The 63822-nt window shown below is 45.3% G+C and overlaps 2 protein-coding genes across 6 annotated transcripts; both read left to right on the forward strand.

The window, feature by feature from the left end:
* The first annotated feature begins 21008 nt into the window (after positions 1–21008).
* On the forward strand, positions 21009–37912 carry VDAC1 (voltage dependent anion channel 1). Of its 5 annotated transcripts, XM_074155381.1 has the most exons (9): positions 21009–21092; positions 27705–27774; positions 28365–28414; positions 28724–28876; positions 28967–29019; positions 32016–32243; positions 34894–35044; positions 35441–35498; positions 36909–37912. In XM_074155381.1, exons 2-9 carry the CDS (start codon positions 27708–27710, stop codon positions 36998–37000), a joined length of 852 nt encoding a protein of 283 aa, XP_074011482.1. In that variant the 5' UTR covers positions 21009–21092; positions 27705–27707; the 3' UTR covers positions 37001–37912. The 5 variants fall into 5 exon arrangements, with proteins under 5 accessions (XP_074011482.1, XP_074011485.1, XP_074011486.1 ...); XM_074155384.1 differs by lacking the exon at positions 21009–21092 and having other exon boundaries at positions 27708–27774; positions 34894–34933; XM_074155385.1 differs by lacking the exons at positions 21009–21092; positions 34894–35044 and having other exon boundaries at positions 27708–27774; positions 32016–32241.
* Positions 37913–40166: 2254 nt separating this feature from the next.
* C11H5orf15 (chromosome 11 C5orf15 homolog) lies at positions 40167–46449 on the forward strand. Its single transcript, XM_074156343.1, has 3 exons — positions 40167–40288; positions 42842–43446; positions 44701–46449. The coding sequence occupies exons 1-3, from the start codon at positions 40189–40191 to the stop codon at positions 44830–44832; spliced, it is 837 nt and encodes a 278-aa protein (XP_074012444.1). The 5' UTR covers positions 40167–40188; the 3' UTR covers positions 44833–46449.
* Positions 46450–63822: the final 17373 nt, after the last annotated feature.

Below are 63822 nucleotides of genomic sequence, written 5' to 3' on the forward strand. Positions count from 1 at the left end.
AAGGGGGGGAAAAAACCCAACCCCTCCATCATCCTGCAACCTTGGAGACAGAGGTTTTCATACCAAGCAAATCCCTGCTCATCAGTTAAGCTGCCGTCCAGCTTTTTGCCAAAATATTTCTTTAAAAATAATCTGCATGGACTTGATCTGCTTTAATGGAGACTTCTCACAATTTACTGGGAAACTAAACAAGGGAGGAGGGAGGAGAGAAAGTGGGGTGCTTGGGCAGCAGCAGTCCTGGATGGGATCACCGCCTGGGCCACTGCGAGACCAGGCAGGGCTTCGTTGTGCTGGGGCATGTCTCTGCCGGACATCCAAGGTGCCCAAAAATGGGCAGGTAATTCAGGTCCTGACAATTTTCTGTGAGATATTCCTTATTTCACAGTGTCTGCTAAATCGGTTCTATGAATGATGTATTTCTGTGCCTTTCTGAGCAATTTATGGGCGCCTTCAGGTTGTAAATCCACGTTGTTTCCCACTGGATGTACGTTTTGCATGATGCACTTCTGCTCCCTCTTGAATAGGTATTTCTCAGTTTCAGCATCTGATATAAATTTCAGTGCGATGAGCTGAAAACGTGTGTTTCGCTCATACCCTGAAATTCAGGATTACAATTTGCTGTCTCCGTGATTATTCCCAGTGGTGGATTTATAATTCTAGGCTTAGTATTTCATAGGGACTTAATGGAGTGAGTTCCCCATAATGGAAATGCTCCCCTTGCGCATCCCGCCTAGAACGAGTCCAAGGGATAAGGCCGAGTAATTCCTTGAGGGTCCTCTAAAGACTCCAGCCAAAATAGTTGGATTAAGCCAGCGCAAATGGCTGTGGAACTGACGGAAAGAAATTGGGTTAGTGATGGAAATAGCAATTCACAGTTTGGGAGATGAGGGGGAACAATCACTGGTTATTCCAGGGGCGATGCCTTGGATGTGCCTGAGCAGTTAGCGGCTTGTATCTGTAAGAACAAAATTTGCCGCTTTGCCAAAGTCCTGAGCGATACCCTTTCATTCACACAGTTTAAGGGGGATTTAAGTGAAGTGCAGACCTTGTGCTGACTCCATACAACAGCAAACGTCTCTCCAAGTGAGCAGAGGGAATTGCTAGAGAGCCCTTGTAGCTAAAGATTTATATCACATCAAAAGAGGCACCCAGAGACTTTGGCTACTCCTAATGTACAGCTCAAACCCCCGAGAGTCCCTCTGACATCCAAATGTTGGAGGGAATTGTGGAATTTATTATGACTACAAAGTTTCTGCTGGCTTTATAACCATCACATGAATACGGATTATTCAGTCCTGTAGAATTCTATGGGATGCATTGGGAGAGAATATAAACAAGACTCTATGTTTTTGCAGCACTTTTTATATAAAGCCTTATAATGTTTTTATAGCTCTGCGCTGCTTTCATCGCCACTGCAGAAGAGTTTCTTGCAGCCAGTGTTCTGGCAGCGAGGAGCCAAACGGCCGGTGCGTGAATTTATGGAGTTATTGCCCCTCTGTCCGCATTCCCTTGGAGTTGCCCGTGAATTTGCAGCCGCTCATCAGATCTCGGATGCTGGAGACGTTGCAATGGCTGCTGTCGCACAGGGCGATGAATTCCTACCCGAGAAAGGAGAAAAGCCCGTGGAATACTTTGTCGGGTCTAGACCCAACATCAAACTGCAGTAGCTTTGCCGATGGCTTGGCTTTGCTCTTGCTCTGCCCAGATATGTCAACTGCCAGGTTTGTTGTTATCGTATGAGGGAACAAGCTGTTTAATGAATGAAACCAGATGCGCAAGATTGTGCTGAAAGACCCACAGTCACTTTGTAAAGAACTCCAGCCAGGAGCCTTGGAAAAGGCACACAAAACATTCATGGAATTTCTTCTTGGCAATTAAAGGTAAATACGCATTATGCAGATATTCTTTTTTAACTGCACTAGAGTCATTCCTTGCACTTCTACACAATCTGTGCGGGGCAGGACTCCTGCATGGTCTGTCTGTTCCTCATCAGCCTTCTTTCAGCGCGTGTAACTCATCATGGGACATTGGTTGGGATTAGGGCTGGGGATGGTTCCCCGTTTTCTTCACAGAACGGAAAGATCCAGGAACACCAGCAGTTGTGAGAAGAGCAGGTCTTCAGACAGTAGGTAGAGCAAATGTGAGTTAATTCCTGAAATGAGCCAGGTCAACAGAAAAGCTTGGACAAACAGCTGGTGTTGGTTCGGACAATTCCCGTTGACCTGTTTCTCCAACAGGACCCGCATGGATTAGTCAGTGTAGATGGCCTGTCATCCACCGGGCAACCAGTATGTGGTGCAACAAGTTATTCCATGGAACAAGCCAGTTAGAACTTCCTGAGGGCTACTAAAATGGCACTAAACTGAAAAATAAAATGCCCCGTTAAAAATGGATTGAATCGGAAGGCATCTTGCAACTTTTCTGCACAGCCCAAATCACTTTAAACTTCTTTGATGCTCATTGTATTAGTGCCAATGAGATGAGAACCCCATTGTAACTTGGAATGAGAGACTGGTTTGGCTTTTTAAACACCCAAAGTTAATGATTAACTCTTCCTCAAGGGTCTTATTTTTACCTTAATATAGGCAGTAACTGCCATTAGAATATTCTGTGTTGAACGGACTGGACTGTTAGCCAAGGGGTGGTGGAAACAGGCACCGGTGGCACCTGGGACGGGGGCAGGATGGGTGAACAGGGCTGATGCCATTCCCATGACACACGGGGACCAGCACAACGAATGGGAGAGCCAGAATTTTCCAGGTGAATCCGAAATGAAATTAAACCATTCGTGTTTGCTTTAATATAAGGGATGTCTGATATTATCTGTCTGCAGCATTAGTCTGTGCTGCTGCCTTTGAAGCTAATAATTGGCATTAGGGTGGTGTGTTAGTTTCCATGTTAGGAGTGATTTTTGGAATGAATCTCGGTTATCCAGACAAATGGGCATTTTCATGGTATTACCCACTACCACATGATGTTACATATTCCTCACCAGTGGCTGTGTTCAGGTTTGGGCATCACTGGGGTTTGGTGTGTGTGTGTTTTTTTTTCCCCTCAGCTAATTAAGCATTGTGAGAAGGGCAAAAATATGTGGGGTGTTGGAGAAGAAAGGTTAAACCAGCAAAATAGGGCAAGCTTAGCCAAGTGATGCTTAAGGTGGTCACGGCTTGTGATGCTGAAGGGGTTCAGCACCGGGGACATGCCACCGTTCATTACTGCGGTGTGTGGAGCTGCAGTTAAGGGTGGGGAGAAGCAAAATGCAGATGAAATATCAGGATGTGCCCTTGGAAATGAGATCTTTAAAGACCAGGTCAGTCCCTTGAAAACTACATTGCTACAAATTGGAGGGAGGTTTGGTAGAGAGCGATCCCAGTGGGAGAAAGGCAGGCTGGAGGAGCCCAGGAGCTCTTCACAGGCTTTGGTTCTTTGGTTTTGGGCGTAACTGTTGACTCTGTTGCAATGGGCTAACATTAGGTATGAGTTGGATCTGGTTTGTGCAATGGCTTGAGTTTTTTGGGGATTACGATTTCTTAGATGATGGCCACAAAGGAATTTTAATTAGGAAAGTAAGAAAGGTTCTGCCGGGAGACGGGCAAACCACGATAATTATTGGCAGTGAGAAAGTCAGCAAAGAGCAAATAATCAGGGAATTTATAGAGGTCTTATTGAAAATTACCTAAATGTAATTTTTAAGGATACTTGTGAAAATCCCTCATAAGGAAAATAACTTAAAAAGTCATGTCCGCTCCTGTGCTCTATCCAGTGTCCAGCTGTACTTGCAAGCTTTAATGAACACACAGATGAAGATCAACCTAGTTGTCTGGCCACTGAATGTTTGAAATATCAGGGTCTCTGGAAGAACCCACCATGGGATGCCGATTCTGCACCGGTGTCCATGGGAGCTCCCGGGCTCTGGCGAGGTGATCAGGATGCAGAGAACACAGCTCATCTGTCCTGCTGGGCAACAGATCCAAAGCCCTCTCACAGATGGGCCAAACTGCACTGTTTAAAACCAATTCTCTAGGAGTCCAAATGCATATCTTTTGAAACCAAATATTTAAATATCAAAATTAAATGACCCTTTACATTTTTATTTTTTTTTCTTTCGGAAATAGTGGGTAGCTTTGCTCCCTTCTCCAAGATCTTGAATGCCCAGTAACCTGGCAAGGAGATCGTCACCGCACCAGCATAACTGCACTGTACTTTGAGTTTAAACCAACATGACCAACTTCACATGAAAATCCTCTTGTAGAGGAGCAACGGGCTTGCTTGGCTAAATCCAGCCTCCTACTTCTGTCTGCAAAAACAGAGCTGCACAAAATTCTCTGCCGCCTGTGTATGTGAGACTAGGATCCAAAAGTGTCACTCTGCTGTTGATAAAGCTTTAATTTCTCTTCGTAGGTGGTCAGTTGATGGGACAGGCAGAATTGCCAGTTAAAGGCTGGTGTGAACACAGGATTCCTTTACTGGACAGGGAACGACACCCACTGCTTACCTAGAGGACATGCCTGGGCTGAGCAATGGGCACACCTACGGTCTTCTCATGGGAATAGTTCTTCCACTGTAAATAAGGGCACCTCATGGCTTTTGTGGTGTCACGTGTTTCCATCCTGTGGAAGTATCTCGGTACAAACACCTTAAAAAGACCATACCCTTCTTGTTCCGAGTACCCTCCTCTGGCCCTGGCTGAGCTTTGAGTAAGACTATTCGAGTAGTGGAAATGGATTGTGTTTCTCAGGTATATTCAGAAGATCAAATCTGATTTTCATAGACTCTGTGACTTGTTCTGCTCCTTCCTAAGGTTACCTCTCTGTGTATCAGCAAACGGGGCTTACGGCTTTGTGTCTGTAAGGGAAAAAAACAACAGTATTTGCAACAGATGTCTTCCTAAGAGGATCCTGGCTCTGACACAGGCACGGCACAGCCTCACGCTGGCTGCTCGAGGCCAGGCTGCCAAGGCATTTAAGTGTTGGTCACCTTTGAAAGGCTGGTCTTTAACCTCTTGATCTTGTATTCATAATGAAACGGGAGGGGCGGCAGGAACTTGCACTTTCTGATGTGGATTTTACTAATTAGCCCAAGTGCTTCTGTAACACATATGGGTATTCAAGGCCATGCACACCATTAATGCAAACCGCCTACTTGTAACGGGGTAAACAAGCATCGGACAGACCACAGCGGTCACGCCAGTAGACTCCTGCTTTGGGAGGCTGTAAAAGGTCGGTCTCTGCACAGTACATGTGGGAAGTAGGTTTTGCAATGGTGCCACTGCATATTTTAATGATGCCCAGTGGTTGTCAGTGGTAGATGACCACACCAGACAGCATCTCATGATGCTGCTGCTGGGAAGGGTATCGGAGACTCATGTCTACTGCTCAGAGCTCAAAGCCTTGCTCCTCCCTGGCCGTCGTGGGCATGTTTGGGATTGAGGGGTGAAGGGGCAGCCTGGAAGGTGGTGAGGGGATTGGTACTTGGTGCCACCCTTGGACACAAACCATGGCGCTTTGTCCAGGGTAAAGACCTGATGAAAAAGGGTTGTTCTTCTCCCATTGATGAACGCTGCAAAGATCAAAACGATGCAAGTCGCTTTGTAGTGGTGGCTGGTCTTTCGCTCTGTACCTCTTCCTGTCTGAGACTGCCACACGTGCTGAGGAACTGAACCACCTGGCCCTTGGAAGTGCCCCGTTGGTAGGTCCCGCCTGTAGAAATAAGGTAAATGGCTCACCAGAAGTCGTGCCATGAGCTGGTAGCTCTCAACATCTGTTACAAGGCACATGATGCTCCAGGAAAGGGCGACGGGACCTACGTGTCTTCCTGTTAGACATGTGTTTTGAGTAAGGTGAAGGAGCTGTAACCTGGTACACAGCCACACTTCTGCAAAGACTGCGGTGGTGTCCAGCTCTGCTTGAATATTTCTTGATCAAATCGAGTGGAAACTGCTCATTAGCTCCTACAGCCTGCAAAAGCCATGTACCAGTTAAGCTTCAGTTAAAATCTTCAATCTGACTAAAGTAGTATAAAAGGGCCTCATCAAATCATGAGCTAGTTTAAAGGGAGAAGGGGATTTGCTACATAAATAAGGTATGTAGTAGATGTCACAGACTGAAAACATGATTGATCTGCGAGGCTTTTCTCCATATCATTAGCGACTGGATGATCGTTCAGCACAGAAAACCAGGTAACTCCTTTAAGCAGTTAATTTGAATTTACAGAAGAAAAAGGAAGAGTAGGAGGAAGATGTAGGTCAAGTGCTTCAGGAAAATGCCAGGCAAATGTTCAAAGAACCGCAAGATTGGTTTTTACCAGTGTCAGAAGTAGCTGCATGTGCTTCAGCTGTTGGTATGGAATTCATTTTGCTCCTATTTAGAAGAAAATTTAAAAAAAAAAAAAAAAAAAAAAGGCAAGCAAATAATTAACACTGGTGGTCCTGCTGGTGGGCAATATGTGGGCATCTTGCTACAGCTTGCTGGTGTCCCTGTTCAGTAGCCACCCTCTGTAAGGTGTCACACTTGTAGCCTGGGCTGTCCCTGTCACAGCTCGGCTCGACCAATCGTCGAGGCCAGCAAAGAGTTGGAAGGAGACTCTTTTAAGTCTTCCTTTTTAACATGGTGAAGGAGTAGGATTTTATGATTGATTTCTCCCTGATTTCAGAGGTACTAAAGGATGTTTGTGAGTCTGTATGAGACTGGGGAAACTTGGAAGGCTGGGCAAAATCTGCCACTAAGTCATTTTTTTGCCTGAGAGGCTGAATGAAAGGGCCTTTAAAAGGAACCATTGTGGAACCATCAGACCAACTCAGGAAAAAAAAACATCTCCATTCACCAATGCAACACTTTTATTTGGGGGCTGGAGAGACCTGATGTTCGCGAGGGAACACTGAAGAAACCCCCTCAACAGCCATCATTAAAATGAATTATTTTTGCTTAGTCTGGCTTAAAAAAAAAAAAAAGCCAAACCAAGAAACCCCAACCCCTTGCCATAAAAGCTTTTATCTGTTTTAATATGACACTGTTCCTGAAAACGGTTATGAATATGACTTTTGCACAAGCCTGTCACAGGACACAAGGCGCTGCAATAGCAGCTTCCATCCTGCGTTCCTTGCCCACATAAAAAGCGCAAGATTCTCCTTTTGAGAAGGGGAAAAACTTGTGTTATTTCTCCTGTGACCTACTTGGGCCCGAGATGCTCCACGCGCAGCAGCGCTCTGCACCTTCGCTTTGATGCTCTGCTGATCGTGCAGCTTGTAGAGGTTTTGGGGCATTTTGGGGTGGTTTTTGCCAGTCCCTCAGCTGCTTGGTCTCAGCCTCGGCTGTGTTCATGGCGTAGGCTCTGGCTTAGAGACCGCTGAGCGCAGGCAGAGCTTTGAAGAGTCAGGGCAGGAGATGAAGCAGAGCCAGCCCCATGGCTCGAGGCTTTGAGCTAGATGGAAAGGACGGTGGGATGGGAGGAAGAGGGTGACCTCCAAATCGCCAAGCTGCTCCACAAGAGCTTGTTTAGGCCCAGGGAACTAAAAGAAAGAGAAAGGAAGACATAAACTAGGTCAAACTTGGCTTCAAAGAAGACCCAAACGTTAATGCCTTGTGTGTGATCTGCGCTGGGAAAGTTCACAACCCATTTCCACTCTGGGGTTCAAAGCGTAACGTATGTGCACTGTACATGTTCACGGCTGAGTCGCTGCTGCAGATGATCTGCGAGAGCCTGTGAACAGGGCACCTTCCAGGAAGGCTCTAAAACCAGCCTCAGAAGGTGCCTTTTGCACAGTAATAGTAAGAAAAAAAGAAAAGTGAATGTAATCTCTCTCCTCCCTGGCTCCCCTGCGCGCTGCCGACTCGGGCAAGGGAGGGTTTGCAGCCTGGGAAATGCCATCCATGGCTTTGAAAGTGGTGGCCGTGAGTTTTGTTCATTGGGGAAATTTCTGACTTGTCATCTCTGAATTGCGAGGTTGAACTCGGAGCAGCTACAGGGATACCCATCAAATGTGGGCTGCTGGCAGTGCCAATCTGACCAGCCCTAAAATGGGAATGAACTAATTTCTTTAACTCATGCCTCCATCTACCGAGAACTCGTTGAAGGAGAGCTATGACAACCCATCTCCCCAAGGGATGCAGCAAAGCTAAAACCAAGTGATATTTTCTCCCCGGAGTGTAAGAAGCTTTTAATTGGCAGGATATATAGCACTGGCCATAACTTTTTTGAGAGCTGTGCTCATGTTTTCTGGCTGCTCTTAATCACATTCCTGCATTTCACAGTTCAAATCTTCTTGTTGAAGTCCTGAAATTGATGTAAAAGGGGACAAGACCCAATAAAATCTGGTGACCTAAAAATATCACAAGTTCTGGGAGCCATTCTCACTTTGTCCCATTTCACACTCCAGGGGAGGTCTGGTTTTGTCCAAATTGAAGCATTTTCTCTAACTCGGCGATAAAGGCAGACTAAGATTTTTGTCTCTGCTGTGGTGGAGGCCAGGGAGGGGACCGCTGGAGGTGCAGAGGGCAGCTCAGCACTCAGTGGAGGAAAAAGGGACCGGGAAACAGCTCCACTGGCGCTAAATCCCTGTAGAAACGTGGCCTGTGGTTGAGGAGATTCAAGCAATGCTTCACTCGACGAGCGGTGGGTGTTTGTGGATGTGGAGTCGGTCAGGCCATGCCAGGTTGTAACGACGGTGTTCGATGTATTTAAAACCATGCAGTTAACTCAGTGATGCTGAAGGTACCCTGCAGCACAGCTCTTAGAGGAACACCAGCCACTGCTGGAAACGAGCAACGTGATTTCATCGGAATGCACAAAATGAAAGAGAAACTACCTCTGAGCTTGTGAGAAGCCTGCCAAGGCCTCCCCAAACTTGTAATTTTATGGGAACTCCAAGCTTTCCACCAGGAGAAGAGATTTTTGCAGGAGAAGACACCTGGGCCAGAAGAGAGCTGATGTCTGAGCCAAGCAATGTCCCCCGTTGCTACACTGAGTGGGTGACCGTCACAGCTGGAGTAACCTCAGGAGGAAAGAGGAAAGGTGTGATCCCAGCCTGGGTGAAGGAGCCCAACCTGGGCCAAGAGGACGGAGACAGCCAGGCTTTTCAGAGGGGCGTGAGACACCGTGGCAGCAGAGATGGAGGGACTATCAAAATACAAATGCAAATGGGGTGTTTACGCCTTTCAGGTTGGCAAGTGATGAGCACCTTAATGTCTTGCCAGAAACAATGCTCTTAATGATGTTAAAAGAAAAGCTGCAGGCCATGGAAAGCGAGCAAGAAGAATTCAGGGCTTTCAGGGATAAACCTAAAGAAATAGGGGAGTAGGTGTGTAGGGAAATGAGAGATAACATCTTCAGTTGTTTCAGGGAAAAGGGCAATCATTTGGGGGTTGAAAGTGAGTCGAACTATTCATCTTTTTATTGAAGAAGCAGGGGGTTAAATGGCTTAAGAAGAATCTAGGGGTGTCTTCCAGGTCCTGTGGAAGGTCTGCAGAATTCCAAGCAGCCAAGGGAAAAGTCAGGTCACGTCCCCGAGAGCCAGCCCCTCGAGGTGGCTGAGAACACTCGCGAGAGAGCAGCTTTCCTCCTTCAGAGGCAAAAATTCCACTGCAGTGAAAGTCTTTGGGAAGGAAAGTGTTGACCTGTTCTTCCCATGTGCCTTGAGAAGATATTTCTTGGAATAGTAGGTGGGCTCCAACAATCCTGAGAGAGGTGTAATTGTGCGGGATGAAAATATCCTGCAGTAAAGGAGGGTAAATGGGAGCATGAAAGAGCAGTTACAGGTAAATATGGAAACTTGTTTGGACAGATCTGACCCAGACAAAGTGCTTGTGTCACGGCTTTAATGAGTTTTGGGGATTAGAGGAGCCCTGGGCTGCAGCCTGGTCCCTGTGCCCTCTCTGGCACTCTCCCCACTGGCACAGCTTTACTGTCCTGAGTGGCAGAACCCAGTGTGGCCATGGATTCAGGTTGGACCAAACCTCCAGAGGTGGCAGATGGATGTGCACCCCTTTAATATCTACCCAAAAATGCATCAGAAGTAACTCTCTGCCCTGATTTTCTTTACCTCTGTTGTGAGGACAGGCTGAAAGAGTTGGGGGGTTTCAACCTAGAGAAGAGGAGGCTCTGGGGAGAACTTCGAGCCCCTTCTAGTCCCTAAAGAGGCTTCAGGAAAGCTGGGGAGGGACTCTTGATTGGGGAGGGGAGCCATAGGAGGAGGGGGAAGGGTTTGACACTGAAAGAGGGGAGATGGAGATGAGATGTGGGGAAGAACTTCTTTGCTGTGAGGGTGGTGAGAGCCTGGCCCAGGTTGCCCAGAGAAGCTGTGGCTGCCCCATCCCTGGAGGGGTTCAAGGCCAGGCTGGAGGGGGCTTGGAGCAACCTGGTCTGGTGGGAGGTGTCCCTGCCCAGGGCAGGTGGTGGGACTGGATGGGCTTTAAGGTCCGTTCCAAGCCAAACCATTCTATGGTTCTATAATTCTTGGCTTGTTTTCTCTGCTGTTAGCCACTCTGGAGCTTGCTGCTCACCCCATGGATTTTTAATAAGCTCTCGAGGAAGAACTTCTTTGTCAGCATTTAGCAAGGACTCCTGTGGTTCTACAGCCTCGCTGCCACCGCATCCAATGGTCTGGAGCCCATCAGCGCAGGAGAAGGCTGTTGGCTCCATGGTGTCTCCCTGCCCATCTTCTCCCCAGCCCAAACTCGTTCTGCATCCAAGGGACAAAGGCAGCAGTTAAGGGTATTGGCACAAGTCATTTCCATTTTTTTCCTTTAATGGTTATTCCCACATCCTCCTCCACTCTGTGCCCTTCCAAACCGCTTCCAGTAATTAAGATGGTAATCCCAGTGTCTGCCATTCGTTTGCCGCCTTTTGTTACTTTGCCCTTATAAATCCTACACAGGCTTTGATCTGCCTGTACGTCCTGCCCCTGGATAATGGGCCCAGACCATCTCCCATTAACATTTTTTTTTTTTTTTTAAATCTTATTTTTTCCTTCAGATTTAAGCATTGGTGCCTTCTGTGCTCTCTAGTCTTTAGTTATTCTAGTTATGGAATAGTTATATTATTTAGTTCTTTATTTAGTTATTCTAGTTTTGCCAAGTGTATTTTTGTACGCTTGCATGAAAGAATATGGATTTGAACTCAAGCCTTGCTCTTTTATTTGGGAAATTTGGTTTTGAGTTTTTTTGGGGGGGGTTGGGTTCATATCACCCCTAAGCCCAAGCTGGGGGCTGTCAGTGCCTTGTGCCTGCCCAGCCTCGCCGGTGGCCATCGTCGTGGCTACAGACCCTCAAACCTCCCTTAGTATTTTTGGTCCTGCTCGGAGAACTCCTGATATATGAAATATCAGCATCACTAGATGGCACATGTGAGCCATTCTTGTCTGACTAGCGCAGGACAAGCCAGGCAGTGGAGTTTCTTCCTTCAACATTATTTTTTCATGCTTTTGTGGCTGCTTCTGCCGGCAGGATCCATAGAACACATCCAAACCTGCCCTACAGCCCCATTAAATACCATCCTGCAATCCAGTGGGTCTCTGCCACCACCCTCTTCCTCCGCCCCAGGGATGGACCGGGACAGAGCTGTTACTCTGCCATCCTTCGCAAGCACTAAATATAAGCCCAAGAAATACCCTATAATAATAATAAAAAAAAAAGCTTTAGCTTTATAAAGATTGCATTTTATCGTATTTTATGAATTCCGTCTTTGCATAAATAATTGTTTTTTATAATATTTTATGAATTCTGTCTTTTTATGAATAACTGCCTGCAAAAATGTTGGCAATCAAAGCCTGAAAATGCAGAGTAACAGTGGTCTAATGGTCTGTGCTGGCAGGGGGCTGGGTGGTGCCTGTCCCACCGTGTGGCCATGGGCAGCTGGTGCCCTTCCTCTGGGATGTCTGTCCCCTCCGCTGTCACTATGGGGGTGACACCCACCTAACTTATGGTCTGAAGCATCTGAAACCAAGTGTCAAAGGTGCTCCTAAACTGCCCCTGGGCTGGTGTTAACATCTGCTGCTTAATGGGACCTTTGTCACGTCCACTAAGAGGAATTATTCTGTTTACGAGGTGCCTGGTTCAGGGCTTGGGGTGCCAAGTGCTGAACTCGCGGAGGAATTTCCTTCACTAAAGCTTTCAATCAAAGTTGAAGACCAAAGATCAAAAAGAGGCTTTTGGACAGAGAGAAATGGAACACTTTGATCAAAAGAGAATAGAAATTGGTAGCGCTAATTATAATCAATGAAATTAAGGGGCTGGTGATGTATGTGTAGGGAGTCAGTGTTTATTGTCAACTTCTGCCTTATTCTTTCTTATAATAATTTACCTGTATTTTGTATTTCCACGCTGTGACCGAAGTTTCTCAGAGCTGAGAGGAAAATTGCCTTTTCCTTCTCTAAGGTGGAGTAGATCAAAGAGCAGAATTTCTTCCTAAAGAGGAAAACCCACGTCCTCACAGGATGCTCTGCAAGCTGCTGTTGCTCTCCTGCTCGCTGGACTTCATCCAGGCTGGATGCAGGCAGGAAAACAAATCTCTGCTGAGCTCTCGAGGGCCAGCATCCCCGGGAGATGGGCTGCTCCCAGCCGCAGCAGAACTGCCAGCTGCCGGGTGATGCTTTGGCTTGTGCTTGGGAAATGATGCGTGCTCCAAACCCCCTTGGGATCCATGGAAATGCTGCCCCGAGCTCGGCTTAGCGCAGGGAAGCTTCTGAACTATTTTTTTCACCTGTGCCTGAGCAAGCAGGGGGAGGTTTTGCTCTGACCTTCCCTCCATCGTGGAAGGGAAGCCCTCCCCACCTCTCCCACATGGATTTAATTTGCAAAATCTTTTGCGCCATCGTTTTGCAGCATTTTCACCCACCTTTATTTTGGTTTAAACAGCAAACCAGAAATTTTAAGGATTCTTAGCTCGAACCACGTACCAATCCTCCCTACAAGTCTCGGCGGTGTGACCCCAAGGCAACCAGCAACGCTCATCACCAGCTCTAGAAAACTTTTTTTTTTAGGAATAAATCTTTTTTTTTTTTTTTTTTTTTTTTTTGTGGTGTTTCTATAAATGAAAGGAAAGCTCCCAGCCAGCATTTTGCATGAGAGCCTTGGCTGGGAAGTGTGAATTGTAGGGACCGTAAAGGAGCCTGGAGCAGATGTGGTGACAGACTTTCTCAGCAGCGTGGCACAGGCTGCTCCCCTGACAGCAGCATCCGTGCCCTCTGAGGAATACCCCTTCTTTCATCTTCCAGGGGAAAAAAACAACCATTTTTCCAGAGCAGCCCCCTGGCTTTGATTACAAACGGCAATTTGTCTTGTGCTGATTCAATCCTCCCGTTCCTGGGAGGGATGGGATTACCAGTGCACTCCATACCCTGGCTTTAATCTGATGCCAGGACTTGCTCAAAGGGCTGTGAAAGGTCTTTTCTCTTGCAGGCTCCCGACCGTGGAATCCTTACTCTCCAGTTTCTGGTATCACATCCCTACTATTCTTGCGGGGTGGTCATTGGCCAGTCCTAATATTTTGAGTTTTTTGAAGAGGAAAACCCATGTGTTGTGGAATTGAAAGGAGAACTCTGGTTATTCCCATATAACACTAAGGACGGGTCTAAACCCACAGAGAGGTGGGACAGACCCACTTGCCACCTCTGGTCCTCTCCGTGGATGCTTGGCTTCCCTGCAGCATTCTGTGGGCAGGAAACTTAAAAAATACAGCTCGTTGGTGTGGGCTGGACCAGAGATATCCCTTTCTGCTGTGGGAAGAAGCAGCTCAAATGGAAAAGCTGTATATAAGATAATATGCGCTCTGTGTACGCCCTTCTGTATGGGAGTATTTGTCTTTAGGACATCCAATAATTTAATGAATGTTATTTATTGCACTAAATAGGTAAAATTATTCTTCTGTCCTAGTCTGATGGTAGTTCCCACCATCTCCTTCAGTGCTAATCACAGTCGCATCCACTCAACAGCAGCAGAAATGGTTTGTGACAAGGCTTAGAGAGATGGAAGATCTCGGGTTGTACGCTCGCTTTGCTCTGGAGGAACCGAGAGACCTGTAGTCTAAACCTACGTGTCCTGCTTTATATTGGGTGCTGCAGCTGCGTTTGGGGCTGGGGATGTGCACACATCTCAGATTTGCTCTCATGCATTTGGTTTAACTGCACAGAATAAACGCTGCAGCTGATGAACAGATGTTCTCAGTGGGGTTTTTTGTTTGTTTGGTTGGTTTTTTTTAAAAACAAAGTTATGTTTTGTCTGTATTTGCAGGATTATTCAATCAGGCAGCCTAAATATGACTTGATTAAATAATCACTTAAATAGAGCTGAACCACTTGCAATTTTTTTTTTTTTTAATTTTTTTTGGAAAATATCAATCCAATGTGAACATTTTGCTGCCAAACCCGTTTGCTTCCAGCAGTGTTCCAGTGCTTAAACTTCATTTGTGAAGACGACAAAAACAAGCATCCTTTTAGCTCCAGCAATTCTTGTTTGCCAGGGTGAGGTTTTTCTTGGAAAATCCTTTAGATGGCCATGAAACCTGCTGCTGTGCCAACTCTGGAGATCAGGGGCGAGCCCTGGCAGCCTCTTCCTTCCCTGAATCTCTCATCCATCACTGCAGCTCCCTGGAAAATGTGCTGAGAATGAGCCACGATTGCACTTTTCATACCTAAACTAATCTGTTTTGCGAGGGCTGAGCTCTCTGGAACCACCTGTCAATGTGAAATACTGGATATCTTCCTTTTCTGACCTTGTCCTCTCCTGGGAACCCCCGGCAGAGAAGAGCAAGCTGTGTTTGGTGGCCAGGAAACTCTCTCACCTGGAGGCCAGCTTCTGCCATCCCCACTGCTTGTACCCTATTTGATGAAAAGGTTCGTTCCAGTTCTATCCAACATCTAATCCTGGGCAAGTAAGAAGAGTGTTATACACTATTGCTAATAATCATGTTTGCAGCTCCGTAACCACAATCTGAAAGACTTATCTGCCAAATTAATATCAATGCTTCCTGAATTTAAAGAGCCTATAAATAATGTTTGGCTTGGCATGTATTTATCACCTATTTATCTCGCATACCATATCTTCACTGCTTCTCTAACATTGCTTCCGAGACAAGATAATCAAGTCTATTTAGAAAATACTGAGACTTGTGAAAACTTTGGTTTTGATTTTTCCTTTTCCCGAGAAGCAGGGAAGGCTGTCGTGTCCTTCAACACCTTCAGCTACTTTCCTCTTTTCTTCTCTGAAGGTCTCTTTGGTACCTGCAGTCACAGCTCCTGGTGACGATGCCAAGGTCGATGCCTCCGTGTCACTCACCGCTTCCCCGTGGTCACTGATCTCCTCCACACTTTGTCCTCAAAGAGACAACCACTCCAGCCAGCATCACCTGATATATTAAATTTCTGACTCTCCCCCAACAATTCAAGTTGTAAAAGCCATGACATCTGTTTTGACAGCCCCCACCCAAGGCTGAGGGTGCCTGTCACCTTCCTCACCTTCGCCTCTGCAGCGTGAAGATGGGCTTCCCAGGACAATTGGAGCTCCTGCTCCTGCAAACAGCCCTGTTTGAAGCAGAGCACTGGTCCAGGAGAGGACCAAGAGAAAGGGCTGTGGCCTTTGCAACTTGTGTTTGGAGTGAAAAGGAAAATATACAGTGACGGAGAAGCTCTTGGCTTTGATCATTGCTGGTTACAGGAAATAAAAACATAACCCAAAGGGAGTGAGCGAGGGGCGCAATAATGTCAGGTCAATCTCTTTGTTATTCTCCAAGATCAAAAGAAACTGAGGGAGTTTAGCTTTTATTGCCTTCCCCTTTTGTTTGCTGCTTTTTGGCTTTCTTCCTTAAAAATCAATACACCCCTCTCTGGGCTTGTAATGGCCCTGTGCCCCCCACCGCTGCTAGCCCCAAGCCCACGGCAGGCTGTGTGCACAGCGCTGGTGTAACACATCGACCAGGGATGGCCACCGCTGGGAGCTCCTTTAGTAGAAATGCTAAAATAAGGCTTTCTTAGAACCATAGAATGGTTTGGCTTGGAAGGGATCTTGAAGACCATCCAGTTCCAAGCCCCTGCCCTGGGCAGGGACACCTCCCACCAGACCAGGTTGCTCAAAGCCCTGTTCAACTTGGCCTTGAACCCCTCCAGGGATGGGGCACCAACTGGGCAACCTGGGCCAGGGTCTCCACCACTCTCACAGCAAAGAATTTCTTCCCAATCTCTCATCTCAATCTCCCCTCTTTCAGTGTCAAACCCTCCCCTCTGAAAGAGATTCAGATCACCTTGAGAGAGCAGGGAAGGAGGGAGCAGTGACACGTAGGGGTACGAGACAGGTTTATTATGACCTACGGATGCCCCACGGAGCCCTGGAGCTGTGTGAGCATCCCCGATACAGCATTTTTTTGCGGTGGAAACAACCCGGCCTCTGACACGGGAACGGCAGGCACTAAGGGCTTGCCTCTGAGCAGCAGAACTGCCTTTTGAGTTTGTAAGCGTGAGAGGCACGAAGATGTGTTTAGATAGCGCGCTATCAAATGGCGAGGCAGCCTCCCTTGTTTTATCATCCCATCAGCGTGTTCTTGACTGCTTGTGAATGGATTCCTTGCGAGTTATCAAGCTGAAAACATTCTGGTTATTAAAGAGGGCCAAATCAAACCCTACCGAGCGAATATGTCTTGCATCTACGGCTAATGAGTTTTTCAGCTGTTCAAACACGATGTGTGATATGAATGAAGCGGCGCAAACTGCTTTATATGAACCTGGCTGTTCATAGAAAATTCACAAGCTGCAAATGAGCAGCAGGGCGATTTGTGTTTTTCTCACAGCTTCATTTCAGGCAGCTGAATTCTTTTGGGAGGCAGAAGGAAAGATGAGAGTTGTGCATAGTTTAGCTATAAATATGTGCTTAACGAAAATAGTATTTACTGATCCCATTTTACGAAGGAACTGCATCAGAAACACACTTTGAAATGCAGAAGGGCTGGTCCTCCCATGCCTCCCACCTTCTCCCCATCAGCTGCTGTACAAAACCAGTATACAGCCGTGCCCCATCAGAAGGAACCCGGGGGGAGCCCAGCCCCAGAACCGCAACCTGGTGATGTTGGTACCCACCGTGAATCTCCACTGACTTCAGTTTATCCCCAGCTCGTTGGGTATGAAATACCATCAGAACCAGGGTCACAGCAACGTCCATCAGTGCCACAGGACAGAGCTTAAAATTAATCCTTTGTCTGAGACGCAGATTTATGTAACAACGGGTGGGTCAGTTCCAGATTTCCCAGCAAACTGGTGTTAAACAGACTCTTTTTTTTTTTAGCCAGACTCTTTTCAGTGGTTCCCAGTGACAGGACGAGGGGCAACGGGCACAAGTTGGAACATAGGAGGTTCCACTCGAATATGAGAAAGAATTTCTTCACGGTGAGGGTGCCAGAGCCCTGGAACAGGCTGCCCAGGGAGGTTGTGGAGTCCCCTTCTTTGGAGATTTTCAAGACCCGCCTGGATGCAGTCCTGAGTAGCATTCTCTAAGCAATCCTGCTTCAGCAGGGGAGTTGGACTAGATGATCTATATGGTCCCTTCCAACTCTAAAAAAAATTCAGTGAAATTCAGTGAAATTCAGTGAAACAGGCCTTTCTGAGCGCCCCAGACCTAAAGCCAGGAACATTCAGATGGACCTTGTATCTGAATTATTTGTGGCATCATTATTTGTCAAATCCATTATTATGGATTCCCTTTTATTCCATTCTCACCTGGTAAAATAAATTAAGATGGGGCATCACCCAAACCACAGGTTGCGGGAATAAAAGAAGGGACTGATATTTAGAGCATTGTAGTGATTTTTTTTTTATGCTGTTGAAGGTGTGTCTAAAATTTTAACCGAAGTCAGAAGCACAGATTTTCTCCCTTGAGAACATCTAGTGTAATCCTTTAGTTCATCTGGCACTCACCAGGATAATCTACAGCTCATGGCCTGTATGAAAAGTAAGAGCCCAACCGAGCAGATGACACCGCTGCCCAGCTCCATACGAGGAGATCTGCTGCCATCTTTTGGTAGATGCCTGTTCCAGAAAGTAATGAAAAATTATCTCTGCACAGATACTAAGCATGGAATCATAGAATTGCCTTGGTTGGAAGGGACCTTTCAGATCATTGAGTGCAACCATCCACCCAACACTGACAAAACCACCACTGACAAAACCGCCACTGACCCACGTCCCTCAGCACCACGTCTCCCCATCTTTTAAATGCCTCCAGGGATGGCGGCTCCACCACTGCCCTGGGCAACCTGCTCCAATGCTTGATAACCCTTTCAGTGTAAATTTTTTTTCCTAATATCTAATCTTAATCTCCCCTGGTGCAACTTGAGGCCATTTCCTCTTGTCCTACATCTTCTCCCTCTACTCATTCTTCGCCCACCTGCGGCATCCCCTCAACCCCTGCTCCAGAGGCAGCCTGTGAAAATTAATATAAACAATTGATACCCCCAAGAAGAACCCAAGGAGACCCCGAGCGTGCCTATGGGGCTGGGTGTGGGGCAGGGGGTCTGGGTGGTCTCTGCTCGGTCTTGCTGGTGAAGGGGAAAGGCTCAGGCAGAGCCAGCGGAGGGTGAGAGCCCAGAAGGAGGAATGTGAACGCTGGGGAAAAACCAGAGAAGTGAAAAGCGGAGCAAACGGTGTGCGTGCAAAGTGGATTTTCGAAATAATGTGGTGAGGGCTGGTCTGCTGCCTTGTTGCTGCTGCTGCAGGTCCCAACTGTCTCCCTGTGCCCAGAGCAGAGGGGACATCCCTCTGGTGAACCCTCTGGTCCCCCACCGCCATCAGTACCCGCGACAGGGATGGGCAGACAGCAGGCTGGCAGGGAATAAAAGAATTTTTTTTATGCCTGGAGGTAATAAAGGAATATATTTGAGAAGGTGGGGTGGGAGAGGGATGATGCTAGGGGAGGGAGCAAGGCAGGGAAGCCCTGCTCTTTAAGTCACACTCGGTGTGCAATTTCCTTTTGCAGAGGGCGAAGGGCTGGGGGCTGCACTCTGGCAAGGGACGGGTTAAGGAACTGCTGCTCAGGGTGAAAATGCCCCTGTGGCTGAGCCGAAGGGATGAGGGGGGATGTCCCATGCCCCTGCTCCCCACCAGGGTCCTGTCTCCATGCCGGCAGCCCCCTCTCTTCCCTCCCTCCTCTCACCCCTGGGTGGTGGGGTTCCCTGCACCCAAGCAGAAAGCTGCCCAGCCTTTTTGCTGGGCTGAAAACCCCATTTCATGGGCCAGCGGACGAAGGCGGCCCAGGGCAGGCTCTGACAAGCTCCAGAGTGTGGGGGAAGAGGGAAGGCAGGGGCTGCTGCCAGCGGGAGAGCCGAGAGGCCGGCCAGAGCCGACACTTCACCTCGATTTCAACCCCGTGCTCTGGTTACGAAACCCCCGCTCGTGGGCTTGCCTTGGAAGCCGGACCAACAAAACGACTAACTCCCCACCTAGTTAAAATTCCCGTTCCTGATATTCGTGTGGAGCCAGGAGTGGTGAGAGAGGAGGAAGGGAGAGTTTAGGAGAGAGTTTCTGAGCAGGTGAAGCCTTGTGTGGTGGTGAGTGTCCGAAGGAGCTGTTGGAGGGATGGGGTGGCCGTGAGGCAGCCAGCGGGGACCAGCCGTGGGGCACAGAGATGCCCCAGTGAATTAGGGAGTGTGACATGTTTCCTAACTGCCACTCGGACACATGACCCAGCCCTCACGGCTCACACAGGGAAGCTGGGGCTGAGTCCGGAATGAAATTTTCCCGGTGACAGAAGGTCAGGCGGGGAGCGCTCTGCTATCGGAGAGGAACGGAGGCTGAAGCTGTGCCGCTTTCAGGATGAGATATAAAACTAGTCCTTCACTGCTGGAGGCTCCTGGAGAGCTCAGAGCATCACCCACGAGATAAGCAAGAGAACCATCCCACCCAGGAAACTCCTGGTGGTCTTGATAGCCACCCTTCTGCCCCCCAGCACCCGGGGGAGATTTTTTGTTAGAAAACAAAATTGTTGCTAAGAGTTCACTTCCCACCCACGTGAACTCTTAGGTACCTTTATTATTATTTTTTTTTACAATGAATGAATTCCTGCTGTTTCTCCCTTGCACAGTGGGAAGGGGTGGTGAGAGATGGTTTCCCTGCTTGTGCTCTCTCCTGGCCCATCCCTTTGGTTCCCCAGCAGCATCTCCCCAGAAAGGCACCGCTCCCACGGCCGTCGCAGGGCTGTGCCCAGGGCAGGCGACTGCTCCGTGCCCCAGCACATCCCGGGAGTCTTCCTGCTCAGGAACACCACTGGAGCACATGCACACAGCACTTGTGAACTTTGAATCAGAGTTCAAACTAAATAAACCTTGCAAGGGACTTTATCCGGGACAGAAACCGATAAATGGTGTGTTGGATGTAGGTGGCGAGATGGGGTTGTTCAGCCTGGAGAAGAGAAGGCTCTGGGGAGACCTCAGAGCCCCTTCCAGTCCCTAAAGGGGCTCCAGGAGAGGTGGGAAGGGACTCTTGATCAGGGAGGGGAGCCATAGGAGGAGGGGGGAATGGTTTTAAACTGAAAGAAGGGAGATTTAGATTAGATACTAGAAAGAAATTCTTTGCTGTGAGGGTGGTGAGAGCCTGGCCCAGGTTGCCCAGAGAAGCTGTGGCTGCCCCATCCCTGGAGGGGTTCAAGGCCAGGTTGGAGGGGGCTTGGAGCAACCTGGTCTGGTGGGAGGTGTCCCTGCCCAGGGCAGGGGGGTGGCACTGGGTGGGCTTTAAGGTCCCTTCCCACCCAAACCATTCTAGGATTCTAATTCTAGGTCGTTCTAATTTAACTAACTCTAAACGGGGAGCTCCCACCAGAGCTGGGGTTGCCGGTGCCCTGGCTGGCTCCGGTGCACCCGGGGGACGCCGTGCCGGACCGGGAGCACCTGCCGGTCCGTTTTGCCCGGGTGGCCGGGCGGGTCCCGGGCCCGGTGCGGCGGCAGGTCCCGCCCCACCGCCCGCCCCCTCCCGCCCCGTCCCTCCCCTCCCGCCCCGTCCCCGCCCGCCATCACGCAGCCGCCGCCGCCGCCGCAGAGCCCGGGGAGGCGCCGGGCAGGGGCAGCCGCCGCCGGAGGAGGCCGAGGCGGGAGCGGGGAAGCTGCTGCTGCCGCCGCGGCGGGGGCAGGTACGGCGGGGAGGGGACGCCGGGGGCATCGTCCCCCGCTGCGAGCCGGGGGTCGGCGGTGAGCGGTCGCGGGGGGAGACGCGCAGCGAGCCCGGGGGATGGTTTTCGCCACCCGCGGACACGCCGGAATGGGAATTACTGGTTTCTTACGTAATACCGGGCATGACGACATCAGGGCCCGCTCCGGTGGCGGCCGGGGGGGGTGCGTGGGGGGGGGGGGGGGGGAGATTGTGACATCGGAGGGTGGCGAGGCCATGGCATGTGGGGAGGCGGGTGGCGTGGGGCGTTGGCCAGGCGGGATGCCATCGGCTGTGGATGGTCCTGGTGGTGGGGATGATGATGATGGGGACGGGGAATGACGATGGTGCTGATCCGCCCGGATGGGTCCAGCCGCCGGCCCCGTGATAGGGATTTAAAGGTCGATCGGCCACCGAGGTGCCGGCAGGTTCCTCCACGAACGCTTCCGCAAGCGGGGATCGTTCTTTCACCTTCCCGGGGAGCAAAGGTCGTGGGTGGCCATACTTGCTCGGATTTAGCCCCGTTTTGGGGCTGGCATCCCTTCCACCTCGCCTCTCCGTGCCCCTGGGATCCCCTCTTGCATGCAGGTTGGCAAATTCATCCCCACACGCACCCAAACCCCAAAGCCCACCCCAAGCAGCCCAACTGACTCTTGTTTCATTTTATTCAGCTTATTCTCAAAACCTAGCTCTTTACTGGGGGTGGGGTGGAGTGGGGTTAAAAAAATCAGTTTGAAAATCCCAAGGGCTCGTTTTTCCACACACACACCCCCCCCCAACCCCAGCAGCAGTGCCGTCGCCTCCATTCCGCCTCGTCACAGCCCTCGCTGGGAACAACTCTTGCCGGAGGGTGAAAGGCTCATTCAGTCTTTGGGCATTTGTGGGGGGGGAGGAAAGAAAAACCAACAAAAAACGACAAAAAAACCACCACAACAACAAAAAAGTAACATATTTTTCTGAAAACGAAGCGGAGCTGACTCATCCTGACTGACCGAGGCTGGGTTGTGTCCCTGGGGAATATTTATAGCGATGCCGGCTGAAAGGGATCCCATCTCCTCTCTCCGACGGTCGAGCGCGGATCGGAAGCGCAGTTTGGTTTGCAGTTTGGTTTATTTGGTTGAGTAGTCACCTGTCTCGCGGCTTTCCACCTGCGAAATTTTGTCGGAATTCCTCCAAAAAATTGCTTTTGCGCTGTTAAAAAGACATCCCAGGTTAATCCCTCCCCGAGCACTACTCCGTTGAAGGTTGATGCTGATCCCCTTTTTTTCCTGCCCATGTTTTGGGTGGTGTTGAGGTGGGTGTGTGTGTGATGGTGTGTGGGACATCCCCGGTGGTCGCCGTAGCCACAGGAGCGATGTCCCCATCCCCAGCTCCCGGTGGGATGAAGCTGGGAAGCGCAGCCCTTCCCGCGTTTGGCATCTGCTGCAGGTAGAGGATGGGAAAAAAACCCCCTCCACCGGCTCCGGTGGGGTGGATGCTCCTTTTCCGCAGGAGAGCATCAAGCTGCCCAACGGCGCTGGAAGACGAGATGCTGTTTTAATTAGTCATCCCCATTGATCTGGCGCTGGGTGTTCCCGGAGCGAGGGATGTGTCCCTTCTTGAGTGCCGTGCCGGGGCCTGCGCCAGCCCGTGCCCCTGCGCCATGCGGGTGGCACGGGGTGGGAGAGCCGCGCTGCTCACCTCCTCTGCCGAGATCTGGAAGAAGACAGGTAGTTAACCTGCGTTTTTAATTTAACGTACCGGGTATGGGGTTCTTTGTTCTTCCCTCACAGTTTTAGTAAGTACAGTAGCTACGGCAGGCTGCAATATCCCCCAGCTTCGTTTAATTGATACTTATATATGATACCTTAATAAGGGGTTGCCGTACAACGTTGTCGTTCTTAATGTATACCCATACAATTAAGAGCAAGCTCTTTCTTTAATTCCATAAATATTGGTATAGACTGAACCATAATATTTACAGCTTTTAAGGGGTTTATCGTCTCTGTGCTCCTGTGTGTCTTGGGCTACAAAGACACTGCAAGAAACAAATCTGAAAAAACAATCTTAAAAAAACCTAAACTCCATCGTGTACGTGATTCAAAAGCAAAGCTGCGGTCGGAGGGCTGTGGTCCCGCGAGTCTCAGAGGGTTCACAAATACCCACGTGAAAGAAACTGTGGACTCCAAAGTCTTAAATTTTGACTCATAATGGCGCACGGATTACATGGCGTCGGCACCGTAGCAAGTTGGGGCAAAAAGGGTTGTTGGGTTTTGCGTCCCATAATGCAGAGTATTTACAAATCGCGTGCTTATACTGGCTTCACCAAAGTCTTGTGAGTGTGCCAAAACTGATGTATCAAGAAGAAATGGTTTGCTGTGAGGGTGGTGAGAGCCTGGCCCAGGTTGCCCAGAGAAGCTGTGGCTGCCCCATCCCTGGAAGGGTTCAAGGCCAGGTTGGAGGGGGCTTTGAGCAACCTGGTCTGGTGGGAGGTGTCCCTGCCCAGGGACAAGGTGAATCACTGGGTGATTTTTAAGGACCCTTTCTACCCAAACCATTCTGTGGTTCCATGATGTTTGACCTCAGGGAGACTATTCATGTATTTATGGTTAAGCATGTTTTAAGTCTCTGCAGATCTAGGCTTCTGAACCTGACTGAAAGCAGGCTGTAGTCATGACTTGAATGGATTTGGGATCTGGACCATAAAAACCAAACTGTGGAGCCCCGTGCCCACCTGGCAGGCTGGGATGTGGAGGGTGGGACAGGGACAGTGGTGCCGTGCAGAGCTGGTGACTCCAGCCAGCCTGGAGCACACGGAGGGAGCTGGGCCCTGTTCTGCAAGGGCAAAAGCACCGTCCTTCAGGGTCTACTTAGGGTAACCTAAGGAGCAACCTGCTCTAGTGAGAGGTGTCCCTGCCCAGGGCAGAGGGGTTGGAACTCAATGATCTTTAAGGTCTCTTCCAACTCTAACCATTCTATGATTCTATTGATACAATATCTCTTGGTTGGGAGATGTCACTGCCCGGGCTGGGGGTCCAGAAAGGCTGGTGGGACGTGTCCCCGGCAGCTCTGCAGTTACCATCTCTCATGGAGATGGGGAGCTGAAATGTTCAGAACTACTGGTACCATCAAAAAATGGTACACGAGTCCAAATTTATTAGGAAAAAATGCAGCTAGAGTAAGGTTAAATCCAAGCTTTTTATTTTCTTAGCCTTGGATCTGATAGACTTCATGGGAATTTTATTCTTATCATGGATGTTATTCTTATCTTAAATTTTCAGGTTGCTCCTTCCCCTCATGTAAATACCATAAAGTTGATAAATGTGTAAGGCGAGTTTAACCCAGACGTGTAAGAGGGTTGTGAAGCAGAGATGAGTTTTCCTTTGGTTGCAGCCAGTCCTTACATTTGCCAAGAGCACCCTGGGGCTTTGCTGCCTGTTGGGCTGATCTTGATTTAATTGCCCAGAACGGCATCCTAGGGTGAAAAGTTTGCCATCTGTGACACTGGAAAATATTCAAATTTGGCCTGCTGGAAGCACTTCGTCTTTAATGAAATCTTCACTAGGGCTGGCTCCTGGGTGGGAAGGAAGTGTCCCATTTTCTCCCCGTAGCAGCTATGAATTCATGGAGTTCAGGTTTTCTTCAGCCGTGGCTCGTGTGCGCTACAGTATTTCCTACTCAAGAAAAATCAACGTATTTTCCTACTTGGAGCACGTTCTATATATTGTGCTTGGCCTGCTCCGTGCGGGAGTCGGGGTGCGCAGTCACTCGGAGCTATGTGCACGGTTGGACGAGGATAAAAGCGATGAATTCGTTTCAGCCCTAACCCCTAATCTGAGTTAATGTGCTGGGATCCCACTGGTGAAAAGCAAGGGCACTCGGCCACGGCCATTCCTTGATCCTTTAAGAGTTTGAATCCCCGTTAAGCATGCTTGTCTTACAACCTGCACTCGCCCGGGATGTAATCAGTTTTGGTTTCCATCTGTTAAACAAGAGGCTTCTGATTAGCCCGAGCAAAGAGAAATAATAATTGTTTCGGTTCTTGCTGACAACGGCAAGGTCAACCACCAGGTACGCAGCTCGTGGGGCTTCCCGCACTCAGCAGTTTTACACACCTTGCTCTGTGCGCGTTGCGTGATTTGCCTTACAACCGGCAGGGATTTGGCTTTCCATTTTGTCCCTTAATTATAGTAATTGCCTAAGCGGAGATCTCGCCCTCTCCCGCTGTCCTACAGCCCCAGCCCGGGGGCCGCCCCACCAGACACGCGACGGAGACACACGAACGTCACTGGGAGCAAAGCTTGGCTTCCCGGGCTTGGATGAGGGCAAAACGTAACCTACAAACCCCAAACCAAAAGCACAAACCACTCCATTTTCAAGAAAATATTTTGATTTGATGAAGTCACTCAAAGGGGCTGTTGATAAAACGTACCTGGTGGATTCCAAAAATGCGTTTGGCCGAGCGCTGCGTTATCTTTCAACGCAATGCTTATTTGATTTCCAAACATAGGGATTTTTAGCGTTTTTAATTTTTGATGATGCTAAATGGAAATACCCATCAGAGGGCTCTCACGAGGCCGGGCAGGGGAGAAGCATCTCCTGGACACACACACACACACACACACACAGCCCTTGGGGGATCCCCCATCCCTCCCCGAGCACTGCCTCAGCCCGGGCTTTAGGCTGTGATCTCCGGGCAGGACATTCCACTCTGCTTCCAGGGACTTTAATAAGGAGCAGAGGAGTTACTTAAAGAAATATGTTAATACTTGATTTTTAGGGGTTTTTGTGCATATGTTTTTCTTTTTTTTTTTTTAAAGGTTGTTTTTGTATATAAACATTAAATCCCTGCTTTTGTGTTCACACAAAACACAAAGAGACGTTTAGGTCTAATATAAGCAGTTAAAACTGCTTTGGAGTATGGAATACTTTTTTTTTTTTTTTTTAATATTTACTTTTAATTTAACTGATTAGCTGCTTGTGTGTTTGGGGCTGCATCTCATTACCAAATTATAACTGGGAAGAGATGACATGCATCCAGGTAGTCTTTGCAACTGAAGCTACATCACAGCACGCCCCCTTGCATCCTACTTTATTTACGTTCCGAGAAAAAACTCTTGGCTTTTATTTCACCTCCAGATCTGTTTTGGCCCCTCTAGGACAGGGATTCTTCATTTATGCAACAGCAATATCCTGCTGGAACAGGCAGCAGCTTGTTGGGTGGAGTGCTGGAGGCGGTGAGTGACTGACTGCTGGAGCTCCCTCTCTGATGTTCCTGCTGGTGTTGGCTCGTCCCGAGACCGGCAGCCGAGTCCACAGCCAGGAGGACTCTTAAGAGCATCCCTCGTGTTTCCTTTGGGGTGTAAAGAAGGAATTTTCTGCTAATGTTGAATAATTTGGAGTGAGGATTAGCAGGCAATTTTTTTTAAGCATTTGCACGCTTGTGTAATAAACCGCTTATTGCTTTTGCGTAACCAAAAAGTTTGGGAATATGGAATTTTAGTGCAACATTGGGTATTGAGAGGACCAGCTTTATAAGTATGATTTATCTCCGTGGCCTTTATGAAACTATGAAATCTTGTCTATGAAGGTGTACACCACGTCAGATTGTTTGACTTTGCTTCCCTAGAACAAGTTACTGCACTTGGTTAAGAAAGTAGGTGTGCTTGGGTTGTTCCTCTCAGGATCCTATTTTCTCCTCCGTATCCGATGAGGAAAGCTGGGGAGGGACTATTCATCCGGGAGGGGAGCCATAGGACGAAGGGGAAGGGTTTGACACTGAAAGAGGGGAGATTTAGGTTAGAGATTAGGAAGAACTTTGCTGTGAGGGTGGTGAGAGCCTGGCCCAGGTTGCCCAGAGAAGCTGTGGCTGCCCCATCCCTGGAGGGGTTCAAGGCCAGGTTGGAGGGGGCTTGGAGCAACCTGGTCTGGTGGGAGGTGTCCCTGCCCAGGGCAGGGGGTGGCACTGGATGGCCTTTAAGGTCCCTTCCAACCCCAACTGTTCTATGGTTCTATGATTTTTATTTTTTTTCCCAGTTGATGAACAGAAAAAGTCTTAGAAATCTGTCGGTGAAAAACAACCATTTATCGCTTTTGCTGACATAAATGTTACCCATTTGCTGCTGTGAGTGAGGGGGGAGAGATGCTCCTGATGGTGTTCCTCTCCCAGTTAGAGTTCCTCAGTGGGAGATTGGGGCCCTATTTCTTTGTGTCCCAGTGCCCGGATCCATTACCAGAAACAGAAGAAATGTTTCCGAGAAATGGTTTTAGAAGAAGTTGTTCATTCATGCATGATTCATACTGATAAGAGAACAACAGTTCACTCTTTCGAAAGGCACAGACAGTTTATTTATTTATTTTTTTAAAATATATATCTGTTCTGCAACCTGTTTCTCATCCTTGATGGCAAATGGATGGTAATTGCTGCCATTGGCTAATGAGCAAAATGAAATCACACTGTTTGCTCCAGCTGCTTTCTTCTGGCTGTATTTAATTGATAGGTGGTGGATAGAAAATTAAACTGGCTGAAATGGGCTTAAGTTTCTTGTTGCGTAAATGAATTAAGTAAGTTTTTAAACACTGTAATTTCCCCCCCTCTTTTTTTTTTTTTCTCCAGAAAATGGCTGTTCCACCTTCTTATGCCGATTTGGGCAAGTCTGCCAGAGATATTTTCACCAAGGGATACGGTAAATAAAGCCAAAATAAATGTGATCTATTGCTGTCTACCCGATTCCTGAAAACGCTAGGATTTTATTACTTTTCTCTAAGAAATATTCCAGTAATTTCCCTTAGAATCCAGAGAATTCCTACTATAGCTTCACGTTGCCCTTGTTGTCTGGAAAGGGAGAGTAACTTAGGGTTTTTTTTTTTTTTTTGGACAAAATTCTTCCTGTTCCCCGAAGGACTGTTGCCTATTTTGAAAGAAAATGGTGATGTATTTTTGACTGTTTCCTTGTATCCTGAATAAATAGGATCACTGATGTCAGTAGTTTGCTTATGAACCAAATGCTGCTCAGTGCGAATAACGACATTATTACCTCATTTGGTCCCAATTCTATTGCTGGGGTCAGGAGGATTAAGCAGTCCGGTGCTATCTGAAGTGAGTACGAGCTGCGTCATCTGCTTCGTAAAAACCCATGGCTTGATAACTGCACCCTTGGTTTATATTTCAATAGTTCTCAGGAGATTTAGAAGGAAGTCTAAGAAATAATCAGAAATGCTTTTCAAACTAACATATATATAATTCTTAATTTTTTTTTTTTTACTCATCTTCTAGGTTTTGGGTTAATAAAACTTGATTTGAAAACAAAGTCTGAAAATGGACTGGTGAGTTTGGAAAGACATTGGAATCCAAAACATCGCAGTGTTCTTGTGGTTACTGTATATTTCTTTTTAAAAGTAGAATCCCTTACTCTGCCCTTACCATTTTTCAGATATATTACTGCCTGGCAAGTTATTTTGCACTTGTCATTTTTGTGTAGTGTATGAGACTCTTCTGAGAACTCTGCAGTGTTGAATAATATCCCAAATTATAATGACTAATATGTTCTAAAAGTATAAGTATTTGCCTGCATGCAAAAAAAAAAAATATATATATATATAATGTGTATATATATAATTTTTCCCCCCTTTTAGGAATTTACAAGCTCAGGTTCAGCAAACTCAGAAACCAGCAAAGTTAGTGGTAGTTTGGAAACAAAGTACAAATGGGTGGAATACGGCTTGATGTTCACAGAGAAGTGGAACACCGACAACACGCTAGGCACCGAGATTACTCTCGAAGATCAGGTAATTTTTGGCTCAAAAGATGAAGTTTGCAAATTAACTTCTGACAATCTCTAATGATAAATCCAACCCGTGAATTTCTTTTCTGTTCAGCTTGCACGTGGCCTGAAGCTGACCTTTGACTCCTCCTTCTCTCCTAACACTGGGTAAGAAGTGAGTAAGCTTAAGTGACAAAAAAGGCATTTTTTTTTTAAGTTTTCCAAAATACTGTCTTGCTTCTTTACCCCTTCTGTCCTAAGACATCGAGACAGTTAATAATCAGCCTGTGTATGATGAAATCGTGTACATCTGATTTAAATCTTAGTATTACCAATCCCTTTTTTTAATCCTAAACTACAGGAAGCAAACTTTTAAACATGGCAACTTGGAAATTAGAGTCAGAATTAGGGTGGGAAGAAAAGGGTTTATTTGCACTCCTGTTGCTTATTTCTGGCCATGTCAGAGGATGAGCTACTGTCTGAATAAAAGCACTAAACAAGTCAGCTGTAATGCAAAGCTTAACAAGCTCCAGGAGCCAGTTGGCCACGGCTCTAATTGGTTGACAGAGTAATTGGGCTTTTTTCCCGAGCTGAATTTATCATCGGAATTCTTGCTGGCCACAGCGTGCCGTGGTGGCGGAGGAGGAGTATTTCTGCCACGGCGATTGGATGCCACGTTTTATGTGGGCCAGAGGGATTAAGCAGCAGCTGTAGGTCTAAATGTTGGTTTATTTTTTTTCCCCTCGATTATCTTTTTTGTAAGCAGTGCTGCCAGTGAGTCAAAATATCCTGCACATCAGGTTCCCAGAGCAGCACCCTGCACTGGGTTATAGTCCCCGCGGAGGTTTCACCTTGGCTTTTAGATTAATGTCCTGCATTGTCAACTGCTTCCAATCCACTCCTAATTCTAAATTAACTAGATATTTTTGTATTTGTTAACCAGAATAATTTCTAGTGGTGTTTGATGCTTATTTCCTAACTGGTAGGATTTTTAAAGAAATAAAAAAGAAAAAAAAAATTGTAGGAGAATGACAAGTTACAGCTCTGTAGCTATTTCTTAGGTGCTTCACAGACACTGTAGTATCTAAGTGTCCTGGTTTGAGTGACACAGGAATAATTTCTCTTCTAATGCTTGGGAAAACTGCACTTTTAGAAGACTCTAGTGTAAGAATTTGTGAAAATATTTACTTTACAGCCAGCTCTGGGGTGTGGGTTTCAAGGTCTCAGTGTTTTCAAGCTCCCCAGGTGTGAGGATGAGGAGGAGCAAGACCTGGGCGCTTGACCCAAGCTGCCACCAGGGTTAGTTCATACCATGAACATCACACTCAATATAAATTAGGAAGTTTGCTGGGGAGTTCTCTCTCTCCCCCTTGATTGCTGCCATCCTGAGAACTCCTTACCCTGGTGCTGGAGCCCTGAGCCCTTCCCTTCCTCCCGAAGCCACAGCGCTCGCGGGGTCCCACATTGGCTCTCCCTGCTGGGAGTGCACGGCTTCCTGGGATGGAATGGGCTGGGGATAATCCTTGTGTATTTTATATTGTTATTGGGATCAGTATTGGTTCTTCAGTGATGTTAATTATCTTGTCTTATTCCATTAAATCTGTTTATATTTCAACCCTTGGGTTTCCTTGTTTTTCCCAGTTCCCCTTCCCAGCTAGGGAGGGGTCATTGGGTGATAGAATAATTGTCTAAATGACAATAAATTGTTGTGGGTTCCTCAAACCATGACAGGGAGATACAGTGATTGCCTTGTGGGAGGACTATTATAATGGGAAGAAACGGAGTGAAATTCAGTGCTGGTGTGACCTGGTTTAGGTTGACAGGGAGGCATCATGTCTGAATACGAGACACCTTCGCCCCCTTCCTTCCTACTTAAGGCTGTGATGCCTCTTTCATCAGGAAAAGTCATTTTTAGGAGCACTTGGTGTTAACTTTCCTTTATCCCTGTCGACATCGGTGGGAGAGGTACCGCTGACTTTTACAGAAGCTGCAGACGAGCTAATGCTGAGTGCTTTTGGCACTCCTGCTCTTTGTTCCTGATTTTGCATAACACAAGAAATTCCTGAGCCTGAAATAATAATAAAAAAAGAGACCAATCTCTATGTGGGTCTGATACAGCATTGAAAGAGTTCTTGGAGACTGTTTTTGCTAGCTGAAGTGATTTGAAATCTCAAATTAGCCTGATTTTTACAAAAAGATTTCAGTAACAGATTTGGTCAGAGACAGACGACACTTGGAAGGTAAAGCGAGAAGAAAAAAAACTTTTAAATAAGAGTAGCTGAATGTAGTAGATGTAACTCTGTTGCCTTGTGAGGGTCTGCACCCTGGGTGTAAACCCACCTAATGACACATGAGAAAACACTGTTCTAGCCAATAGTATAAAAAGAAACAAGTGACTTAAGGAAGTGTATTTCGGTGTTAACCTGGCAGCTTTCCAGCGGCTGCAATCATTAAACTTCATAAAGCGTCCTAAGGAGAAAGCAGGGTGTCAAGAGCCACTGGAGCAGCCAACTTCCTTAGAGCAGAGACATTCCCTCAGGAAGCTGGAGGCAAAGCAGTGATTTCTTGACATCTGTTGCAGTAAATGAAATTACCCAGTTCACTAGAATTGTCTAAAAATTGTTTGGGACAGGCCAACTACTATTGACCTTCTGTGGCAAACCTGTAAACTGCCACAGTTTCGATTCCTTGCCTGCATCTCCCAAACTTCCCAACCCATCAGATCAGTCGGAGATGAGGATTTGGTTTTGTCACCTCCAGTCTGGCTTGTGGTGCTGCTGCTTTCCAGAACACAGCCCACAAGCGCTCGGTGGGGCACCGCACTGCAGTTTATTGCTTGATTGCAAAGAATTCACTGTATCATAGAAGCACAGAATGGTTCAGGTTGGAAGAGACCTTAAAGATCATCCAGTTCCAAGCCCCTGCCCTGGGCAGCGACACCTCCCACTAGACCAGGTTGCTCCAAGCCCCATCCAACTTGGTCAACTGTAGAGGAATCAAGGGTTTTGTGAATGTGAAAGGCAAGAAGGTGACATTTCATGTGGCTTTCCAGGTATGAACACTTTGTTTTCAAGGACTATTACACTGAGTTAAAGTAACTGCTTTGATTGAATTGCCACCTACGAGCGTTTCAAAGAGACGAGATTCTTTCCTTTTCTCCTCAGGAAGAAGAGCGCTAAAGTTAAGACAGGCTACAAAAGGGACCACATCAACCTTGGCTGCGACATGGATTTTGATATCGCCGGCCCTTCGATACGTGGAGCCCTGGTGCTTGGCTACGATGGGTGGCTGGCGGGCTACCAAATGACTTTTGAGACAGCGAAGTCTAGAGTAACCCAGAGCAACTTTGCTGTTGGCTACAAGACCGATGAATTCCAGCTTCATACTAATGTGTAAGTATTGGCAGACAGGCATTAAAAAAGGCATTTGAAAGGATTTTGCTGCTTACTGGAACAATTAAAGGGATGAAGTTTCAGCACTTCATGCTGAAAGAGGCAAATAATATTTGAAATTATTTATTCTAGATGGCAAACTGAATTTATTTTTTTTTTTTAAGCTCGATTCACTTTTCTTAGAATTAGGTGGGTGAGGGAGTGCGTGACGGAAGGAACTGGATCTCACTGAGCACCCCAGCATCCAGTGTCTATCCTTCAATAAACATATCCTTCAATAAACATATTCTTTGTGAAAAGTTGAAATAAAAGCAATGCCTTCCTTTTGCATGTGTCAAAATCATACAAAGTGGTGGTTTGATCTGTAGGTGAAAGAGTTAATCCGAGTATGAAGAAGAAAAGACAGTGGAAGAGATGCAGACTGGGTTTGGTTTAGTCCTGGAAGGGATAGGGTATAAAAGTTTGTTTTATTTTTTAAACTCCTAATAATCTCTTTACACAAGCAGTTTTCCTTTCTGAATGCATGAACAGTGGGAAGCCAGGACCAAATTCCACGAAAACCCTAATTTCTCTGTCTGCTGTTCCTCTTAAAAAAGCAATTTATGCCTTTGGGGAAGGCAGATTTTTAAGATTAGACAATCCCTAATCCCTCCCCCAACTCCCCATTCCCGTGGGTAATTGGATATTTTGCATGTGGCAGGGCTATTGCAGGCTGTTCCCATCTGGGGGATGAACAACTGTTCTGCTCTCCTGGAGCTGCCTCTTCAAAGCTTTTCTCCCGTTTCTTGCTGTTTCGCAGAGATCTGGTTTAGGAAGCTCAAACTGTTGAACCTCCCCAGCCCAGAGTGCGTTTGAAGGATTCCCAAAGCCCCAAAATATGTCCAGAAAACTCTCATCAAAACGACCCACGGGGTCCCCCTCCGCTCCCTCGCCAGGAGTTATTCCTTCAAGCACAATGACTTTCAACTTGGTATATTATAGCAGTTCGAAACATTGCATTATTGGCTTTGCTATGAAATGCTGTAATTATTATTACTCTTAATTAAAGCAACAGCAGAAAATAACTTTCTAAGAGCAGCAGGGGCTCAAATCTGTACTGTTTCTTGAAATCCAGAGGATTCTCAGGTTGCCATCACTGTATGTGGATGATAAATCATCTTCAGGAGGACGCCTGGTTTGTTTATTTAATAGTCATATTCTACCAATTGACAGGCAAACCCATAAATGTGTGATACGAATAGAAATCTTTATTGGCATTAACAGACGAGTTAGGTATTGACGTGTTTTAGCTTTGAAACGTGTAAGAATTTTTCTATAATCCCAGACACAGAGTGGGGGACTCCCATGGCTCGGTGGCTGTATCTAGAGAGTTCAGTGTAGCCCAGGGACGCTGGGACAGAGCTGATAATTTCAGGAGGTGGGGCTTGAAGCGTCGCCTTTTCTTCCTGGCATTGGAGAGAGCAGCTGGGGACTTTAGCAAGTTATTTTCCTTAATAGTGCCTTAATATATTAATTTTCATTAATGTTTTTTTTTTTAATCTACATCTGATTATTTTTTTTTTCTGATTTTTTTTTTTTTTTTTTTAACTACATCTGAAAAGTGCTATTATTACTACTGGAATTAAAAGAACGTTTGACTTCTTAATCATTATTTTCTAATAATGACTAATAACTACAGGGAGGTAGGGCTGGATTCTAATTTTAAATATGACTTTTCCTCATTTTTTAAGCATAGCTCAGATCCGCCCCCCCCCCCCCAATGTTGGAGGTCAAGAGAGAGCTGTGTGGGAACCTTGCACAGAACCTGCCTGTGTAACCAGCTCTCCTCACTCCTCTTTAATCCCCCCCTTTTCTTGAGAGCCAAGCACACGCAGCTCTGTGTGAGCTTCAGGCTTGGCTGAAGTAAGTATTGTAGTGGGTTGGTTGTGGGTTTTTTGTTTTTTTGTTTTCTGGAAGAATTGCTCTAACCGTTTCAAAGGCTGCTGCTATTGCTTGAATTTCTAAATAGGCATTTCGCTACTGTTTGTGCAACTGGTATGAACAAAAGAATGGCCGGGCAAAGGGGTAAAAGCAGAAAGAGTCTAAATCTGCCCCTTTTTTTAATCACTAAAGGTACAGCTGTACCATAACGACTATTGCAAATGGTATTTATTTGCAAAAGCCGATAGACTTGGACATTAAATTGGCATCTTCCCTTCTGATGGAGTTCATCTGCGCCTGGTAAAAGCCTGCTGCTGAGGCGGTGCTCAGGCTCGATGATGGGGGTACAGCCCTTTGGGGGCACTAGGGAGACCTGTGCCTGGGAAAATAACTATTTCAGAGACATGCAGATGAGAATAAATCTCTTTACTACACAATACTCCCATCTAGAGAGAAGGGAAGATGGGAAGCTGTCATCATTAGTCTATTTTTGATAGTTTTTCATGGCTGGTTTTTTTCAGTTTCCTAAGTTGTTTGTTGAAATATAGTAACCGTCAATGAATTAGAGCATTTAAAAACAAGTTCATAACCAATCTGGCCTAATGTCTCTCTCTTAGTTGTTACAGGGATATTAAATGAGGTGTAAGCAAATGTTCTGCAAATATTACTGGAAAAAAACCCCAAGATGATTGTTTTGGGGTGCAGTTTAAAACTAATGTGTTCTTTCCAGGAATGATGGAACAGAATTTGGAGGCTCCATTTACCAGAAGGTGAACGATAAACTGGAAACTGCCGTGAACCTTGCCTGGACAGCCGGTAACAGCAACACCCGCTTCGGAATCGCTGCCAAGTACCAGATTGACCCAGACGCCTCTTTTTCCGTGAGTGCTGCGCATCTGCATTCGTACGCATTTGAAAATAGGCTCCTGGAACGGAAACACGAAGCAACTTTTACATCAGCAAAGAGCGGGTTTGATGCAGTTTTGTGGTGTATCACTGGCACATATATCTGTATTTGTCTTGGGTTTGGCCTCATGAAAACACAACTATTGGATTTCCCTTAAAAGCGACACAGAATGTTTTACCCTATTATTGGGCACTGTTTTGAGATTTTAATTTTGAGGCAAAATTAATTCTAGATTATTTATTTAAAAGATGAAATCCTTTACCTGCTTAAAAGGCATTATTTAATTTTCAAGTGGGAAGCACTTGAAGAAGAAGAAAACCTTGAAGAAAGACACCAAATTATTTACATACGGTATTTTTTTCCCTTTAAGGCTAAAGTGAACAACTCCAGTCTGATCGGATTAGGATACACTCAGACTTTAAAGCCAGGTAAGTCTATGCAGGGGAAAGTCAGACATCAAATAAGTGATATTTTAGTCTGGAAATATCAGAGGTGGTTTTTTTTTTTTTGTGACAAAACATGAAATGTTTTGTAATGGTGCTGGTTCTGCGTGGCGGCCCAGGGATGAACTTCACTGGATTTACTGAATTTCACTGAATTTCACTGAAATTTTTTTAGAGTTGGAAGGGACCGTATAGATCATCTAGTCCAACTCCCCTGCTGAAGCAGGATTGCTTAGAGAATGCTACTCAGGACTGCATCCAGGCGGGTCTTGAAAATCTCCAAAGAAGGGGACTCCACACCCTCCCTGGGCAGCCTGTTCCAGGGCTCTGGCACCCTCACCGTGAAGAAATTCTTTCTCATATTCGAGTGGAACCTCTTATGTTCCAACTTGTGCCCGTTGCCCCTCGTCCTGTCACTGGGAACCACTGAAAAGAGTCTGGCTCCCTCCTCCTTCAACCCACCCTTGAGATACTTATAGGCATTGATAAGGTCTCCCCTCAGCCTTCTCTTCTCCAGACTAAAGAGTCCCAGCTCTCTCAGCCTTTCTTCATAAGGGAGATGCTCCAATCCCTCAATCATCTTTGTTGCCCTTCGCTGGACTCTTTCCAGTAGTTCCCTATCCCTCTTGAATTGGGGAGCCCAGAACTGGATGCAATACTCCAGTTGTGGCCTCACCAGTGCAGGTGAGGCCACAACTTCTGCAGGGACTGCTCTGTTAAGTGTGGATGTCCATCGGAAGCAGAATTATTAGAGACCACCATCCACTGACCAGTCAGACACTTTTTAACGTTGATAGAAACTACATCTACAATTAGGCATTTTGCAGATAAGTAAATGGGGTTTTTTTCAGCCTTTCAGAGGCTTCCTATTACTGAGTTTATTTTGCTTGAAAATGTGACTTTCTCAAGGTCCCCTGGGACAATCTTACTGCTGTGAAATTGGTTTTAATGTAGTCTAATAAATCTGCTGCCAGAATACCAAGCAGATTGACATGAGATATTACAGTCGACAGGGCTTGGGCCTTTTCATACCTAGATTTTAAAGTGGTTTGGAAAGGTGGGTATGTATCAAGGTCCCCATTTTTCATAATCCTGGACTCTAAAATTAGATTAATCAGCAGACCAGCAGCAGTGACCTGACTCAGAGCTTTAATTACTTGGAGTGATAAAAAGCAGAATCTGTCACCGTCGTTTATTAGAACTTTCATAATTCAGAAAGATTTCATACCTGCAAATTGTTTTAAAATGCCCAGTCCTTACAAGGCTAGCCGCCAAATTACCTTAACCTCGCTACCCAATAAATTAAAGCAGCAACACAGACTCTGCACTTAGTGAACGTAAAGCTCATCCCAGTTTTAACAGTTGTCTTTTCTCTCACTCTTCTCTCTCTCGCAGGTATCAAACTGACGTTGTCAGCTTTGTTGGATGGCAAGAATGTCAACGCAGGTGGTCACAAACTTGGTCTAGGATTGGAATTTGAAGCGTAAGGAGTGATTCTGCAATCACGAATTGGAAAATACAGCATAGCTACCTTCAGAGTATAGTGTACCTTTCAATGTTTTATGTCCGGGATGCAAGTATTGCTAAGTATCAGTCCTGCTAGTCCTGGTTAAAGACAGCTAAGCTTTAAAAATGATGATGTTAAAGAAGTGGAGACAAAAGCATAAAAAAATTTTCCTAATTCCAGGCTTCTTTTTTTTTTTTTTTTTTTTTTTTTTTTTGGAATGTTATTGCCCATCACATCTGTCAGCTGCCACGTGATAGGAAGTAGGAAGATATTGATTACCTTCACTGACATATTGACTGCACAAGGATTATCTTAATGTGCTATAAAACCTGAGACGTTAAGAATCGCTGACCACTCTATCGCACTGTGAATTCCGCAAGCAAAACGCTCCGACGCTTAAGGTTTCAAGTCACAATGGAATGTGCAAACTTGTCTGAAAAAGGGATTTTTTTTTTTTTTTTTTTTTTTTTTTAGATAGGCATTTCATGAATGGTTTTTCTTTTTTTTTTTTTTTGGTTAACTTACACCTTCAGCTGTCTCCAGGATGCTTTAGGTTGTCCACCTTGTGTAAGTCCGTTGCAGAGGAGGTTCGATGTGACTCAGCCAATTCTACCTGTCCCGTGTTGTGGTTCCTTTCCCTCGCACTGACTGGAAAGCTTGTAAGACAGGGCCATAATCAGGGAAGAGTCTTTGTAACTGCGATCACATAGTTGCATCACTGAATTTAAAATGGACTTTTGTTTTATGACCACTTTTTTTTAGCAACTCAATGGGTACATTTTTAGAGAGTCTTCCATTTTGTGTGGAACTAGACCCCAAAATGCTGTACTTGACACTACTAAAAATGGATACAAAGAACTCAAACCCAACTTGAATAAAATATTGAAATGTCACCTTTTAGTTTGTCTTTATCTTAATTGTGAAAACAATTTCATATTGGGTCGGTCTCTTCACCCAAGGAACAGGCGGTGGGACAAGAGATAACGGCCTCAAGTTGCGCCAGGGGAGGTTCAGATTGGATATTAGGAAAAATTTTGACACGGAAAGGGTTATTAAGCCTTGGAATGGGCTGCCCAGAGAAGTGGTTGAGGCACCATCCCTGGGGTATTTAAAAGATGGGTTGACATAGTGCTTAGTGACATGGGTTAGTGATGGGTTTTATCAGAGTTAGGTTGATGGTTGGACTAGATGATCTTAAAGGTCCCTTCCAACCTTGACCATTCTATGATTCTATATTAATTGTGGCTCCAGAAGCAGACTGGCAACATCTTAGTGCATATTTTGTACCACACAAACAAAAAATACTCAGTGCATTTAAGTTCCAGACATGGCTCGCTAAGGCTCTGGTGACTGCACACATGCACGTGTTTAGCTCGTGGAGAAAACAAGGTAAGGTGACTTGTTTATCTTTCTTTCGTTGCAGAATTCACGAAGTTGAATTACCTTTCCATAAGCAAATAGGTGGGAGCAAGGAACAGTTGTATGTCGAATAAACTTGTTGTGGTTTGTGCCAAATTGGCCAATCCGAATGACAGCTGGCCCTCCCCCCCCGCCAAAGAGAGGAGAGGAAGAGAGAAGGAGATTTACGAGTTTAGACTGAACTAAACTACTTTAATGAAGTGAGGAAATAAATACAATATATACAAAACCGCATCAAGCTCCCAGGATGACGCCACCAGCAGGCACTGGGGAAGTCCCAGACTGAACTCAGCTACGGATGGGAACTGGGTTCCAGCTCTGGAGTCAGGGACATATGGATTGGGATCAAAGGCAGATGAACAGAGTCCTCTTCGGACATCGGCCATTGAAGAGAAAGGGCTGACCCTGTGATCCCTCAGCTTTTATACTGAGCATGGTGCAGATGGGATGGAACACCCCAGTTGGTCAGGTTTGGGTCACCTCTCCTGTCCCCTCCTCCCCACAGGTGGGACCCCTCTACGCTTTTTCCATTTCCGACCCTCCAATGGGGCAAATAACGAAATTAGGACTTTGGTTGTTACAGCAATGAGTATAAGCAAGAGCCTCTCTGCATACCGTTCCTTGGCATGAAGTACAAACATTGGTCTTATCACTCTGAGAATGAGCAGTTTTCTCCACAATATGCTGTTAATTTCAGAGAGTTAGAAGAGGCCTGGCTAAGATGTAAAATTACTGAACAGAAAGTTGGTTCTGTTTTACTTCAAACCAGGACAAGACTTCAGTAGCTTTTCATTAAAACTTGCTATTTTGTTTTTTTTTTTTTTTTTCCCTGTGTAAGCATGGGCGTGGGTGGCGCACAGATGGCGAGAGGCTGTGGCACAAGGAGGACGTGCCTGATGAGGTGACGGCGTTAACGACGTGGCGAGACGGGTAGATCTGCCTCAGCCACAGCCTGCAAATTACACAACGTCGGCTGCCCTCCCTCTTACCACAGCTTATTCCTGGTTATTTCCTGGTATGTTTTATCTCAAATATTTAACTTAACGCTCCTGGGGCAAGCAGTCCTCGTCTAGATTTCACCGAGCAAACCGCATGCAACCAGCTCACAGTAACTTGGCAGAGGCTCGAAATTAATGTATGTTGCTGTACGCCATGCAGGGTTTGTGTTCTATGTCCCCGTTAGGCCTTTGGGCTCCTTGTTCTTGGTATTTGTCATGCTCAAGGCATCTGTGTTTTGGAATTTGTTCTCCTGTGATCAGCTTCAAGGCTTCTCTCAGGGCTTGCATCACCTTACAGAGGGTGAGAACAGGAAAGCAGGTTTTTTTTCCCATAGATCTATCAAATTTTGCAAAAAGCATTTGTGAGAGGTGCAGCGCAAAGTCCAGTCACGCACTTATCACTGATGAACACCATCCCAGGGCTGTGGCTCTGTGTGGAGGGCACGAACCCAACGTCAACCTCTGAAGGAAAAAGGAATACCCCCATTTTCTGTCAGGGGGCTGGAGGTGCTTCCAGCTCCCTAGACCCTGCTTTCTCGGGCCCTGGCAGCCACAATGCCCCCTCACTTCCCTCGCGCTCCCCTCAAAGCCGATTCACTGCCCCCTCGCCTTCCCGCCCATGCGCATGCGCGGCCGCTTCACCGGCGGCGCGGAGGGTTTCCGCACAGGCGCCGTGCCCGTCCCCGCCCCGCGCGCGCCGGGGGGCGGTGCCATCGCCACGTCGTGCCGGGCGGGGGGGGCGTCCGGGAAGATGGCGGCGGCCGGCGTGAGGGGTGTCCCGGTGGGCCGCGCTCTCTGCCTCCTGCTGCTCTGCGGCTGGGCCCTGACGGCCCGCGGACAGGAGGGCTCCGGTGAGCACGGCGGGGGGCGGGCCGGGCCCCCGTGGCTGGCAGGGGCGGGGGGCTGGCGTCTTTTCAGCGGGCTCGTCTTCAGCGCTTTCGGGCCTAAAGGTCTCTGGGGCCGCCGGCGGGGCTCGCCTTTGTTTTACATGGAGTGTTGGCCGGGCAGTGAAGAAAAAGGGAATTATTGAAGGAAATGAAGCTGTTTTGAGCTGGCAGTTCCTTTCTGCTTGTCAGTTGGTGTATCCGAACCAGCTCTATTTGTGTTGTCTTTTAGCTGGTCTAATGGGCAGGCAGTAATGAAGGCAGAGGTTCAGGATGTGGGACAGAAGCCAGTAGGAAACCACGAGTTATTAACTTAAAAAATCAAAGAACAACTTGCTTTCTAAAAAGTAAGTTTTTACTGGTAGTGAATTTTGACCTCATCAGATGTTTTTATGTATAGTGCTTGCTCAGAGGACTGATGCTGGTTTTGTCACTGCGATTGAACGTTAACATCTATTTCTGAAGCTGGGGCATCTCTGGAGTCCAGGCACTACGTCTAACATCATCTGACAGTGTTGTGTAACTGTAAACAGTGCAACCACCGTTTATAATGCCAAATAGTTTTAGGTGGACATCATAAATCAATTGTGGTGTAGTTGCTAAGCTTGCTACTCCTATTAAAAGAAGTTACTAGTATTTGTTTTAGGAATAATAGGAAATTACTCTTTCTCATTCTGAAGCTGCAGCGTTAGCTGGTGGAAGTCCCTTGCATTTAAGCATAAATGGTTCTAAACTTTTTATGTCAAAATGAGTTTAAGAATAATTTGAAATGTGAGAGTACATGCAGTGTAGCTCTATAGGAAAATTATGCTTGTTTGTATTTCAAACAATTTCACTATTACTCTCTAATCCTTTTTGTCGATTTGGTGAGGGTAGCAGTAAGGTCTAACTATCTCACTCATAACGTGCCAACTCATATAAATGTGAAACTATCTTGCCTTTCCCCATTTATCTCCACGTATGCAATTAGCTGGGCTGACTCCTGAGGGGAGATAAGAATTCCCTAAACTTGTCCTGTACAAGAACTGCACAAGTTATTGTTGATACGGTAATTCAGGCTAATAATGTCTTCAGCAGTGATAAGCATGTTAAATGTAAAGTGGTTGACTTGAAACTTCGCCAGAGAAGGCACTGTAACATCTAGTTCATATGGGCTTAGTTGAGTCTTCTCTGTTTTAGCTGGTTAAAGAGCGATTCATGCAGGAAAAGTGTACCCTGTCAACAAGGAGAAGTCTGTTGTAACTGATCCTCTGTAAATATACGTCTCATGAATAACATGATTCAGTGTCCCCTGTGTAATATTTTACTTATGAGTAATTTGACACAAGCAGTTGGTTGAATGCTTCATTTCTACCATCTGTAACTTTCCAGTGAACCAGGGAGCTCCGTGGGAGCGCTTAATGAAAGTATTGTTACTTTTTTAAAATAAAAAACTAAGAAATAGTGTGGCATGCCAAAATACAAGGCAAGTATGGTTCCCCTATTTAAATGGTGATGCGTACTGAAAATCTAAAATGTGTTCTTCATTTTTAAGGTGCCAAACACGAACAGTTTGCTCTTTGCTATTTTTTTTTTTTACGTTTAAAACCCCATTGGCTATTTATAAACTCCCTCTGCATCTTTTTTTACCTTCCTTTGGATAGAGAAGAGGGATGATGGGCCCTGCATGTGATTTTAGTGCTCACCTTGTTTTTTATGTAGTTCTGCAAAGCCATCCTAGCACTGGAGAGATTATGAATTTGCCTGAGGGTGGTCTGTTACGTAGTGCTGTGGCTGACTTACTTCGTTATAATAATTTCCTGCCGACAATTTGCTTTCCTACAGGAGCACATGCAGTCAGATTGTCCTTTCTTCAGCTTTGTTTTTTAAGATGTGGCTCCGTAGTTTCATTCGAGTTAACATAAAGTTGGAAATCTTCTTCTGTGTCTCCGAATTCAATAAAAATAAGTGCCTGGGAAGAGATGCTAGGACCTTGTGTCCTGACTAAAGGAGACATCACAGCATGTTCTTATTTTTTGTTGGCAAAATATGCAATGGTGAAAGATTAAAAACTTTTAACTGCAGGAAAAGCCTTACTGAGAACTTCTTCCTCTGTAGACCTCAGCAAATTCTGTGGGAGAAAGAGTTTGATGATGGAGAAAATACTAATCACGTATGATTCTACAAGACATGATAAATCCACAGAGGGAGAGAGGGTGTCTCTCTGAAGTTCTAAGTCTGGAAAATACTCATGCTGAATTTTTCAGGGACACTTTAGTGTGCTAATCTAGAAATCATGTGCTTTCAAGCTTTAATTCCTGTCCCACTCAAGAGTTCTCTTTTGAAGTTGCGAAAGTACAGGAGTGTGTATTTCTGCTTATGAATTCTACAAAGTCTGTCGTGTGAAATATGCCCTGTTCATCATATGATTTCTTGTCTATGAAGTAAATGCCTTGCAATAATTTTCATTTACTGCTAAAGTGTCACAACAGAAGTTAGTGCCTAGTGCTTAGTATTGACTGTTTCTTATCCTTTTCTCAGATTCCATGAGAGTGGAAATGCTTCAGAAAAATATTTCTTCTAAAAGTGAGAATGAAACACTAAGTAGATCCCAAAATTTGACAGAAATCTCGCAGAGTATAACCCCAACAAAAAAAGAGGCATTCCCAACAACAGCTAAAATCAGTTCGGTGACTGCAGTAAAACCATCTATAGCAAAAGGTGATTCTCCACAGGACGTTCTCTCTCCTGCGGTGACAGCTAGTCCAGTATCTCAAATGGATGTTGATGCTTCTGAAGATACTAAAATTGAGGAAGAGGATCTTCTAACAGGTTTGAAGGACACACTAAATAGTTCACCACCCCTCATAAAAGAAACTATGGACTCAGACGGAGGAGATGACTATGGTCCTTATGAAATGACATCGAATTCCAGATACAACCCAGACCTCGAGATGCCAGAAGATGATGACTCTGATACCATTAGTAATTACAACGAGGAGATTAAGACCCTTGATGAGAAGATAAAAGATGTTTCTGTCACAGGGTTGGAAGAAGAAGAGGAAGACAGCCATTTCTTTTTTCATCTGGTTGTAGTTGCCTTCTTAGTAGCTGTTGTTTATGTCACCTATCACAATAAGAGGAAGGTGGGTGAGCTGTGAATGGTTGAGAAAAACAGCTTTAGTAGTTAAAATGCAGTTGTGTTTTCTTGTATGCTCTTTCTTAATAAGAGGAACTTTTTGGAGAATGAAATTTTTGAACAGTTAGTCATGTTGTGATACTGATATGCAGCTCATTACTGTAATTTTTATCTGCACAGTCAAAATGAAGTTGAATCAAACATTTTCTAGTAGAAAATCAGTTAATTGATAACATCAGTAATCAATCAGTTCAGTAACGGACACTGGCAGTGTACGACGAGTTCTATAAATGAGACCTGAGCCAAGTCGAGTGAAGGGGATTGATTAACTAATTTTGTCTCTGCACAGGATTATAACCAGCAAATTAAGAAAGGTTTAATCCCAAATGGCGTGGGAATGTTCTTGTTGTAACTCTGATAATCCTTGTAATAAGTATTCACTTTAAGGTGGTCTTTATATCATAGATATTCTGAGGGCTTAACTACAAACTTTTAGAAAATTGTTTAAAACTCTTTCCAGTTTTACATAGAGAAGCTCAAAGTGTTTTCAGGTAACTGTTTCTTCAGTACTAACTAATTCTCTATATCTCAAAAGTAGCCTTATAAGTGTTATTTCAAAATATATTGCTAGCATTGAAAATTACCCCAGCCAGAGTCGGTATACTGCCAGTAGAGTTGCCCTGTCTAGTAAAGTGAATTCTTAGATGATGTCTGTAAGAAACAAGGCTAAATAGGGTGAAGATAATAGACATTTAAAAACCTGATCACTGGAGTGCTTTGATTTATCATGTAGCCTCTTTAACTGCTCTGCTGATACTGCTGAAGGGGGCACTGAGCTGTAATGCAGAAACAATTTATCAAATTACACCATTGCTGCTTCTGTTGCTTTTGTTTCAGCACCAGTAATACAATTATTTTTAACAAGGGTGAAATGCCGGAATAGGTAAGATAAATAAACCAGCAAATGTCACTGCCTGGGGACAGTTTAATAGCCTGTATGTGCCATAGCTCTGAAGCCGCACACGTATCTTTGCTGAAAGAGCTATGGGTTGGACGCCGGGTTTTTTGCCAAACTGCAGCTTAGGTTGCCACTAAGTGACTTGGTGGCAAGGACAGTATGGAAATGGCTGACTACTTTGTAGCCACAGTAACGGCAGGGTGGAGGGGTAGAGCTCTGATATCACTAAAACTGTTAAACTTTCTATCAAAACCAAAATATTTCTCCATAGCATTAAGTAATCTAGCTGTTTTTTTCTTTCAGATCTTCTTATTGGTCCAGAGCCGAAGATGGAGGGATGGCCTGTGCTCTAGGACAGTAGAATATCATCGTTTAGATCAAAATGTTAACGAAGCAATGCCTTCCTTGAAAATAACTAATGACTACGTATTTTGAAAGCACTGTGATTTGAGTTTGCTGAACTTATCACTCTTTGCCTGCATAGTCATGTAATGATATTCAGGTATTCTAAATATGCTGCTTGTACCGAAATGAGATGTTCTCTCTTTGACATGAATGTTTTTGAGATTAAATCTCATGGAAGATCAAGGGCATGATACATCTGTTTGCTACTTTGGTCAGGTTTTATATCAACTATAAAGGTACAGAGTTTAATAATTAGTGCTCTTTCCATTCATTAAACATCATCTCGTCTGTCTGGAGCAGTCTTAATAGTGGTAATACAAAAAATAAGCATAAAATATTTTAGGTCTAATAAATTAATGACTTTGGCATCACTAAATCAAATTAATGATCTCTTTGCTAATCACTTATATGGCTCATAAATCCCACTATATTGCAAACTTAAAATATAATTACTTTTTTCTATGCTTAAATCCTGATGCCGGAAATCTTTCATCTTGGTTTTTTTTTTTTTTTTTTTTGATTCTGTTTTCTTGTTGTATAATTTGATCCTTTTTTAGGCAGAATAGCTGGCATGGCAACTTCATAATGTCCGCATGTGTTCATGCAGTAAATAATTTAAAAATAATTATGTCTAACCCATTTTATTTCACAAATTATATACCATATATTTCTTTAAAATGTTCAAGATCTTTGGGAAGGTATGCAGCTTCTTGACTGTCCAGGTTTTTTTTTTCTAATGGCATTTATGACTTTCATAATCTTTGTAATTAATGAATGGAAAACAAGCCTTGTTGAATAATCTTACTAAAATATAGATAGTTGACAGGCTTTCAGTACATCAAAGCTTTCGGTTGAATTTTAAGACAGTTGGGAAACAGTTATGTGGTTTGCTATATTATTGGGAGAGGCCTGAAAATGTAAGAATAATTTATTTTGCTGTTATTCTGAGCCGGGTAACAGGCAGATGAAGGTGATGGTGTGTGGGGCTGCCGGTCTGCGGGCAGAGTACTCTTCATTTTTGACAAACATTTACGCATTAGTGTAAATCAAGTTACTGGTACAGTAGGGTTTTGGGTTTGTTGTTTGGTTTTTTTTTTTTTTTACCTTGTCTTTTGTACTTTCATTATTTATGTTTTCATGAGTTGTAAAATATAAAATCTTAGTTTTCTGTACATTCTGTTTGTGATTTAGTTTTCAAACTGGTAAATGTGTAAATAATGGTGGATCAGAACCCCATAATTAATGACTTGGCATTCAAGTAGTTGCATAACATTTTGAAAAAAATCAACTTTACAGCTGCTGGCATGAGGAGTTTGAAGGCATGGTACTATCTTAAGAATGAAGTGCTAAAAGTTCTAAATCCTACTGTTAAATGCATTCTTTGCATAACCACACACAGTAAAGCACAAACAAAATATCCCAAACCTCTTTTCTTGCAGTAATTTTTATCGTATTTGGACTTGTATCACTTAATATTTTGAATAAGGTTTTTAAAATAAATGACAATAATAAGCTTGTGTTTTTTATCTTAACTGTTTCACTGCTTTTATGCCGAATCTGACGATAAAGAGCTTGCTTATGCTTGGGATTGGATAATCAGTTAAAAACCATCTTTTCTCTTCCTGATTAAATTCACTATTTATAGGGGGTATGGAGTTTTGTTTTATGCATCTGTTAAATGGTATGTAGGGTAGTTAGCAAGGCTTAAATGAAATCTTTTCATCTGTAGCAATTAATAAGTTCTTTAACAAGTAATTTTTTTAACTTGTCTAATTAATAGTTCTTATGGAAGATACTTGAAACTCTTACCCGAATGTACCCACATTAAAGCATTACACTGCTGTGATCGGGATCCAAGGGGAAAGGTTACTTTGCAAAGCTCCTTTGGGATGTTTAAATGTTGGAATTGGAGGAGGTGGCTGATGTTTTTCCCTCCAAGAAGTTCTGTAACTTTCTCCTTAAATAGCATCCATAAAGTGCAGTGATTTGGGCAGTAGAGGGTAGTATGTTCAGACTTGGCAGAACTTGTGTTTCCTTTCAGCTTGGTACCTTATGCAGACCCCTGAGAGAGGGACTGAAGTGCCCGCCAGCACAGAGGTACAATGATATCCATGTTAAAAGTTTCATTTCAAAGGTTATTTTCTCTTCAGCACATCCAGTGAATGAGTCCATGGAGGCAAATGTTACATTTTCAGCCACTGCACTGACTGTAACAGCTAGAATACTGTTTAAAAAATACAGGAAATTCACATCAACCTAAATTAGTAGAAATAAGGCGTGTTTTGTTGATTTCCAGAGTTCATGGATGTGTTACTTTATTCCATCTTGGATGTTCTCCAAAGCTCTGAGCTCTGGCTGAGTCAATCCAATCCAAATGTTTTTCTTTTTTTCTTTCTGAACTAATAACAATCTCCTCTTTAAGACCATACATTAATATATTGGTGGAAAAATCTTGCATTTCCTTGCCCTCCCTCTCTCAAATTGTTTCTCCTTCTGAAAAGACTCTCTGTAGGGAGAGAAATTTATTAGCTTTCCAGCTCCTGAGCTGTTCCTCCCAACAAACCCACTCTTTTAAAACCCTGTAACTTCTGCTGGAGGAGGAACGCGCACAGCTAATGGCGAGATTTCTTTTTGTGAGCTTTTTAGGGAAAACTGTCAAAGGTCTAACATCGACTCAATTATTGAACCTGCGTCTCTGCAGCTTATTTGGCAGTCGTGGCGTTTTAAAATGCTCTTCTGTTTAGCTGTTCCGTGACAATACTTGTCCCCCAGATTTAGTATTCATTAGGTGCACCTAAGAGTATTTAGGCCTAATGGACTGCAACTCGCTTTGGCTGCACTGCAAATGTGAATAAATTCTCTTCCGAAACGTCCATTTAGCTGTCTGCTCTGAAGATGCTCTTGCATGAGGTTGCCTTAGAGGAGAAAGATCATATCCCGAGCGTTTTGCTCTCGATACTCGTATCGGTAGGGAAATATATTGAGTTGAGGGACTGGTATTTCAGGTCATGGAATCATGGCTTGCCCACGTGTCTTCTCTAGCAGAGCGTGGCTTTGCCTCACTCCGAGCGCTTAAGATGAGCAGTTATTCTTTGCTGTTGTGCACATCCTTCTTTATCTCACAAGTAAGAAAAAAATTAAATACTTCCACAAATAATTTTTAATAAGCCTCTTGAATTTGAAAATTTGAATTTGAGATCCTTGAAGTTCTTTAAACAGCTTGTTTCATTTGGAGAATTGTCCAAACGGATTCACTTCCAGGATGGAAATGTATTTTAAGTACTTGGGGCGAATCTTGCCCCATCAGGTTGATTTTTTTTTTTTTTTTCCCCCCCAAGGAAATTTTTTCATCCGCAGTAGCCTTTGGATTGTTGCCCGAACAGGGGAAATGCCATTGCTGAATTGAGCTGGGTAGTTGATAACGCTGTTTCCTAATAGAGCCAATAAAAAGGGAAAGGTTTCTCGTGATCTGGTTTTATAAGGGCTCCACCAGCACCGGGAGAGTGGGGCATATGTCATCCGTTGTGCAATAAAAGAGCCATTTGCTGATGAGGTCATCAGGAGTGAACTACTGTTTTTTAATTCCTTTAATTGAATTCGCTTGTGGGAAATTAAGAGCAGGCAATCAAGAATTCATAAAGTGCTGAGATCAAATAGAGGAACAAGCAAGCAGATTTATGTCAGATCTGACCAACAAGAAATGTCTTGATGAATTTCTTTACTGACGAAAGGAAACTTTCTCACATTAAGGTGAATTATGGTTTCCATCAGTATTCTGATAAAAGGAATAAAATATTCCTGAAGAGCTTTCTGATTAAACTTCTCAAGATGAAAGTTGAAGCTCTATTTATGTAGGTTCTCGTCAGTGGTTGGCTTTTATGAAATGAAGAAAGAAAGAGTGAATAGGATAGTTTAAACAAATGATACATTTCACTTCGACTATCCAGGAAATCAGGTATTTTAAAATATTTATAGTTTAATTTTCATTTAGCACCGGTGCGTATTATTCAGCTAAGTCTGTCTTTGGCTGCTGCTCGGTTGTATACAGAGTGAACAGAGAAAGCTTCATCTGAGCAGGGTGGTTTGAGTTACGGGAAATTAATTTACAACAAGGAGATGAAAAACATGATAACTCTTAAGTGAATTTAAATGCTACAATAATAGGGAAAAGGGGTATTTCTGTGGCTCTAGCGCAGACTTCTGCTAATATTAGAAGGAGAAAGGGGATGCTCTTACAGCTGCAACTCAGGGTTGGGGAAATCTTTGCTTGGTTCCTGAACAGGGAGGTGTTCACCTGGGAAGGAGAAGCTTCATTCCTGCTTCCAAGGGGAGGAGCCGGTCCTCCTAGGCTGAGATGCCATCAGGAGGGTGGAGGTTGCAGGTGGTGGTGGGATGGTCCTGAGGGTGTCTCTATCAGTGGGGTTGGGTTTCTGAGAGCTCCTGACACCCCAAGAGGAGGCTCTGGCTTCTTGCCACACCACGCTCCCCGGCTTGGGAAGGTAAGGGGGTTCCTAACCCAGCAAAACAAATCCTCTTTCTGTTTTTCATCTTTTTTTGTTCTTCCTGGCTTGATTTTCAGTCATTTTGGGGCACTGAGCTGGTTGACCTTACAGCCAGGGCTGTGCCAGAGCTGGGTCAAGGCAAGCAATGGGAGTGTTTAGGGCAGAGGTTGGAGTGTTCCCCGTTCTGTAGCAGCAAACTGTTAATTTGGTTTCTCGTAAAGCTGTAATTAAGCCATCTCCTAAAACCTAGTCGAAAGAAGAGCATTTTACATTGTAGAGTCCAGGTGAGCGACTGGTCCCTGCAGTCTCGGAATAATGTTGGTTTTTTGTTGCTGAGAAGCCAGGCCGGCCTGAGGATTTGAGCTTTCTTTTGATTTGGGTTGGTTTTTGTGGTTTTTTTCTCAGAGGGACATCCCCGAGCTGGGGAGGCTTTAAGGGATGGTGCTGCCACTTATTCGTGATGGTGTGTGTGTGGTCCCCTGAGGCCACTGCAGCCACTTGGCCATCAACTCCCCTTTCCTGTCCCAAATCCAAACTGGAGCTGTGTTTGGTGCTCCCGTAAGGCTGAGCAGCTTTATGGGGGTGCTAAATCCTCAGTGTAAGGCTGATAGAGCAGTGATCTTTGAGGCCATATATCCCACAAAGCAGCAGAACTAATATCACCATTCTTTTCTTCTACAACCAAGTGTCCTTCAAGGAGGAGTTGTCCCTAGACTATTTTTTTTAAAAGCTTTTCTGATACAGAGCATAAGAATGTCCTCACTGTAATAAAAAATGGTTAATATCAGAACTTCTCAGCTTCACTGTTTCCAATATATCTAATTAGAAAGGGAAGAATGAGATCTTTTCTCTAATTGGTCCTTAAATCATTATCAAAATAATTTATCAGCCTCCTTAAACTTATTTTTAATTACAAGGTCTATTGCCTTGTTAAGTTATTAACACTGAAAATCACTAATCTTGGCAATTTCCTATCTTTATTAAAAAGAAAATACGAAGGTCTCATTATCCTTATTGAGGTGCCCTCATTGAGGCTTTATTAAAGATTAAGTGAAACCAGATTTAATCACTTTGTACTATTCTGTAAACAGTGTTGAAATGGATGCAATGAAGCTATTTAAGGAAGCTGGTGGGGTTAAGAAGAGCTGAAGTTCAGGTTCATGGATGTACCAAGGATGCTGAAATATTTTGAATTCAGTTTATGTTAATTAGGAGACTCTTGTATTTGTTGATCACAAAGCTGATACTTGTTATCGGCTGGGTCTGCGAGGTAGTGGAATTATATTGTATATTTTTGTTAGCACCTTGCTGCCTTTCATCTTCCACTGGGGCAAGGAACACCTGATCATACTTCATATGTTTTCAACATCTAAAAATCGCCCTTTCAGTATTAGCTGACAAATTCTCCCAGTTAATCTAGAAGAGGTTTTAATTTCTAATGCGTGCTGACTGGGAATCCCAGCAGCTGGAATGCCAGATGTTCAGAAAAGGAGAATTATATTCCATGTCGTTTGAGGAGGGGAAGGAGGTGGAAGTAAAGGACATAAAGTGCAGAAATTAACCCGCAGTCTCCCAAGAAGTGATGTTACGTTTTCAGTATCATTTATGGGGAAGATTCTCTGCATTTGAATAGGAGCTCCCTAGAGAAGGAAAAGTGTCCTTGATCCTCTCCGAGTACAGAGGGTTTGGGCTGGATTGTGCCACAAAATGATAAAAAGGCTCTGTGACACGTTATCTTAGTGATATTGGGGCAGTTTGAGAGACAAGCTTCTTTGGGGCTCTTCATTGTTGCGTGTAGCTTAATTTAAAATGTATAATTTTATACAGTGGTGGCTGTGGGGTGCTCACATATAGCAGTTCGGTGACTCTGGGGGAAGTGGTGGCATCTGAAGGACTTTCCTGTGGCTGTGTGGTTTGTGAGAAGGTGTTGAGATGGTGGTTTTGGCTTGGACCAAAGAGCTTGCTGCGAGCTCACCAGCAGGAACAGGCTGGACAGATGTGCCTGCCTGGGATCTCCTCTCCTACCTGGAGCCAAATGAAGGTGGTCCTTCCAGAGAGTAACAAGATGTAAATATTTGAGAGTCTCAATATCCTCCTGGCTCTTGAGAGCGTGGTGGAAAGCCCTGGAGGAGCTGTCTGTGCTTTATATACTGCATGTTCTGACTGGTCGTGGCTGAAACCTGCGGGACAGGCTCTTCTGCACTGTGTCAGAGATGAATGTGCAACCTTCATTGAGTCATAGAATGGTTTGGGTTGCAAGGGACCTCAGAGACCATCCAGTCCCACCCCTGCCCTGGGCAGGGACACGTCCCACCAGACCAGGTTGCTCAAAGCCCTGTCCAACCTGGCCTTGAACCCCTCCAGGGATGGGGCAGCCACAGTTTCTCTTGGCAACCTGGGCCAATTGTCTTGAACGTGACATTAGGAGAGTCCTGACTTGCTCCTTTTGCCAGCTCCGGGCCTGATTTCTCCCTCCGGAGATCAAGAAGTTGCAGGAGGTTGGATGAACTTGCCAGACTCTCCCTCTTCCCTCATCCTCAGCAGTCGCGTGATGGTGTGATGGGTTTAAGGGGGTTTTGCTGATTCAGGAAGTTTCCTGCCCATCCAGGTTGGGGGGGGGTGTGTGTGTCCCAGGCACCTGAGCCCTGTGTGGGGAGGTGACACTGGGAAGTGTGCCTTCACCTTTGGTGACCTGTGGAGGCAGATGTTAACCTCAAAAACACGTTTGATCTTTCTGCATTGCCCTGAGTCTGCGTGGGGCTGATTTGCAGGAGCTTGTTTTTAAAAGAAACCCAGGAGCGGGCAGTTTCTTTATCTCCCCACCCCAGAAAAGCGCTGGACTCGTCCCTTCTCATTTCGGTGTGAATATCATGGGATCGCAGTACAAATGAGCTGAGTTCTGCTGCTGGGCGGGTGGTGGCTGCGAGAACAAGAGGATCCTGCTGTGTCTTCCGTGGCGCTTGCCCGGAGCGCTGCCTGCTCCCTGCCTGGGACTCGGCCGCTGGGAGAGCAGATAAAGCATTCAATAAAAGTTGTATTTCAGAAAAAATTCAATGTTGAGGCAGAGGAAGGTATTTTAACTGGCAATCAAGCTTACCTTGACGGTGCCGTGAAACCCTCACTGCTGAGGACAACTTTTCACGAAGTAATACCCAGAAAAAAAAAAAAAAATCAATTTATGTATTAAAATAATTTCTTTTTCTCCTGCTTTTCCTGCTGCTCCCCTGCTTTTGGAGGAGCAGCCAGCAGGGGGGAGTGTGACTGCGCCATGCAAGGCAGCCTCCCAGCCTGCCAGAAGCTGGAGAAGTGCAAAATAAGTTCAGAAATGAGCGTTGGGATCTTTTCAGACAAAAGCTGACCCGGTGGAGACACACGGCGCGATCCCCTAAAGCGCACGTCTTCGTTTTCGGCTGCTGGCTTGGGGAACCAGGAGGGATGGGGCTGTCCCACAGCCTGCAACTGGGTGTCTGTTCCAGCAGGCTCTGGTTGTCCCGGCGGATGCTGGATCCATGCTGATGCGGTGGTGGGATGAGGCTGGAGGGGCTCCAGGAGGCTCTCCAGGTGTTAAGTACAGGGTGACCTGGGGTACTGGCCCGTAGTGGGTCCTCCACAGTTCCTTCACCGAGGTGACGGAGATGCTGAGGGGTGTTTACCTACCCTTTTTAATTTAATTTTAAAAAAACCTCAAGAAATTGAGTTGTTTTCCTTTGAGTATGGGTCTCCAACATCATGAGCTCTTCTATATTAATAGATATATATTAATCCATCTGAGCTGTAATAATATGTTTATAAGAATAAAAATAGTCTTCAGTCTTGTGGGGCTCAGCAAAATAACCTCCAACGTTGAAATCACAGAGATTTTCTCTGACCCTGCGGAAAATAAATCTGTTTCCTCAACCCAACGTACGTTTCTGTTATTGTGCAAGAGGAAAACATTGGAAAACAAAGACCACCAATCTCCCTAAATGTTACTGCGCGGTAACAGAAATATATAAAAAGAAAAAATGTTGCTAATTATGGGATTATAATATGATGAATTTTACCTGACGGCATCTAACCTTTTCCAGAGCAATATACAAATGATTGCTACGTGCTTGAGTAAATACAGATTTAGAAATACATCACCAAAACACTCGTTAATAGATTAATTACATGCATGCTGCTAATACCCATTTCTTTGTTGAACTTGGTGTCTGAAAAGTGCTTATTTTATATCTGTAAATAGTTTTCTTGCCTAATTACTTGCTTAGCCATTTCTCCTTCCAATTACGTGCGTGTACAGCCATCATGTGGGAATCGCTAATGCCTGTGGAGCTGCAGCGTTGGGCAAGAACGTGTCTTAGAAGAGGTGGGAGAGGCTCAGAATAGGGGAGAAACATTCTCCACTTGAGAAAGACATAGAAGTTCCCCAGCTCACAGCTGCTTGGGCTTGGGTGATCTCCAGTTAAGTTCTCCTTCCTTCCCCAGTGCTAAAGGAAACGGCTGAAGTGGTCAGCACTGAAAATAACCCCAGATCAGTGAGCATCACTGTGGGATTTGTACATCTCCTGCAGTATCCATGTATCATCCTTTCTTCTTCAAGTCTTGACATGCTCCGTATGGGTCCTCCAATGGCTATTGACCCATCAAAGGCCATGCCAACCCTTCTGAGGGCTGTAGAAGGTGCACAGGTGCCATATTCAGGGTATAACAGCCAAGAGCAGGAGAGGGTCTCCCATCCCCTGTCCTCAGAATCCCAGTCCCAGAGCGACTAAAGCCAACCCTGTACTGGAGATTCATTTTCATGTTTACAGCAGCAATTAACTTCTCTTAAAACCGACTGTACTCCCAACAGGGAACCCTCAGAGCAGAGCTCTGTTAATGCTTGCAGGTCTCTGATGTATCTCTGAAGCACGTCAGTCCTTGATGCTATTCCTCTTTATGCTCCATGCAAAAAATAAAATTCAATTTAAAGCTTAAAACACTCACTAAATTGGTGCAGTCATTAACACGCCTCTTTTCCCAAGATTAAGGTGACTGATTTCCTAATGAAGGTTAATCAGAACTATTAAAAGAAAAGGAAAATGACCATTGTGGCACCTACCAGGCCTCCTGGTTGACTTCCCACTTAATTCCTTTGTAACATGCCAGTCCCAGAACACAGAGCAGGACCCAGAGGGGAAAATAGCAGCAGCAGAGATGGTTTCTGATTAAGAATACGTCAGTGAGACTTTGGGATAGTTTGGAGATGACACAATGTTTAAGAAGTGGTGGTGCAGCAGCAGCGTGATATTGGATGGCGGCTCATGATTATTTCTACTGCTTGTCTTAAATATTTGAAGCCGCTCTGCATAAGCGGAATATCCTTAGAAGTTTTGCACTGAGCTGAATTCATTTAATTCTTTTATATTATTCATTTAATAAAAGCACTGTAGCTCCTTTAGGCCCCTCTGATTTCCATCCAGTGATGGATGTAGGAGTGACCCACATGGTGGTTCTTCCTCATGGTGAGGTTGGTGATGTTTTAGGTAGTCCTGTGAGGAGCAGGGAGTTGGACTCGATAATCCTTAGTGGTCCCTTCCAACTTGAGATATTCTATGATTCTAAGTTGTGTAAAGCTTCTTAGGTCCTGATATTAGTAGTGGTAATGAGTAAGGACCCTACCAAAGCTCTCTGCTGATCTAGTGGCGGTGCCAACAACTTACCCAAGATGTCAAAAGGCAGGACAAGAGTGTGACTATTGCAGGAAGGGTTTGGTGCCTTAACACAGCAAGAATGAATGAGTCTACATATTTCTGTCCAGTTTCTTGTTGCATTGAGCGTTGTTTAATTCTGTCTCTATGCTGAATTGCAAACAGATGCTTGGGTAATTGAGAGCTGAGGCTTTAGAAATGACGGTCCAGGCTCTGATGCTGGATTATGCCTTACTTCATAAGCAATCCCACCAGCTTTGGTACAATAAACCAAACAATATTGAGGGGGGAAAAAAAAAAAGCAGGCTAAATTAAACTGAGCACTGTGTGCAGCACTGTTAAAGGAACTTGTTCCTATGAGATGCCACTGACAGCTTGTGCTGGAGGTGCAGGAAGGACAAAGTGGGCTTTTAGCAGGCTTTCCTTCTTCTTGCCAGGTGGTCTCGTTCTTGTTTGGGTTTACAGCACTCTTTCCCCCACTCTCTGAATCGCTTCTGGGATTAAAGTCAGCGGTTTCTGCAGGAGGCTCCACTGAGGGCAAGGAGCAAAGCAGAAACATCCTGTCTGTGTGAGAAAGAAAAGAAAATACAGAGAGTCAGGGGGTGGTTTGGCTGCTTGGCCCCGGTTTGAGAGCAGGGAGAATCCGATTTCCTCCCTTCTCTCTGGGGCTCGTGGCTGCAGCTTTGCTGATGCCTCGCCAAGGGGAGGGATGCTGTTGGGGGCACGGGTGGGAGCTGCTGTGGTGGGACTATGAAAGGAGGAAAAAGATGTTAATTCTTCTTAAAGGCTGAGAGACTTGGGTCTATTTAGCCTGGAGAAGAGAAGACTGAGAGGGGACTTCATCAATGCTTATAAATATCTAGAGGATGGGGTCAGGCTCTTCTCAGCGGTGCCCAGTGACAGGACAAGAGGTAACGGGCACAAACTTGAACATAAGAAGTTCCATGTAAACATGAGGAGGAACTTCTCTGAGGGTGGCAGAGCTCTGGAACAGGCTGCCCAGAGAGGTGGTGGAATCTCCGTCTCTGGAGACATTCAAACCCCACCTGGATGCGTTCTTGTCCAGCCTGTTCTAGATTCTGTGGTGACCCTGCTTTGGCAGGGGAGTTGGACTAGATGGTCTCTGAAGGTTGCTTCCAACCCCTACAATTCTGTGGTTCTCTAAAAGTTGACAATCTTTTCTCTTCAACTCGTGGTGCTTGCTGCCAAGCGTGTCTCAAAATGCCCTGTTGGCTCAGGGAAGGGGTTGGCTGCGGTTGCCTTCAGATGAGGGAAGTCTTTTTGGAGAGGTGGAGCCACATCAGTGGTCAGGGCAGGAGATGGGCAGGTACCTCTTGAGTAAGCATTCAACACGCAGCTGGGGTTGAGAGTTCTTATGCTGTTCTTATGCAGCAAACCTTCCTCAGCCTGGCGTACCTCTCCTAAACCCGGTTGTGTTCTCCCCCAGCCCCAGGATTATACACCCTGGTCATGCTGAGCCCTAGTTTGCCATTAGGAACACAACAGCGATGAAGGCATTTGAATAAAGCAGCGAGTCTTTCTATTTCAGGACAAGATTATCTTGAAATATTTACCATAGAGGTGTTGATGGAACCAGCATGTTCATGTCAAAATGTCTGACTGACATGTTGGTTTTCAAATAACCCTTTTGCTCTTGAGATGCTTAAAAGCTTTTCTGAACATATTCTCCTATCTCTGGAGATATAATCTGCTTGTTTCATTTCTGGTCTGCTAAAGATTGTCTTTTTGCTTTTGGGTGAGAATATGTGAATGTCACAATTTCTTCCGTTTGGCGAGTGGGATATTTACAGATTTTTATACAAGAATTTACCAGTTGTTCTGGAAATCAGTGGTCCAATAGAGGTCTTCACTACAAAAATGGTATCTGTAATGTACCACCTACTACCATCAAACCTCTTAAAAAAAAAAAGGCAAGAAAAGAAAAACCCAAACACTCAAATATTTTCCTCAATTGAAAATACACAAAAGCCCATTGCTTCTAGCACAGTTTTAGCCCCCCAAAAAAGTGCAAGAGCCAACAGTTTTCAAAGTTATTGTAGTTTCTATAAATACTCAGATACTACAGTTGTGTGTGGAAGTACATGGGTGTCACACAGAAAAATAAGAACCCTTACCTCGCTGAATTTATAAGCCCAAAGAGATTTTTGAGCCTTTAATGCTACAAAGTGACCCAAAGAGTGGGGCAACACAGCACTTGGCTTTAACCAATCACGGCTGAAGCGTGGCTCAACTGCAGTCTAACAGCAGAGCCTCTTCCTCCTCTTCTGGAGGGAGACCCCCACGTGCTGAGTACAACTGCCACAAAACTCAGAATTTCAGGAACATGTGGCATTTGAAAGTTGCAAAAACATATAGTCGAATCATTTCCTCTCCAGTAACAGTTTCTGTTATTTTATCATATTTTAGGGCTTGCACATGAAATTTTGTCTTTCCCCTTTTTTACGCAGCTTAACGCTTTATAAATAAAGATAAGAGAATTATGAAGACGCCGGAGAAAGACGGTATTTGTGGCGCTAAATTATGCGGTGGCCCTGCCAGTGATGCTCATCTTCATAAGCAGCAAGATGCGACACTTTTTTTTTATTTGAGGCTGAACTGAAAGACAAGCCTTTCCTTGTCTGCGCTTCTGATCCGCGCATCCTCGTTCAGCAGCAGGATCTTAACCCTGCAGGGAATGTGGGTCCAAGGGCTGGGACCACGGCCCTGGCCTGGCAGCAATGGGGTTATTTCCAATTTCTGTGCCTAATGACGGCCATCTGGGCTCGGGTGTGCTGTCGTGTACCTAGATCTACTGACAATAACACAGCGATAAAATTGCAAGATGCCGACAATCTGTTTGTAATCTTCTCTAGAATATCCCCACCTGCATCCTCTGGCTAAAAGATGGAAATACTTCCTTCTGCACTGAGTGGCTAAAACTTTCCTGAGGCTCAGTTGCCAAGTGAACGGGTTTAGTTTTGCAAACATTGTCAATCTTTTTTTGGTGTTTGTGGTTTTTTTTTGTTGTTGTTGTTTTTGTTTTTTCCCCAAGAATGAACCTTTTGCCCCTTTTTTCTCCCCCTTTGGCTTTTTTTCTCTTTCCGGGGAGCCTGTTGTTCAAAGCCCAGCCCATGGATTTACAGAGCCCTGGGAGATCCCGGGTTACGGCCGACCTGGAGGCCCTAGAGCAGATGAGATGCTCTGCAGCAAAATCGTGCCTAACACCTGATTTATTCTGGATTACAGAGGGGGAGAGAGGCTGTTAAATTAGGTATGTGTTTTCCAGTCCACACAGGTGTCTTCCCTGGCTGTAACACGGTCTGAATCTGAGGCAGGGAACTGGTAGGAGCTATGAATACGTTTATTACAACGGTAGCGATGGGATGTGTACAGTGTGCGCGCAAGAGAAACATGGATGCCTTCCAAGTGCTGTTGGCAAAACGCTGGATTTGGTTGAGATTTATCATAACAAATCATCTCTGCTGGAGGTGGGCTTTCAAATGCCTTTCCTGCCGCACGGGCTGTCTCCCGGAGAGCAGCCACCGCAGCGGTGGGGCTGAACTTGTGACAAATTGCAGAAGAGCTCAGCTTCTATGACACTTGCAAAGTGGCAATGTGCCTTTCCTTTTGCAGTTCTGTAATTCCCTGTAAATAATGTTATTACGTCTGAGGGCCTGAGCCCAGCTCAGAGCTGTGATGTACTGAACGTGCTTTCACACCATAAAAAAGAAATTAAAAAAAAAAAGAAATTAAGCTGATACAACCCAGTGCATCTCTGTGACTTTCTCACAAGCATTGCAAGGCTGTCTAGTCTGTGCAAAATATTCCAGCACTTCGATCTCCCTGCCTCTGACTGATCTTTGCACGGCAATTTGTATTTTGGGGTGGTTGCAGCACTGATTTATACCCACGCAGCTTAATCTTAAAAGGAAATTAACACTTTGGTGGCAGCACCATTTACAAGGAATAGCACATTCCTTGTCTAGAAGATCATCGTTGCTGTAACTAATTAACACAGCATGCTTAATTGCTTTGTGCAATTGAGGGTGGAGTTCCATTTCCCTCCAGTGAGATGGGGGGGAGCCTGGTGAGCCCCCTCTGTAGAGGAGGAGAGCGGCTCCGCTGCTCCCCAGAGTCATCCCGGGGCTGTGCGACCTTTGGGTGATGGCAGAACTGCTACAGGGAGTCCGACACCTATAATTATTTCCTTTAAAAACTCTCCCACGGCTGAGCATTCAGCATATTCTATTAGCTGAAAGCCGTGATATCTGTCAATCACGTGTTCCCTCAGATTCCAGGTTTAAAGGGCAGAGTTATTCCTGAAGACTTATTATTAAAGAAAATTACTAGTACCGTTGTCTCAGATCTCACTAAGGAACAAGATTATAGATGAGTAATGTTACCATGGAAAGCCAAACACCTTAATCATACCCCAGCATGTAGTAATAGGGTTTCAAAAGCCACGCTACCAGAAAACTTAACAAAAGCCAGGTGTTAGGTAGATATTTGAGTATTAGCAAGCGCTCAAGGGAACTTTTAAATGGTTGGATTCGTCATGGGGCTTTGCAGCCGCAGCATCAAGTCCTCACGTCTGTCTTGCACGTGTTTGATACGTATGTAAACGGCTGCAGGGCTTCACAGGGCAACGAAGAATTAAATCCTAAGGGAAAAAAAAACCCACCCCAAACTATCAGATTTCCAAAAAAGTAGGAAGTTCAGGAATGCTCTGCCCCACAGAGGTTGCTGCAGTTCTGCTGGTTCCAGTTCACAGCTGAGTGTATGTTACTGGTTTGATGTTGTTCCCTAAAGACCAGGACTCAAGCGTGTACTTGTGCTAATCTAAATCTGGGCTAGACGAGACTTGCCGTGTGATAGAAACCGTGAGCACGTCGTCTTCAGAAACCTCTTCTGAAACAAATGACAGGGTCCACCTGGGGAGCCAGGGGGCATGACTGATGTTTTCAAATGTCTTTCTCCTGGATGAATGACATCTCAGCACCCCTTTCCCATGTGAAATCATGGAGCTTGTGCTCAAGATGTGCCAGAGATTTCACGGAGTCTGTTAGGAATAGTGCTCTGAAAAGATTGTTCAGGGAAGGAACCTGCCTGTCGAGGCAGCTTTACCTGTTCTGCCGTTTCTGGGGCTCTAGGTTGGGCATCTTTTCTTGCACCTGAGAGGAGGATTCACATCAAGGAGGACAGAGAGTAAATTGCAGCATCTTCCTCCTTGGTGACACAGTTCGTGGGTCCTTTAACATCCTCCATGAAAGACTTTTGCCTGGAGCTCCCCAAGAGTTGTGCAGAACCAACGTTTTCTGACCTCTCTTGGTCCTGGTCAGTCAAGTGTGGGGCACGTTGGCCTTGTTTGCTTCCCAAATTGGGCCCCTCTGGAAGGGCAGCGGGAAACTGCCATGGCAGGTCCCTGCTCTGCAGTGGTGGTTCTCAGCTGAAGACCTGCAGCGTGGGGATCTAGGTAGAAAGTGTTTGGATTTACTGAATGAATCTGTCTTATCCCATAATTGCTGGAAAAGAGATATAATTTGCCAACAGTGGTTTATACCAGGAGAGTTGTTGCTCCTTTTTTACCCAGAGAGAAAGTGAAGGAGAAGGATTAGTCACTCGCTCACAGCCAGGGATTAGGAGATGTTGGTACCAATGTTCAAGCATGGACAGGTCAGAAGTTTTGGCCATGGTTTGGGGCAACACGTCACCCCAGTGGGGCAGCAGCCAAGAGGATGGGCTAGAAATATGTGCCTTGTTCTAGTGGAAAAATGTCCAATATCTGTGATCTGAACAGACACAAACCCGTGATAATCCACAGTCCCCGATCTACTTAGAACAAAGTAGTCTCAAGTGCCCAAAGTCCTGATGGAACCGGGATAAGTTGGCTTGTACTGTCCCTTGTAACTCAAGGCTGAGGGAAGAGGAAATCACATCATTTGGGATTTCCTCATGTTGTGGCAAGACAATGAGAATGACTCACTTGGACATTTTATTATAGCCACTGGGAACCAAATGTGAATTATATACTTAAAAAATGAAGCTGATAAAAAGCAAGGAAATTTAAATAGGAAAGTGGCACATGGCAGTCAGATTTAAAGCCGGCTGGAGGTTATGTAGTGGCAATGAGATTAGGAAAGCCAAAGAGAAAGCCCTGGGACATAATAGAGCTGATTTGTTATGGGTACATAGCTGAAATAATAATAATAATAATAAAAAAATTCTATTCTGCCTGTTGCCACACTCTTCCCCTGATCTCATAATGTTAATAAGATCATAATGAAATGCTGGTGAATTTTGGTCTCAGTCATAAAACTTGAAGGGCATGCTCTGGTCTTCTTCTCCTGAATGTCATAGGACAATGCTTCTCGATGCTGCAGACTGATAATAGTTTCTTCTCATGCAGTCAAGTTATGAATATTTTGATGCATGTTCTCTGAGGCAGGATTTAGTGCCTGAACTGTGATCAGTGTCAGTAATGAGATAATACTTTTCTTTCCCCTTCTCCTGCCTGTGCATAAAGAACGAGTATTATCAAATACAGGGAAGGAGTCAGGAGAACTTTTTGATTGCATTCCTTTGAAGGAAGCCTGATGCTCAGACATGTCTGTGGACATGTGGACGTGCGCTGGTAATTTCCATGATGGAAATAGATATTAATCTGTGATCTGGGAAGGCATTTCTTGGTCCATTTGAATCGGGTTAACATGTTTCCTGAGCTCCAAATTCTGAAGCTCATGAAGCTGGGAAACAAAATGAGAGCTGTTGCAAATGGATCAGCGCAGAAGCTGGTGGAAAGAAAATACGGACAAGTTCCTTTTGAAGGGTTAGTGGGGGTCTGTGAAATCGGATTCACGGCTCCACAGTGTGAGCGAATGCATGAAGAGGCTGTGCCTAATCCCAAACGCTCTGGAGGTCCAAGAAGGGTCACTTGTGGATTTCAGGCTCTGTGGTCAGACAGACTGACTCACTGATGCTTAGTAGTGGTCCAACTCAATCTTTTCCTCATTCACTTCTGAGTAATCCCTGTTAGGTTAGACCATAACTCTGGCTTTTAATTGCTCCTTTTACTCCCGACTTTGGACAGATGCCTTTTTTTTTTTTTGTGAGAGTTGGACTCGATGATCTCAAAGGTCCCTTCCAACCAAGAAGATTCTGTGATTCTGTGATCCCTCTCTCTCCCAGGGCAGGATTGCTACCTCCTCCATGGCATGTGCCTGTCCAGACCACACCATGACCAGTGTGGAGGAGATGGCCACAGCCAGTCTCATCATCTCCTGACTTCTTTCTGCTCCTGCTTGCAGTTACAGAGATTCTCCTATTACTTAATGCTTTGTAAAAAATAAGTAAGCATGTTCTATTGCTGTTGCAACCCAAGTTCATTGCTAGAATAGCAAGAAGGATTGTGTATTTAACTCCCAGCCTCGTTCACAGGGAAGGTCGTGTGGCTGCAGGCAGTGGTGATGGTTGCTGGTGGTTATAATGCCTCCATCTGTAGCTTTGCTCCAGGAGAGGCTTTGTTAGATGCCGGGATCTAACAGAAGTTCTTGCCTTGCTGGTACCAACAACGTTTTCATCAAACCCTTTTTGCAACCTCGCTCTGCCACACTGCCCGTATCGAGTGTGGCTGTAGAAATTCCAGCTGTGCAAGATGACTCTCTTAGACCCATAAGAAGTTCCTAAGTTGGTAGCACGATAGCTTCAGAGATGATTTAAACACTTCTCCTGCTGCTTTTCTCTTCCTTTACTTCCTTTCGAAGTATCTGCACCTTTTTCCTTTCTCCTTTTTCCTTTCTCCTTTTTTTCTTTTTCTTATTTATTTTTCTTTTTGTTCCTTTTTCCCTTTCCCTTTTCCTTTTTTCTTTTTCCTTTTTTCCCTTTCCCCTTTTTTTCTTTTTCCCTTTTCCAATTCTCACCTCTCTCTCTGAGTTATTGAACTGTGGACTTACTGTTCAGCGAACTATGGAGGCTCTCCCAGATGCTCTTTCCCCTCTGCTCCTTTGCTTCAGAGCCTGTTTGCACGCTGAGTTTGTTGGTTAAACCAAAAGGGACAGAAATGCCACCGTATCCCACTGTGCGAGCACTTAGCAACTAATTGGTGTTTGTTATGCCTTAGGCATGGCAGAGGGAAAGGAAAAGTGTGATGGGAATAACCAAGCCAAAGCTGGAGCTTAGCTAAGAAAAAGGTTGTCCTTCTTGGATGTAGCTTTTCAGTTTTAATTACCTACGTAATGTTATCTCAAGAAAAATCTTATTTTTTGACTAATTAGTTAATCCCTGTCTGGTGCTAATGGAAAACTGCGTTTCAGGGCGGTTTGTTGTGGCACAGCTGAGGAGTGAGGCAATTAGCAGTAACACACACTAAAGCTGAATCTCCAAACCTACACAAAACGTTTAACGAGACAACGGGGATAGATGCGATGGGGGGCCAAATGTGTTGCAAATTGCTTACTGTTATTAAACTGGTTTGGAGAGCCAGACCTCTCTCTGCCCAGTGCCTCCCACACCGCGTTGGCTGGGAAGTGCCTCTCGGGGCAGCAGCTGCTGGATCGGAGCCGGGTTCCCCATCCAGATGTTTCTCAGAGCCGTGGAGCGCTTTCTCTTGCTGCTAGCTCTCCCGCGAGGTGAACAGCTTGGCTGTAAGCACTGCTTCCTAGCGTCAATAATTGATTTTTTTTCAGTTCCTACCGAGATCTTGGCAATCAAATCCCTGGCAGCCTGGAAAATCTCAGCAGTGAGGTGGAAGATCTTTTGTCCTGGAAACCTGTATTTTCTGAAGGTGTGTATTTAATGATGTGGCTATTATTTCAGTTGAAGAAAGGTGCATTATCAAATAAACACCTGAT

Source organism: Numenius arquata, chromosome 11, assembly GCF_964106895.1.
Source record: "Numenius arquata chromosome 11, bNumArq3.hap1.1, whole genome shotgun sequence".
NCBI classification, from domain to species: Eukaryota; Metazoa; Chordata; class Aves; order Charadriiformes; family Scolopacidae; genus Numenius; species Numenius arquata.

Excerpts from the sequence above, each read along its gene's own strand:
- VDAC1 (XM_074155381.1), top strand. The coding sequence starts at position 27,708 with ATGGCTGTTCCACCTTCTTATGCCGATTTGGGCAAGTCTGCCAGAGAT. Across the intron at positions 29,020-32,015 it reads TCCTTCTCTCCTAACACTGG|GAAGAAGAGCGCTAAAGTTA; the intron begins GTAAGAAGTGAG and ends TTTTCTCCTCAG. Across the intron at positions 32,244-34,893 it reads TTCCAGCTTCATACTAATGT|GAATGATGGAACAGAATTTG; the intron begins GTAAGTATTGGC and ends TGTTCTTTCCAG.
- C11H5orf15 (XM_074156343.1), top strand. The coding sequence starts at position 40,189 with ATGGCGGCGGCCGGCGTGAGGGGTGTCCCGGTGGGCCGCGCTCTCTGC. Across the intron at positions 40,289-42,841 it reads CCGCGGACAGGAGGGCTCCG|ATTCCATGAGAGTGGAAATG; the intron begins GTGAGCACGGCG and ends TCCTTTTCTCAG. Across the intron at positions 43,447-44,700 it reads CCTATCACAATAAGAGGAAG|ATCTTCTTATTGGTCCAGAG; the intron begins GTGGGTGAGCTG and ends TTTTTCTTTCAG.